Raw genomic sequence first — 72,089 nt, 5'->3', positions numbered from 1 at the left:
CTCCAAAGTGCCACAGACGACGTTTCTTTGGAGGGTCCTCAGACTGTACCAGAGCAATAGGACAAGTTAAGGTGATAAGGTCGGAGAAGCCGAACGGGGAGAAAAGATTAACAGTGTAAGCAGAAGGATTAGTTGTAAGGAAGAGGTCAAGTATGTTGGAGCTCTCTCCAAGGCGGTCAGGGATACGGGTAGGGTGCTGTGCAAGCTGCTCTAGGTCATTAAGGATAGAAAAGGTATAGGCTTGTTCACCAGGTGGATCAGTGAAAGGAGAGGAGAGCCAAAGGTAGTGGTGAACATTGAAATCTCCTAAAATGGAGATTTCAGAGAAAGGAGAAATGGATAGAATGTGTTCCATTGCAGAAGTAAGATAGTCGAAGAATTTTTGATAATCAATAGAATTAGGGGATAAGTGAACAGCACAGATATATTTAGTCAGAGAATGACAGGATAGCCGAAGCCAGAGTGTAGAGAATTCAGAAGAAACAAGTTCAGGAACACGAGAGCAAGATAAGTCGTTGCGTATATATACACAACAGCCACCTTTGGCTTTGAAATGAGTATAGAGAAAGTAGGAGGGTACAGAAAAGGGTTTGCTGTCAGTTGCCTCAGACAGCTGAGTCTCAGTTAGAATGAGAAGGTGAGGTTTAGAGGAGGATAGGTGGTGTTCAACAGAGCGAAAGTTAGAGGACAGGCCACGAATGTTGTAGAAATGAACAAGAAGTGAGTCAGACAGTGGTTCCAGGCAGCTCAAGTCGTCACCGGGAGAGGGGCGGAAGGTGGGGGCATTTATGGTCCCCCCCCCCCTGTGGACTCCGAGGCTGGGTGTTGAGACGTCATAATTTATTTTCGAATTTTGGAAGCTTCCCCTCATTCAAACGTTTGAAATCTTTTATGTGACTACAGTACCCGTTCTTCGCTCGCTTTCATTGAAAGTACAATGGAAGCTACGACCGGTGGAGGTGGCCAGGGTGGTGGTGGGAAAGGGGCTGCCCCCAGACAAAACCCTGAGCCCCGTAAGACTACCGCAAAGGGACAAAAAAGGGAGTATCGGAAGAGAGTGAAACACAACAAGTATACGGCAGCAGATAAGGAACGAGTTTTGGATTTACTGGAAAAGGGACACAAAGTGAGTGAAGTTAAGACAAGGAAACAGTGTTCACTCGAGCGAGGTTGGGGCAAGGGTGAGTGGTGGCAGCAAGGGTGGCAGTGGTGGCTGGCAACAGTGACTCAACCACTGCCTTGGAACCAACACTTATACCACATAAGCTTCATTCTTTCTATTTTAAAGTGAGTGCAGCTTTTTTTTTTTTTTTTTTTTTTTTTTGCTAATAGTAAGTAAATATGTACCAAATATAAGCAAATATATGGTTGTGTTATGACTTTGGGTGGGTATAAGTGTATAAGTAGAAGTTGATGTAGGTTTGTCGGCGACACGCCTGTCCCATTTATTTATTTTCCATAAGTTTATCAATTCGCACTTCGATAAATCACACTTCGATTGGTTTTTCGGTCCCAAAACTGATCGAAGATCGAGAGCCTTCTGTATGTTCCTGATCATAACATGAAAATACCTGAATGGAAAGGATTTCTTTCAAACCCACAGAACAAGGCAAACTAACTTTCATAACTCTTATCCTGTTGGGTACAGCCATCCTCACTACCTAACAGAATTACCCTGAGAGCCTAATAGGAGTTGGTACTGAGGGAATTTGTGTGACCAGTAGTGGTACGACTGTGTTGGATGAATTTTGTTGCCACAATAAGAAGGAGGCAGATACAAGAATCTTTGCCCATCTTGCGAGCTGTCAGAAGAGCAGTGTGTTCGTTATTCATGCAACTGACATAGATATCACCATACTTTCTGTGTATCATTATCCTCGACTTCCACACATTACTGAACTGTGGGTTGAGCACAATGATCTCTTCCTTCCCATTCATGATATGGTTGATAAAATAGCAAGTTCAATGCAAGAAGATACATTGGAACTCACAGACACATTACTTGTCTCATATGTTTTATCAGGCTGTGATTCAGTACCAGAAAGTTACCCATTTGGACGGGGAGAGAAAAGATCTGCGAAAGTAGCAATACAGAGTGTTGGTAGAATGACAACACTGACAAACTTCTCTCATGCTAATGTATGCCTAAATGACAAGTTGTTCGATGAAGCACATGACTTTTGATGTGATCTGTATGGCAAGCCAGGTTATTCATCACTGGATAGGTTATGTGCCCATTTATTCACCTCTAGCAAACAGGATCTCCGCCGCCTTCCTACAACTGAAGATTCATTTCATTTCCATGTTCTCAGGAGTCTTTGCCAGATTTAGCCTGTACAAACAGGCCAGTGTGTGCTACCCAATCCTTCTGCCACCTGAACGGTATGGCAGGCATTTGGACAATAATGGCAGATTAGTCCCAGTTATGAAGCGGCAACTTAGTAAACCTGCAGCTGCAAATCTAACATTTTGTAAGTGCAAGAGAGGCTGCTTTAAAAACTGTACATGTACTAAGGCCAGATTGGATTGCATTACTGCATACACTTGCAGTGGGGACTCACACAAATGTGGGCGGCTAACTGAAGATAATGTTGGTGATGAATAGAATGAGATACAGGTTCAACCACGTGATTTGGGAACCAGAGTGTTATTTCTACCACTTACTGTCAGTATTTCAATAATTTTCAGTGTGTAATAAACTGATGAAAGCATACTTTGAAGAATACAATATCTTCCCTTATTCACCATTTTTTTTTTCTTTTTCCATAATGTCCCTCAGAAACAGATGAACAAGGATGCCTTTTATTCTTACTTAATCAAGACATATGTTTCTCGAAACAATTTGTAGGATGTAAAAAATTATTTAAACAGTGTTTTTGAATAAAAATTGAGGATTATGTACAATGCAACTTTTTTTTTTTTTTTTTTAAGAAAAACCCAAATTCTAGGTAAAGCATGACTTTCGCGACCTATTGATCTCTCGTGACCTTGTAGGTCAATCAAAATTATTTACCCACCATTCTGTAGCTGACATCAGGACCAAAAGAATGAGTGGTCATTTGTTGCATTGGAGTCCCACATTTTGGAGATATACCACATTGAATTTCCTATCTATCTATCTATCTATAGCCCGACGCCCTAGTCCCGCAAAGGGCGGCTGCAGACAAAACGCCTCCAAGTCACTCTGTCACCCACCATTTGACTACCCTCCCCCCAACTCACCCCCCCCTCCCTCATATACCTCTCAGCTCCATCCCTCCACCTCATCCTCGGTCTACCCCTCCCTCTCCCTCCCTCCACCTCACCTACATACACCTTCTTAGTCAGTCTTTCATTCTCCATTCCCTCCACATGTCCAAACTACCTCAGTGTATTTCACCTAATCTTCTCAACCACATCCACATCCACCCCACAACGTTCCTTCACTTCTTCATTCATCAACCTGTCCCTCCACGTCACTCCACATGCTCCTCTCAAGTAACTCATTTCCACTGCTCTCACTCTTGACTTGTTCTCCTCTTGCAAGGTCCACGCCTTGCTTCCATCCGTCAGGGTAGGGTTCACAATATTATCATGCAGTGACTTCTTAACTTCCATACTCATCTCCCTATTTCTCATCACAGCTTTCAGTGAACCAACAACCTTCCTTCCCTGCTGTACCCTTTCACGCACTTCATCCCCCAAAGTTCCATCCTTACTCATCACACTACCCAAGTACTTGAATGCACTCACACTCTCCATATCCTCACCATCCAACCTCACTGTACATTCTGTGTCTTCATTCCTCTCAAACACCATAACTTTACTTTTGTTTACATTAACTTTCAGCTTCCTCCTCCTACACACTGTCCCAAATTCATTCACCAAACCTTGCAACTCCCATTCATCTTCACCCAACAATACTGTATCATCAGCAAACAGCAACACCGGAATCTTCCAAATCTCACCCTCATTCATTAGAGCCACCCCGACATCCACTGCCCTACCTTGCACCTCCTTTACAACCCTATCTATGTGTATATTAAACAGCCATGGAGACATCACATAACCCTGTTTCAGTCCCACATTGAGATAAAAAAATTAACTCAGCTCACCATCCACTCGCACCGTAGCCCTAGCTCCTTCGTACATACTCTTCACAGCATTCAACAATTTTCCATCCACTCCATATATTTTTAATACCTTCCACATACCTTGCCTATCTATTCTGTCATAAGCTTTCTCCAAGTCCATGAAGGCAGCATACACTTTCTTTCCCTTCTCTAGATACATCTCCACTAAACATCTTAGAACAAATATCTGATCTACACACCCTTTCCCCTTCCTAAATCCCCCTTGTTCTTCTCCAGCTAGCTCCTCTGCCATATGCCTAACCCAATTAATGAGTATTCTACCATATATTTTACCAGTCACACTAAAAAGGCAAATACCCCTATGGTTACCACATACTTCTCTCTCCCTTTTTCCTTTATATAAAGGAACAATTATACCTGATTTCCAGTCCTCTGGAACCCTTCCCTCTTCCCATGCCAATCTACACAACTTCCATATCCATTCCACAACAATCTCACCTCCATACCTCAGCATTTCACCACACACTCACACAAATGTGGGCGGCTAACTGAAGATAATGTTGGTGATGAATAGAATGAGATACAGGTTCAACCACGTGATTTGGGAACCAGAGTGTTATTTCTACCACTTACTGTCAGTATTCCTGGGGCCTTTCCCCTACCTCAAAATTTTTCTTTTTGTAGTCATGTTTAATCTTCACAAAATTGTGTGTATTGACTTTGTGCAATCCGACCCAAGTGTCCAAATTCACTTTTCGGATGTCCAACACCCCCATAACTAAAGTTTTACATTAGGCGTGTCATTTCAAAATGCTGTTTTTTGCACTTTGAATGCTTTGGATCCCAGACAGTCAAAATTTGGGCTTCATTTTCAGGGAAATAAAACAACAAGAGCAATGTATTCTCCCATGTTATATTTTTGTTACAAAGTTTTTCAGTACACTACTTCAGTAGTGTATGAAGGTATATTGCCACACAGGTTCTTACATCAACAGAGAAAAATCACGGTATGATAACACGTACTCAGGATGGACAAGCTGTTAACGGTGGTGGCCTATAGCAGTACAGCTTCACAAGTCCCCCATTCAATAGAACTGAACTCATATATGTATCTTACCTAACTTCTTATGTAAACAAGTAAAGGTATACCCCAGTTTAACCCCTAACTGCCGGCTGACGTGTATAGCAGTCACGATTTTGGGCACGGAGCAACACCGGTTGACATGTATAGCCACAAGCATCTTTCCGCCACCCTTTGAACTTTAACTTATCCTTACTCATCGACGGGACCACCTAGAGTCGTGGGGACACTTTCATTTGAAAGAGGAAGAGTTGGTGAGTCTTATGTATCTTTAATTTTTTCTCTAGCAATTATAGGCTGGCAGATATTGGGGTTTGAAGTTAGGGTATTTTTTTCCATCACGGATATCCCCTGTAGAGAGGAGTGTGCAACACTGGGAAACCCCTGGCGGGTAAGGGTTAATGATGCAATCAGTTAGGTAAAAACCCATCATTAGGTGGGGTATCATATATCGGAGTAGATTTAACACGTAAAGTAATGGGATGCATTTTTCAGCCTTGGGTTTCCCCCCCAACCTAGTCCAAAACCCACCCAAATGGGCCCAAAAACAAGTTTAAAGCCAATCTAAATGACCTAACAGCTGTAAAAGAAGCTAACCTAAGCCTACCACCTGTGAATAACTCACTAACCAACAAATAAAATCTGGAAATCATCAAATACAAGTCTGGAAAAAATCAGGCTTAATAAACTGTACCCCAAAATGACAATGTTCACCCCACCTATGGCTACAACTCATCAATTTAAGTCTAAAAACAGTTTATAAATCAACCTAAACACAATTTTAGTCTATAATATCATCAAAATTGGTTTTAAAAAATAAAAACCTATCATTAAACTGGGGTTTGGCCATCATTAGGCAGGGTATGGTGATATTTCTACCCTCATCGTTAAGCCAGGGTATAGCATATCGAGGTATACCTGTGGTCAGGGTTGCCAAGTCGCACCCAGCTCTACCCGCGGAAACCCAACCGAAAACCAGCCCAAAAGTAGCCCAACACAAATGATTATTTTAAAAATCCTCTTATTATGCGAAATTAGTGTTTTATATAAATAATTCATGATCATCACCACTGTGTTCTTTGTTGTGTACATTACGTCATATGTGAAATTTGCTAACATCATTTTGTTTGATGACAACACATTTTATGTCTTTGCATATTGTTATGCTCTGACATGAAGAGTGTTTTCAACTGTTTCATGCTGCAGTCTGTTTCTTGATTTACTTTTCACTAAATTATATTGAAAGAAAACCGTCTCCACTGCAGCAGTGCTTGCTGGCAATGATAGCAGGGATAAAACAAACCTGTCTAATTCTTGGAAGTCCCTCTCTCCGCACGAATCTGTATGGTTATACAGTTATCCAGAACTGTTCTGGATCTCTCGTGGGCTGCACCCACTGGTCCCTATGGGAGTATTAGAGGGTCTCTCTCTCCGCCGTATGTTTAAACAGTCTCTCTCTCTCTCTCCCTCTCAGCATTTTGTCGTGAGGTTTAACTCCAAACTAGCCCAAAAAACCGCAACAGTTTTCAAACCAGCCCCAAAAAATGCAACCCGCGACCGGTAAAATTTGCCCGTGGAAAAGCTTCAAAACCAGCCCAATTTGGCGGGAAAACCGCGACCTTGGCAACCCTTCCTGTGGTGTCTTCACATACCATAAGAGCCAAATTTTCTAGGCCCTGAGCTCATAACAAAGATTGGTCTAACAGCCCTTTTCACACTCATTGAACTGAACAGAAATATGAATTTTACCTCTTCCTCACTAGCAACTTTTTTTTAAAATCACTAACCTCACATTTTTCCTAAGTAGTATAGTAGTTCATTTATTATCAATATTTCTACCAAAGATGCATGCTGCAGCATCTTTACACAGGTGTCTCGCTGACTGGACAGTGGACACATCTTTGCTTCCTAACCTTACCTAACCGAGAGGCTTTACCCCCCAGGGTCTTTACGCGCATGGAGAGGCTAGGGCTATTTCCCACCAGAGGGGGGGGTGTAAGACACTGGGGTCTAATTGTGATTATAGTATATGAGGCAGAGTTTGATGGTAGCATGTTCGCTTTGTTATTTTCTGCTATAGGGTCACTTTTGGTCTATTACCGTTACTTACTCCACGGCCCTGGTATTGGTTTTATCACTGTAAAGCCTTTCACTGGATCTATCTCTCTTTCCAGCTTTTGGTCTATTACTGTAAGTTCACTATTCCACCTCGTCACTACTGGATCTCTATTATTACACAGTCACTGTCACTATAGTTCTTCTGGCGCCAAGGGTGGAATAGTGAACTTACAGTAATAGACCAAAAGCTGGAAAGAGAGATAGACCCAGTGTTAGGCTTTACAGTGATAAAACCAATACCAGGGCCGTGGAGTAAGTACCGGTAATAGACCAAAAGTGACACAAACAGGATGGAAGAAAAAGGAGGAAGTTAGTAGAACCATGTCATGACAAGTATATAAACAAGATGATAAAGTTGATGTACTCAAATGTGGATGGAATGGTATCTAAATTACTAGAGATGAATGATTATGTCAGAGAAAATGAACCACAAATAATATGCCTAACTGAGACAAAATTAACACCAAGGATATCCAATGACATACTAAACTTAGAGGAATACAATATATGGAGAAGAGGCAGAAACTTAAAAAGAGGAGGAGGAATTATAATATTAACTAAGAAAAATCTAAAAGTCAAGGAAATAAACCTAGATATACCATCACAAGTAGAACTGATTGCAGTAGAGATCGACACATCTGAAGGTAAAGTAATTGTAGCCAATTTGTATACTGTATGCCACCCAGATCACACACATGGGAAAGAGACGAATATGAGGACCTGGCAGAGAGTACAATTCAGAGTATAAGATCCTTGCTACATAAAATGGAAGAGAAATCGGAAAGAATTATACTAACTGGGGATTTCAATACAAATATAAATTGGAATACTCTAGATATAAATAGCCAAGAAAGCTGTTGGGACCAAAAGCTCCTGGATCTCGTACAAGAGTTTTTCTTAACGCAACATGTGAGGGAAACCACTAGAAAAAGGGGACTTGATGTACCTTAAGTGCTAGATCTAATATTTACTAGGCAAGAAAATGACATTGACAGTTTAATATATCACCCTCCACTCGGCAAAAGCGATCATGCAGTACTAAATTATAACTTCAGGATAGCATATGACATAGTAAACAGCAATGACAGTTACAAAAAGAGACTAAACTATAAAAAGGGAAATTATCAAGACCTAAAGAAGTATTTCATAGAAGTTGACTGGGAAAATGAGCTTAGAGGACAAGATTTAAATGCTGTATATAAAAGATTTTGTGAATTTTATGAAATAGGAGTCCAGAAGTACATCCCACAGCACAAAGAAGCAGATAAGAAAATACAGAAATGGTTCAATACAGAATGTAAAAAATCAAAAGAAAGAAGAGATTTGTTGTGGAATAGATACAGAAGACACAATAGTGAAAGGGCGTATAATAATTACAAACAGGCAAGAAACGACTATACAAGAATAAGGAGGGAAGCCCAAAAACAGTTTGAGGAGGATATAATAAATAAAAGTAGTGATCAACCAAAACTGTTTTACAGCTATATCAGAAGCAAAACCAAAGTAAAAGATATAATACAGTCCATCACGGACGAGAGAATCACTTATACACAAGAGAAAGATATTTGTGAAGCACTAAATAAGAATTTCCAATTAGTTTTTACAGAAGAAAAAATTTTGAGAGGGAATATGTGGAACACGCATGTCCACACATACTACCAGATATACAAATAGCAGAAAAAGTAATACAGGAGGAGTTAAGTAGATTAGACAGAGGAAAAGCAAGTGGTCCTGATGAAATTTCATGTTGGGTGTTACGAGAATGTGCAAAGGAGTTAAGTAAACCATTATTTTTAATTTTCAAGAAATCCTTGAGTCAAGGGAAACTACCTGATATTTGGAAAAAAGCAAATATAGTCCCCTTATTCAAGAAAGGAAATAGACAAAATTCTCTCAACTACCGACCAGTATCACTGACCAGTGTTGTAAGCAAGGTATTAGAAAAACTTATAAGAAAAGCTTGGGTAAATCATCTAGAAGAACACAGTATGATAACAGAAAGACAGTTTGGCTTCAGAAAAGGAAAATCATGTGTTACTAATCTGTTGAGCTATTATGACAGAGTAACAAACACAATACAGGAAAGGGAAGGATGGGTGGACAGTATTTAGATTTCAAGAAAGCTTTTGACACAGTACCACACCAAAGACTTTTATGGAAGCTGTACCATCAAGGAGGAATTCGAGGCAAACTGTTTTGTTGGATGCAAGACTTTCTCATAAAAAGAGAAATGAGGACAGTACTAAGAGGAAACTACTCATCATGGAAAGAAGTGACTAGTGGAGTACCACAGGGTTCGGTGCTGGCACCAATCATGTTTCTAGTGTACATAAATGATATAAACAGTAACACTGGAAATGAGAGCTATCTGAATATGTTTGCAGATGATGCAAAAATACAAAGGAGAATTACTAGCACAGACTCTTGTAGGGAGCTACAAGAAGAATTAAATAAACTTCATGAATGGAGTAGTACATGGCAAATGGAATTCAATGTGGACAAGTGTCATGTAATCAAGTTTGGTAAAAGTGGAAAAAGACCTGATTGGGATTATAAGTTAGGAAATAAAACCCTATACACATCAGAAAGAGAGAAAGACCTAGGTGTGATTATCAATAACAGACTATCTCCAGCTGACCACATCAGCGAGAAGGTACGGAACATGTATACACTGCTTGCAAATATGAGAATAGCATTCACATACATAAATGAAGACATGCTAAGAAGGATAATAACATCATTCATTAGACCAACCCTGGAATATGCATCAATAGTCTGGAGTCCTCATCTCAAAAAGCATATAGACATGATTGAAAAAGTTCAAAGGGCCGCTACAAGATGGATACCAAACTTAAGGGACCTAAGCTACGAAGAAAGACTAAATAAACTGAATCTACCAACACTACAGGAGAGAAGGAAAAGAGGTGACATGATAATGCTATATAAGTGCATATCAGGAAAGGAGAAAATAGACATAAATGATTACTTAACATATGGAGAAGCATCAGCAAGAGGACACTGCAAAAAACTGCATAAGAAGAGAGGTGATAAAGACGTAAGGAAATTCAGTTTCCCAAACTGAGCAATTGATCAATGGAATGCACTACCGAATGAAATAGTGTGTGCCAAAACAATTCACAAATTTAAGGATATGTACGATAAATATGGTTTAAGACACGGGACAGTACGAGCTTGACTCATTCCTGTAAAGATACAATTAGGTAAGAACAATTAGGTAAGGTAAGAACAGCTCCGCTACTGACGGGGCTGGGCACCACCAGGAGTCCCTGTGCTCAGGGGACACAGGATCATGCTCAGGGCGTCTGCTCTTGTCCGGGGCTATTGGCAGCGAAGGGCCCGAACTCTCAGGGCTAGGGTCCAGAGTGTGGCCCTCAGGACTGGGGCCGAACAATTGCCTGAATCAATCGTTCAGGCTCCTGACGGAGGGGGAGGTCCTCCGCCATCGAGGTGTAGAGAGTTCCCGCCCGGGCGTTCTGGGGAGGGTCTGGGGTTCCCGAGGACTGCGGTCCCCAGGGCTGGACGGCGCCAACAGGAGGGGGCTGTGGCATCAGCCTGCGTCAGGGTCCGACAGTGGGTCTCCTCCAGAGCCAGTCATAGGGAGCGGAGGCCAGGGGAGACTATGGGGCCTCTCCAATACTCCTCTACGCCCTCTGTGCTGGGGGTCGGGGAACAGGCGTCAAACTTAGGCGGCAGCGCGGCTCTTGGCCACTTCCTGCCATAGGGCCCAGCTACTGGCCGTGACTTCCTAGGGGCGCAGCTACTGGCCGCCAAGGCCCGGCTACTGGCTGTGGCCTGAGAGGGTGAATGTCTGCCAGCACACCCACCTACACCTTCGGAGTGGCTACAGGCCATCTGATGAAGGTGGGAGCGGCTACAGGCCGTCTCCTTCAGGAGGGGTTGGAGCGGCTACAGGCTGTCTCAAGGGGAGCACCTTCAGAGCAGCTACAGGCCATCTCAAGGGGAGCACCTTCGGAGCGGCTACAGGCCGTCTCAAGGGGAGCACCTTCGGAGCGGCTACAGGCCGTCTCCTCATTACTCTCAGAGCGGTTACAGGCTGTCTCCTTAGCGAGGGGCGAGCGGCTACAGGCCGTCTCTGGGGGAATGCCTTTGGAGAGGCTACAGGCCGTCTGACGAAGGTGGGAGTGGCTACAGGCCGTCTCCTGCAGAAGGGGTTTGGAGTGGCTACAGGCCATCTCCGGAAGAACACCTTCAGAGCGGCTACAGGCCGTCTCTTGGTGAAGGCAGGAGCGGCTGCAGGCCGTCTCCTTATTACCCCCAGGACTGCTATTAGCCGTTTCCTTAGCGAGGGGCAAGTGGCTACAGGCCATCTCAAAAAGGAAGACACCTTCAGAGCGGCTACAGGCCGTCTCCTGTGGAAGGCTGGAGCGGCTACAGGCCGTCTCCTGTGGAAGGCTGGAGCGGCTACAGGCTGTCTCCTTTGGGGTACTAGCAGGAGCTGGATAGGCAGCGCCACCCCTTAGCTGGTTGGTGAAAGCTCGCCCGGAAGGTAATGCAATATTCCTGCTATGGCGATGGCGGGCAGGCTAAGGGTCATAGGAGCGTGCGGCCTGGCCTGACTTAGGCCGTTGTCGCACTGAATCCTGGCTTGCTGCTGCTGCTCCTCCATGGGTTCCTTGTGGGGGTGTCCGGGAGTTCATGGGGGCACCATGCTGTATTCCTTGTGGGGGTGGCTGGGTGCTCCAGGAGGCACTATGCTGCATTTCACCACCGTCCCCTGGGAAAAAGTCATGTCCCCATGACTGAAGGTGGTAGACTTGTGTATCGTGGGTGGCATAGATCGGCTGTAGATGACAAAGCAAGGCATTCCAGGTTGTGGTGGCGGTGTGCTCGTCCTACTCTGCATCACAGGTGAGGGAGAGGGTGGACGCGGCAGTGGAGGAGTTGGTAAAGGTGGTGTGGTCCTCAGACTCGTTGGTTGCACCCAAGTGATGGCGCCCATACAGCTCGTCAGATCCCCATGTTGGAAGTTGTTGCCTGTGGTGTGGTGTGGTGCTGAATGCTTGAGACGGAAGATAGGGGTCAGGTTTTGTGCCGTGGTAAGGCGTTGTAGTGTCTCTGGGGAGTATAGATGGCTGGGATTTGGGCTTGATGTAACATGAGGGTGAGATGGTTTAGAGCAGGGGTGGGAGTGTGTTTTTGCAGCGAGGCAGATGGGGTAGGGGAGTGGGCGTATTGGGCAGGTGGGTGGGAGAGGCGGCCAAAGCAGGTGGTGGTTGTTTTGAGGGTTGGTGTAGGTGGTGATGTGGGCATGCGGGGTTGGCGTGGTCGTGAGGCGCATGGGGCGCATGTAATTGGGTGGGGGGTGGTTGAGGTTGGGCATGGGGAGTGAGGAGTGGAGGTGTAGAGGTGCAGTGGGTCGGAGGGGGTGGGTAAGGGCGGAGGTAGAGGTGTGGGGGTGAGGGTGGGACATGTGGTGCAGGGTGCGGGAGAGGGGGTGGCGGGTAGGGAGGGGGTGGAGGAGCGGCTGGGTGTTGGTGGTGCAGGTGAGCTGTCAGGTGAGGTGTGATGCGGCTTGGCGGCTGGGGAGGCAGAAGTGGTAGGGGAGGGGGATGGGGAGGAGATGTAGCATTTGTAGGTAGGAGGGGGGGGTGGCGCCAGGGTAGGGGGCGGGATGGGGCATGGGGGTGGGGCGGTGGGGGTAGTAGCGCGGAAGGGGCGTATGTGCCGATTTTGAAAGGTGCGAGGAGCGCTGTGGTAGTCAACAATGACTTGATAGGGGTTGGGGACGTGAGTAACGGTGTGTGGTCCTGTGAAACGGGGTGCGTGTTTGTGAGGGGTGGGGAGCTGGGTGATCGTGACAGTGGCTTGTAGGGGTTAGATGCTGAGTCAGGGCCGAGGTCTAAGTTGTGTTGGAGGTGGGTCAGACGACGTTTGAGGTGGTGTAGGGGGTTCATCGTGGGAGCAGAAGTGGGCAGTTGCAGGTGCTGCCGAAGGGGCAGCAGGAGGGGCGTCTCCGAATATTTGCTCATATAGCAAAATTCCATCATCCCGGGGGCAGGAGTTGATGCCTCATTGTACGATTTTTAAGTGGGCAGGCCAGTCGTTATCCTTAGTGGCTTCTATTCATGTGTGGAGCTGGTTCATGAGGGTACGATGGCTGCACTTGCACACTGCATTTCCCTGTGGCCAGTAGGGGGAGGAATGGGAGATGTTGTATCCAAAAATATTGGCTAGCTCCTCCCAGATCTTACTGGTGAATTCGGGCGCATTATCTGAGTGGATCGCTTGGGGAATGCCAAAGTAGGGGAAAACATACCGAAGGAGGGCATCGGCTACTGTGACAGCTTGGTGTTCCTTTGCTGGGCAGGCCACGACAAACTTGAAATACGTGTCTATGAACGTGATGACGTATCTATAGCCCGATTTTGGAGGCAGAGGCCCGAGTAAGTCAATTGCTAACAGCTGCCAGGGTTTGTGGGCAGTGATACACCCCAAAGGTCCTGCAGAACGTGTGATGTCTTTACCAAGGACGGAGGCGCGGCAGCTTTGGATGATTTCTTTGGCGAGGGCGGAAGGGTTTGGTGCCCAGTAGGTATCGAAAACTTGCAACAGTTTTTTTGTACCCAGTTGGATGCCGTTGTGGGTGTGAAGGTGTTGTAGGGTGTCGAGGGTGGTGTTCGGGGCTAGGAGGATATGACCAGAGGGGGTCAGAAGGTGGACGCCCTGGCGATATAGCTTTTTGAAAAGGTGGTGAGGAATCCATGGGGGATGCTCCTTGCGGTGCCACTGCTGGAGGAGGTCAGGTTCCGGTTGGGCGGCGTGGATGGGGAGCCAAAAGAGAGCGTCCACATTGGTATGGAGTTTGCCGGGTCGGTATGAGATTTCGTAGTTGAATTCCTCCAGGGTTTCTGATGAGTTGGGCATTGTGGGTGTCAGACTGTCATAACCACTGGAGGGACTGATGGTCAGTAATGATGGTGATTTGGGTCCTGGAGAGATATGCTCGGAAGTGTTCGAGTGCCCATATTATGCCCAAGCATTCTCACTTGGTGGCGGCATAATTTTTCTCCGCCTGATTCAGGGTACGGCTGGCACAAGCGATGATGTGCTCACGGCCCTCTTGGACTTGAGCTAATACCACGCCTATGGCAAGGAGAGAGACGTTGGTGTAGAGGCAGAAGGGGAGGATGTAGTTGGGAAAAGCCACGATGGGGGTGGAAACGAGCTTGTCTTTGAGATGCTGGAAGGCTGCTCAACTCTCGTCCGTCCAGAGGCACGGTTCCTCCTTATGGGTCAGGTCGTGGAGGGGTTTGACGATATGGGCGAACCCTTTCATGAAATGGTGGTAATAAGATGTTAATCTGAGGAAAGCTTGGATGCCGTGAACGTCCTGTGGTGGGGGTATGTCCGCGATAGCGTGAAGCTTGTCAGGGTCGGGAGATATTCCTGCCTGGGAGATGACATGCCCCAGGAATGAGACGGTTCTGGCGGCTAGAACGCACTTGGTGGGCCAGAGTTTGAGGCCTGCCTGGCAGATCCTGGTAAAAACCCGACAGAGGCGCTGCAGGTGGTCGGCCCAAGTTTGGCTGAAAACAATGATGACATACAAGTATGCAAGGCATATTTCCCACATGAGACCGCTGAAAATGGACTCCATCAGCCTGGAGAAGGTGGCAGGGGCATTGCAGAGACCGAACAGCAGGACGTTGAACTCGTAGTGCTTGCTGTTACTAGATGAGAAAGCAGTTTTCCTCGATCTTCCGGGTGCACGGGAACCTGCCAATACCCTAACTGGAGGTCCAGGGTAGAGAACCAGGATGCTCCATACAGGGAATCCAGGGAATCGTCTATGCGTGGGAGTGGAGTGGTGTCTTTGGTAGTTACGTCGTTCAGTCGGTGGTAGTCGACGCAGAAATGCATCGTGCCGTCTTTCTTTTTCACGAGGATGACAGGGGAGAACCAGGGGCTGGTGGAGGGGGAGACGGCTCCAGCTTCTATCATCTCCTGCACCTGGCGGTCTTCCTCTTCCTGCTGCTTAGGATTCTTCCATCTGGAGAGCTGTCAGATTGGTGGGCCTGCCGTATGAATTTCGTGGGCCAGGTAGGTGGTGTGTCCGATGTCTGCTGGCCCTGCCATGAACAGATCCTGGAAATCCAGGAGAAGGCGGCGTAGGGTGTCTGACTGATGGGCAGAGAGATGGTCGGGGATGGGGGGCAGGGGAGTAGAAGGGGGAAGGGGCGCAGGGCTCGGCTTCCTCCATCTCTCCGATTATGAGCCCTTTAGGGAGGGTGAGGGGTGAAGGGGCGAGATTGGTGATTCGGACCGCTGTACGATGTGAGGGGAGGAAAGTCGGAGGTAAAAGGCAGTCCAAAAGGGTTCCCAGTGGCAGGAGTGGGGAGAATAGGACGGAGGGGCCGGAGGGCCGATTGAGGGGCACCCAAGCTTCATGATGTGGGGGAATGGTGACGGCAGCAGAAACGGTGGCAGGAAAAGAGGAAGGGGAGTGGTGGAGGGAAGTAGGGGGGGAGAAGGGAAGGGGGGGGATGAGTCTTTCGGCCAGGGCTGTGGCGTGCAGGTGCAAACGGCCCAGGGGGAAGGGCGGGTGGTGCACGGAACTGGAGCTGTCGGTTGCGGCAATCTATGGTGGCACCCAGCTTCTGCAAGAGGTCCAGCCCCAGGTACCCATCGTAATTCCGGCATGAAGAGTCGAAGATTATAAACTGGTGCTGGGTTGACACCGGTTTGTGGGTGTCAACTCTTAATGCCCATGTCTCCCCACGGATGGGCAGGAGGCCATCCCCCGCATCCACAAGGTGAGTAGCTGTGGGGTGGAGCGGGCCAAAGGTCAATCTGTGGCGGGAGAAGTAGTGGCTATAAAGGCAGGATCTGGCCGCTCCCATATCAACCAGAAGTCTGGCTTTCACCCCATTCAGCTTCATCTTGTGGTAAACTGGGGGGCGATATTTGGGGGAAAAGGCCTCCACCACTGTGGGATGGTGCGGGGGTGGGCCTAAAAATCCAGCTGTCTAGGGCCTCCTTCTTCATGCTCCAGCTCCTGTTCCCCAGGATCAGGCTCCTCCACAGGTGCAGGTTCGTCCCCTGTTGCCTCATCCTCCAGAAAGGAGACTTTGCGTTGGCCTGGGGTGGTAGTTTTCCGACATGCAGCTTTCAACTGGTCCCGGATATCATGCAGTGGCCACCTGGAGCTGCACGCTGAGAATTCCCAGGGATTCACTGGGATCAGGTTGGGGTTCTCCCTGTGGGCGGGGCACCAGTGTGTGGGGTGTGCCCTGGGTGGGCTAGGCGCTGGGGTGTGGCTGGTACGGGGCATGGGCGGACGTGGCTTGACTGGGGGAGCCGGAATCTTGGTGGGAAACTTTTTCACCACGTTGATCTGCTGGGGTGTAGGGTGGGAGGTCAGGAGGTGCCGTATAAGTTGGATGTCTCAATCCATGTCTCCAGTTGGGTCGTGGATCGTAAAGTGTTCTTTTACAATGCTGGGGAGCACTCTCAGGACAGTGTTAAAGGTATGTTGTTCCCTGGTTTCGTCATCTGCTTCTGGGTAAGCAGCGATGACCAGGCGTCTTGCCTGTATTTGGGTATCATCTAGATTCCCGTCGAAAGTCAAACTATCCAGTTGGGATAGTGCCACCACTTTCCCAAGTGATGGGGTGATGGCTTGGATCACGAGTTTTGTGAAATTATGCCAGGTGAGCTCCGGAACGATTTTTGGTGCTATATTGGCTGCCGCTTTGCCCAACAGTGGGAGTGTGACTGCAATTTTTTGTTGGTCATTTTCAAACCCAATGTCTAGTAAAGGTTTGACGATTGCCAGATATGTGTGAACATCGTACTGTTCGGGGTCAAACTTGGCCAATTGCATGTGTGGTTTGGTTGCCATTTTTCTGGTATTTCCTGACTACCTCTCTCGTACGCCTGGATCAAGAACCACCGCTGTCCAACAGTGTAATGCTAGGTGTTTTAGGTCCGGTTTCCCGTACTTAAAGCACCTAACGTGTAGCGGGGTCCTCTTTTGAGACAGGGGCTTAGACAAATAGGAGAGAGGCAGGACACAAAAACTCAGGCAATAACCTTACACATGTATTACTCAGTCAGACAAGGGAAACACCATATGTTACAGACACGATATTCTGGGTGATTATAAACTCTTATAACTAGGTAGAGTGATTAGTATCTCACAGGATACTGGCGGGAAAATGTATTGAAAACAATATTCGAGGCGGAATGTTCTAATTTAGTATAGTCCAAGGTCTTTATGCACGTGGAGAGGTTAGGGCTATTTTTCACCAAAGGGGGGGTGTAAGGCACTGAGGTCTAATTGTGATTATAGTACTATGAGGCAGAGTTTAATAGTAGCGTGTTCACTTTGTTGTTCTCTGCTATAGGGTCACTTTTGGTCTATTACCGTTACTTACTCCACGGCCCTGGTATTGGTCTTATCACTGTATAGCCTTTCACTGGGTCTATATCTCCAACTTTTGGTCTATTACTGTAAGTTCACTATTCTGCCTCATCACTACTAGATCACTATTATTACACAGTCACTGTCACTATAGTTTCTGGTGCCAAGGGAGTGGCTGAGGGGCCACACAGCTCCACTACTGATGGGGCTGGGCACCACCAGGAGTCTCCGTGCTCAGGGGACACGGGATCATGCTCAGGGCGTCTGCTCTCGTCCGGGGCTATTGGCGGCGAAGGGGCCCGAACTCTCAGGACTAGGGACCAGAGTGCGGCCCTCAGGACTGGGGCCGAACAATTGCCTGAATCGGTCATTCAGGCTCCTGACGAAGGGGGAGGTCCTCCGCCGACGAGGTGTAGGGAGTTCCCGCCCGGGCGTTCTGGGGAGGATCTGGGGTTCCCAAGGACTGCAGTCCCCAGGGCTGGGCGGCGCCAACAGGAGGGGGCTGCGGCACCGGCCTGCATCAGGGTCCGTCAGGTGGGTCTCCTCCAGAGCCAGTCATAGGGAGTGGAGGCCAGGGAAGACTATAGGGCCTCTCCAATACTCCTCTATGCCCTCTGTGCTCGGGGTTGGGGAACAGGTGTCAAACTTAGGCGGCTGGGCGGCACTTGGCCACTTTCTGCTGTAGTGCCTGGCTACTGGCAGTGGCTTCCTAGGGGCGCGGCTACTGGCCGCCAAGGCCTGGCTACTGGCCATGGCCTTAGAGGGCGAATGTCTGCCAGCAGACCCAGCTACACCTTCGGAGCGGCTACAGGCCATCTGATGAAGGCGGGAGCGGCTACAGGCCATCTCCTGCAGGAAGAGTTTAGACCGTCTCAAGGGGAACACCTTCGGAGCAGCTACAGACCGTCTGACAAAGGCGGGAGCGGCTGCAGGCCATCTCCTTAGCGAGGGGAAGCGGCTACAGGCCGTCCCTGGGGAAATGCCTTCAGAGCGGCTACAGGCCGTCTGATGAAGGTGGGAGCAGCTACAGGCTGTCTCCTGCAGGAGGGGTTTGGAGCGACTACGGGCCGTCTCCGGAAGAACACCTTCAGAGCGGCTACAGGCCGTCTCTTGGCAAAGGCAGGAGCGGCTACAGGCCATCTCCTTATTACCCTCAGGACGGCTACTGTCCGTTTCCTTAGCGAGGGGCGAGCTGCTACAGGCCGTTTCATAGAGGAAGACACCTTCAGAGCGGCTACAGGCCGTCTCCTGTGGAAAACGGGAGCGGCTACAGGTCGTCTCCTTTGGGATGCTGGCAGGAGCTGGATAGGCAGCTCCACCCCTTAGGTGGTTGGTGAAAGCTCGCCTGGAAGGTAGTGCAGTATTCCTGCTATTGCGACGGCGGGCAGGCCCCGCATCATAGGGGAGCGCAGCCTGGGCTGACTTAGGCCGTTGTCGCACTAAATCCCGGCTTGCTGCTGCTGCTCCTCCGTGGGTTCCTTGTGGGGGTGTCCGGGAGTTCATGGGGGCACTATGCTGTATTCCTTGTGGGGGTGGCTGGGTGCTCCAGGGGGCACTATGCTGCATTTTATTTAGTAATCCTGAATAATAACCAATTTAGCCAAGCAGTATAATTAGTATGATGGTATAATTTACAAGAACTGAATTTACATAATTATCTTACCAAACTTCTTATGTCAACACGTACTCTCTTCACATAAGTGCCAGATTTTCTAACCCCAAGTTCATCAGTTCATAACAAAGATCAGTCACAAAGCCGTATCACATTTGTTGCACTAAATGCTAAAACATGAATTTTATTGCTCCCTCAACACTGACATCTTTAGTTTTGCATCACTCTTCAACAAAGAAACTCACCACATTCGTAAACACCCATGGTTCATTTTATCTGACCGTCTGAATGTTACTCTCATTCGCATTAAACTCCCACACCACACGCCATTTCATCCAACAATTTTACTTTTTCCTTGGGATTAAAACTCTTCTTGTGTTTAGAACACCTTCAGGTTGCTTAGGCATAACTTAGTTTGGAACAGCATGCTCTGAGTTTTAATATGAATGAGGAGCAAGGAAATAGACAAATATATGCTTCTAATCACAGCAACTGAGGCAGGCAGCAGCAGGTATGGGACGTGGGTCACGTGGGTCGGGTTGGGTCAAGGAAGCCAATCAGCAACCAACAGAGACAAAAGCACAACGCACGAGTTGTAAACAAACACAGCCATCTAGAAATCCAATACTTAAACGCACCCACTTCCCACAGTTTCTCCCAAGCAGTTGAGCGATATTCCCGTGCAGCTGAATAATTATGGAAGAAATTAAATGCTCATGTTAGTGGAAGATTGTTGCGTCCCTTTGTCTTAAATCATGACTATACTGTACATTTACATCTAATGCCGATCATAAAAAGTTGTTTGCTTGAATGTGTTTGTGTAATGTAAAAGGTTCTCGAAAACATATACTGTATTTTCCTTTACACATTACAATGTTCAGAAATGATATTGAAGTTTTAAACCTTTTATCAGTGAAGCTATTTTTACAGTACGTACTGTCTTCCAAAGTAATCATCAAGAGTAACACCCAAGTGGTAACAGGTAAATATGGTGCTTGCAGAACAACATATAGGCCTCAGGGATACATAAAAAGAACAAAAATGTTTGCAAGCGTAATTCCAGACTGTAAGCAATTCCATATCACTGCATTTAATTTCATAGGAAAATAGTTGCATTCTTTGCTGTTTACATAAACATATAGTTCTCGTTTGAAGCCTTTTCACAGCAAGTTGTTTCATTATGGAGCTGCTGATGAACTAACACCCTTTACTTCACGTTATGTTGCTTTCAATTGATTATAAAGTTGTTTAGAAGTCAGAAAAATGTGTTTATGTACTTTTAACTCCTCAGTCCTGATCCAGAAGAATGTCTTACCTAAAACTGTTTTATTTTCTGTACCATTTTGCCAGTGCACGTTAGAATGAGAGGGCAAAGGAAGGAGTATGTATAGTTGTAAGTAAAAGATGGAAGAAGAGCATAAGACAGTATGGATCAGTTGGGTCAAGGATTGTGTGGGTAAAGTTGAAAGTTGGAATACAAATGTGGGCGATTGTGTGTGTGTATGCGCCAACGCAAGATCGTGCTAGCAGAGTGAGAGAAGAGTTCTAGACAAATGTGGAAGTGTGCATGGAAAAGTTTGGAAGGAATGAGAGAGTGTTTTTGATCGGTGATATGAATGGTAAAGTAGGGAATGTGAAGGTGGATGGAATAGTTGGTGAGTGGGGTGTGCCTGCTGGGATAGATGAGAATGGCAGTACGTTAGTGGGCATTTGCGCTGGGAGGGGGTTGGTGGTAGCCAATACCCTCTCCAGGCATAAAATGATCCACAGGTATACCTGGCGAGTGATGAGAAGGGTGGGTGGTGAACTGTATTAAAGGAAGGCAATGATTGATTATGTGTGTGTGGATGAAAGGATGCGAAGATGTGTAATGGATGCAAGAGCTTATAGAGGTTGGGGGAGTGGACTTTCTGACCACTACATGGTGGTGGCCAGAATTAGGATCCAAGTAAGATGGAGGAATAGAAGAAGGGAAAGACGAGAGGAAGGAGTAGTTGCAAGGTGAGTGGAAAGGTTACAAGAGGATGAGAAAAAGGCAGAGTATAAGAGAGAAGTGGAGGAACGATTGAGCAAATATGAATTGGAGCAGATGGGAGACGTGGAAGGTGTGTGCAGGATATTTACAGAAGAAATATGTGCAGCATGTGATGTGGTGTGTGGGAGGAGGAGAAGACGGAGGGGGGTGCAAGGAACAGCATGGTGGACTGAAGAGGTGAGACAGGCTGTGGCACAAAAGAAGAAAGCATACAATGAATGGATGAGAAATAGGGGCGTGGAAGGAGTTGACAGGCGGAAGAGAGAGTTATATGTAGATAGAAAGAGAGAGGTGAAAAGATTAGTAAGAAAGAGTAAGAGAGTGGATGAGGAATTTGGAAGGAATTTGAGTGTAAAGTGGAGGGACTGGAAGAAAATGTTCTGGAAAGAGGTGAAGAGAGTAAGACAGGGTGGAAGTGAGGCTGGCAGGGGAGTGAAAGATAAAAATGGTAGATTACTAGTGGAGAAGGGAGAAAAAGTGAGCAGATGGAGAGAACACTTTAAGGAATTGTTGAACATACAGGATGGAAGTAATGCGAGTATAAGTGGCTGGGGAATGGCTGGGAGCAGGAGGAAGGTGAGAAGACAGGAAGAAATCAGTAGGATAGAAGTTGTGGAAGCAATGAAGAAATTAAATTGGGGAAAGCCCCAGGAATTGATGGAGTGTGTGGTGAAATGCTGAAGCATGGGGGAGAGATAGTAGTAGAATGGATGTGGAAGATGTGCAGATTGGCCTGGGAGGAAGGTAGACTCCCGGAGGATTGGAAGTCAGGTATAAATATTCCCTTGTACAAAGGAAAAGGGGAAAAAGAAGTGTGTGGTAATCATAGGGGCATTTGTCTTCTTAGTATAATAGTTAAAGTGTATGGTAGGATACTTATTGACAGAGTTAGAGAAAGAACAGAGGAAATAGTTGGAGAAGAACTGGGAGGCTTTAGGAAGGGAAGAGGTTGTGTAGATCAGATATTCATTCTTAGATCTTTATTGGAAAAGTTTCTAGAGAAGGGAAAGAAGTTGTTTGTGGCTTTCATGGATTAGGAGAAAGCATATGACAGGGTGGATAGACAAGGATTGTGGAAAGTATTAAGAATATATGGAGTAGATGGGAAGTTGTTGAATGCTGTGAAGAGTATGTATGATGGTGCGAAGACTGCAGTGCGTGTGGATGGTAAACTAAGTGGATTTTTCTCTTTGAAAGTTGGGTTGAAACAGGGATGTGTCATGTCTCCATGGTTGTTCAATCTGTACATGGATGGGGTAATAAAAGAGGTACAAGGTAGGGTAGTGGATGTTGGAGTGGCCCTGGTGAGAGAGGATAGTGTTTGGAAACTCCCTGTACTGTTGTTTGCAGATGATAATGTGTTGTTGAGTGAAGACGAAGGGGAGCTCCAAGGCTTGGTGGATAAGTTTGGGAGAGTGTGTAAGAAACGGAATCTAAAGGTGAATGTAGGGAAGAGCAAAGTGATGGTCTTTGAGAGAGGTGAAGTCAGTGAATGTACAGCGAGGTTGGATGGTGAGGAATTGGAAAATGTGAGTACGTTTAAGTACTTGGGTAGTGTGATGAGTAAGGATGGAGGTTTGGAGGGTGAAGTGCTTGAAAGGGTACAGCAGGGAAGAAAGGTTGCTGGTTCTTTGAAAGCAGTGATAAGAAACAGGGAAGTGAGCATGGAAATGAAAAAGTTACTACATGACAGTATTGTGATACCAGCTCTAACGTATGGAAGTGAAGCTTGGACGTTGTTGGAAGGACACAAGTCAAGAGTGAGAGCAGTGGAAATGAGTTATTTAAGAGGAGCCTGTGGAGTCACATGGAGAGACAGGCTGACGAATGAGGATATAAAGGAGCGTTGTGGTGTGGATGTGGATGTGATAGGAAGCGTCATGAGGAACACACTGAGGTGGTTTGGTCATGTGGAGAGGATGGAGGGTGAAAGACTGACGAAGAGAGTGTATGGGAGTGAGGTGGAGGGGGGAAGAGGGAGGGGGAGGCCGAGGACGAGATGGAGGGATGGGGTGAGAGGTATATGAGAGAGGGGTGTGTGAGTTGGGAGCAGAACAGTGTAATGGCGGGGGACAGGGCGACATGGAGGAGATTTGTTTGTGGCCACCCCAAACGGGATTGAGGCGTCTGGTAATAGATAGATAGATAGATAGACGTTAGACTTTAACCCAAGAACACTGTCCTCCAATCTGACAGACCCACGAGCCCTTCATCACATGATCTCAAGGGCTTCCACTCAGTGGCAGCACTTGAGTGTCTGTGTTGCCTCACTTTTCGTTTGTCTTTCACCGAGGAAGGGTGAGTTGTTGTTCGTACACTCTTTCTATGCTTTTTCACCATTTTGTACCTGACAGATCGGACGACAGTGATCAGTACAGTATGACAAATCAAACCCCTGTATTGGATGTCAGTAGTAAGAGCAAAATTTCGGTAATTACGACATACAAACATCAGAGCTTGGTTTTAAGTAAAGTGTCTGTATGTTTGTAGCTATGTTCATAACTGTGTATGTAGCCATGTTCTTTGCTATGCAGCTAAGTATGTATCCACATAGGTGTGCTTGTGGCTACATGTATGAACGTAGTTATGATTGTAGCTATGTATGTACCTGTATATTTATTTTATGTATTTGATCTGACATTTTAGAATAAATTCATATATGTATTTTGTTTGTCACTATATATTGTGTATGATGTTTTTGAATTGCATATACTTCAACAGGGTATCTTTTTGTTTCAGGTAAAATAACAGACACGGTATTTTGCAACAATAGCATGGCAAGACGTGGCTTCAATTTGCAACAAAATCATGAAGAACTGCAGAAAGACATTTCCCTCTCCAGTGATGGAGAGCAGCAAGACATTGTGGAAGCTGATTTTCTGTATGACAGTGATGATGACTGCACATTTGTGCCAGATTCCCAGGAGATTGACAGTAGTGTGTCCTCATCTGATGAGGACGAGAGGTCAGCAAGGAAAAGGCGAACTGAAACTCAGCATTCCTCTCCAGTGGCAGGACCTTCAACCACTAGAAGTACAACCTTCTTGTGTGCTATCCAGTCAGACTCTGATGAAGACCCTGATGACCCACTTCCTATGTCCGGTACAGTACGCACAGCTATTAGCAGCTCTGTTGCTGCTCCTAGTGTTACTACTATTGCTGCTCCAGCTGCTCGCTCTATGGCACCATGGAGACTTAGCCGAGCTCATCATGAGGAAGTACGATCACTTGTTAAATTCCCAACCAGTACTGTTTCGGCAAGGAAAGGTTTTATGTGGCATACGAGACCTCAAGTGTTAGTGGATCCCAGAGTAGCAGCTCATAATGAAATGGCTGCATTTACTCCTGGACCGACACCAGAGGCATTAACTGCTGATACCCCCGAAAAAATATTTAATTTACTATTTGATGCTGAAATGGTAAATGAAATAGTGACCTGGACAAATCAGAAAATCGATGTGGAATGTGCCAAGTACAAGAATAAAACAGCAAGTACAGATAGGACCTCTCCTGCTGAGATTTTAGCACTTGTGGGAATGCTTTTTTTCTCTGGATGTCACAGAGACAATCATTTGAACTCTAAAGAAATGTTTTCAAGTCAGGGACCAGGATTTTATCGTGCGACCATGTCTGAGGTCCGCTTCAATTTCCTCCTGTCTTGCCTGCGATTTGATGATCAGACCACCCGTCATGAACGACAAGCAGAGGATAGATTTGCTCCTATACGTATGGTATGGGACAAATTTATTGCAAATTGTGAAAGGCTTTATAATCCAGGGAAAAGCCTGACTGTAGATGAGCAGTTGCTGGGATTCAGGGGCAGGTGTCCTTTCAGGATGTACAGGCCAAATAAACCACCTAGGTACGGCATCAAGTTTGTTTTGGTATGTGATGCCATTGCGCATTACGTTTTGAAAGGGCTTCCATACCTGGGGAGGCAAGGTCCACAACCACAACAGGGACTTGGTCAATATTTTACCACTGAACTGACAAAGAAGTATCATGGCAGCAATAGGACTGTAACAGTGGATGATTGGTTCACTTCTGTTCCCTTGGCAACTGACCTGCTTCAGAGTGGCATGACCCTTGTAGGGGCATGTCGAGCAAATAAAAAAGAGATACCACAAGTGATGAAAGAAAAAGTAGGCCGAATTCCAGGTTCCAGTGCCTTTCTCCACACAAAGCACCTGACGCTGGTGTCCTATGTACCTAGGACAGTAACTAACAAGAAGAATCTTCTTTTGCTTTCATCCATGCACTCTCAGCAGACGATTGGAAGCACTGGCAAGCCTGAGATTGTTGAGTTCTACAACCACACGAAGGGTGGAGTAGACACATTTGATCAGATGTGTCGCCACTTTTCGTGTGGTCGTAAAACTAGGCAATGGCCACTGTGTGTTTTTTATGGATTGTTGGATGCATGTGTTGTCAATGTCTACATTCTCCACAAGGAGATTGCAACCAAAGCAGGTCAGACACCTATGAAGAGGAAGACTTTTATGTCCACCTTGGGGTCGCTTCTGTGCAAGCCATTTGCACAGGAGAGGTTACACTCCCCTTGGCTGTCTAGGCAGCTGGTGGGACATATCTCATCCGTCTTTGGGATTCAGCCTGTTACTCCTTTACCAGAACCATCAGAGGAAGTGACAGTAGTTGCACTGTCCAGGGAGAAGCCAAAACGCTGTAGTTACTGTGCCACGGGCTTAGACAGGAAATCTCGGCAAAGGTGCAAAGTATGCAGCCGGCCAGTTTGTGGCACCCATTATTTTGCCATTTGTGTTGATTGCAGGAGCACTCACTTGTAATATAATATGGCCACTTTTTCATTTATAAACTTGTTAGTTTGGAATTATTGTTAGTGTAAAGATACAGACAGCCAGTAAATATACAGTTGGCCATTACATTGATTTTATTTATTTATTTATTTACTTTTTTTTTTCATTTGTGAACTGGCATGGTGTCCAGGCTTACTAAGTCATATTTTGTAAATTCTGTAGTTGTTTCTACTTACCTGTGTACAAATAAACTTCTTTGTCACATACCTCCCATTCGTATCTTTTTTTTTTTTTTTTTTTTTTTTTTTTTTGCACAGTATGTACTTTTTCAATAACATAGGCTACTTGTCCCTTTCTTTGCTCTACTTCTCATGAAGGTTTCAGTGATGCTGTGGACTTCGGATTTGGATGTATAACTGGGCACTCAGCAAAGAATAATCAGTCCAAAGCCTATCCTGTTTTTTTTTTTCCTTTTTTGAGGGCATATATGATATAAAAAAAAAAATGGCATTTTCAGCTACCTTTTGAAGTACCTACCTTCCACTTATAAAATTTGACAATTAATACTATTTGGGCATTTAATATACAGTAGGCATATTTAACATTATAGATATTTTTCATAAAATAACTGCATTTTATATTTTTTTATTGATTATCAAAAATTGGGTCTGTCAGGTCGAACAAGTGTTACTGTGCGTAGGTCGGACAATAGTGTTGTGGGGTTAAGTGACGACTGAGTAATGTTTTGGTAAATTTCAAAAGCTGTATCCTAGTACACTGTGAGTACACAAATATAGAATATACTGCGGAGTTATATAACTAAGTAAATTTACTTGAGTACTCCCCTCACAGGAAGTGGCCCCTTATGGAGCCGAGAACCTGGGAGTGGCTTCAGTAGCCCAGGCAAGTACCACGCCTCTCAACATAATACACACAACAATGTTTTTTTTTTTTTTTTTTCTACACTGAGAAATGACTCTCCGGTGGTCATTTCTCGACGACTTCTAGCTGGTGACACTGAGAGCAATCCTGGACCCATTAACAAATATGCATATCCAACATGCTCAAAACCTATCACTTCTAGTCAACAGACAAAGGGTTCAGTTCAGTGCAATTCCTGCTAGACCTGGACCCATTACATCTGCATAACAGTTGCATCCAGAGAACATTACACAAACACCTGGACCTGCTCCTGCTCCTTCCCCACATCCGATAACCCCCCTACCAGCCCCTCTCCTACTTCCTCCACACTTCCTCAGCCTAACCCACCGATCCTTCCCACAACATCCAATCCCCCATCCCCTCCCATTCCACCCCAATCTAATTCACCCCAACCTTTATCTCTACCACAGCCTTCTCCTACCCCTTCTTCTCCACCCACACCTGCACCTCCCCCCTGTGCTGCAACACCCAACTCACATCGTGCACACAACATAAACCTACTTCCAATAAACATAGATGACATAAATACGCAAAAAACAAGAACTCACACATTTCAACAAACCACACACACACACATCAAGGAGGAATTCGAGGCAAACTGTTTTGTTGGATGCAAGACTTTCTCATAAAAAGAGAAATGAGGACAGTACTAAGAGGAAACTACTCATCATGGAAAGAAGTGACTAGTGGAGTACCACAGGGTTCAGTGCTGGCACCAATCATGTTTTTAGTGTATGTAAGTGATATAAACAGTAACACTGGAAATGAGAGCTATCTGAATATGTGTGCAGATGATGCAAAAATACAAAGGAGAATTACTAACACAGACTCTTGTAAAGAGCTACAAGAAGAATTAAATAAACTTCATGAATGGAGTAGTACATGGCAAATGGAATTCAATGTGGACAAGTGTCATGTAATCAACTTTGGTAAAAGTGGAAAAAGACCTGATTGGGATTATAAGTTAGGAAATAAAACCCTATACACATCAGATAGAGAGAAATACCTAGGTGCGATTATCAATAACAGACTATCTCCGGCTGACCACATCAGCGAGAAGGTACGGAACATGTATACACTGCTTGCAAATATGAGAATAGCATTCACATACATAAATGAAGACATGCTAAGAAGGATAATAACATCATTCATTAGACCAACCCTGGAATATGCATCAGTAGTCTGGAGTCCTCATCTCAAAAAGCATATAGACAAGATCAAAAAAGTTCAAAGGGCCGCTACAAGATGGATACCAAGCTTAAGGGACCTAAGCTACGAAGAAAGACTAAATAAACTGAATCTACCAACACTACAGGAGAGAAGGAAAAGAGGTGACATGATAATGCTATATAAGTGTATATCAGGAAAGGAGAAAATAGACATAAATGATTACTTAACATATGGAGAAGCATCAGCAAGAGGACACTGCAAAAAACTGCATAAGATGAGAGGTGATAAAGACGAAAGGAAATTCAGTTTCCCAAACAGAGCAATTGATCAATGGAATGCACTACCGAATGAAATAGTGTGTGCCAAAACAATTCACAAATTTAAGGATATGTACGATAAATATGGTTTAAGACACGGGACAGTACGAGCTTGACTCATTCCTGTAAAGATACAATTAGGTAAGAACAATTAGGTAAGAACACACACACACACACACACACACACACACACACACACACACACACACACACACACACACACACACACACACTTAAAATCCCTGGTGTAACTTACATCAATCTCATTTAAACAACATGTCACAAACATCAAGGATAAATTAACATCAAAACTCACTGCCTTAAGGTCACTTGCCCATACAACATTTGGACACAACAAAGAAACCACCACCACAGTATACAAGCAATAAATATGTTCAGTGATGAATTATGCATGCCTTGCTTGGGTTTCTAACCTCACTAAAACATATTACAACACTCTACAAACCATACAGAACAAGGCCCTAAAAATAATCACAGGCTGCACAGCTATTATACCCACAGACCACCTACACCAAGAAACCAAAGTCCTCAAAGTCAAGGGTCATCTAAACATGAGAGGCACACAGATTCTTGGTAGCACATCCACACATACCAAGGAACATCAAAACAACACCCAGCACACGGTATCATACACAAATACTGTCATCTCTCCCCTCTCACCTTGCATGCCCCAAAACCGGCTTCCAGAAGCATATCCATACTCAAATCACTCGCCACTCCATTCCGTCACTTAAAGACAACATATAGCTGCATGCACGGCCGCCTGATATCCACCCTTCTGAATCCTACCTCTCTCGAGAGGACAGGGTCCACCTGGCCAGACCGAGATGTGGGCATCATCCAGCCCTCTTGAGTTATCAGAAGAGACTGGATGACTCCGTCGCTGATGCCTGTCCAGGATGCAACACAGCACCCCGTACTATTAAGCATGCTATGGAAGACTGCACTGCACACAATCACCCGCACCAACTGTCACGAATCAATTCGCGACATTTCCTTTTTGTGAGAAGCCACGAACTATTAGTGGAAAACTCACTGTGTATCGCTCAGTTAACCGTTTCTCTCTCGATTTCGGGGTATACTTTTCAAATAATTCGTCACCGTTTTCAAAAAGTGACCGATTTAATGCACGTCACTAAGTGCGCTACTGAGCGATACAATTATTTCTTTATCGTTTGCCTCTGCTTCCCTCAACCGTTAGCCACGCCTTGCGTCCTGCCCATTCAATGTATTTGAATTCAGTTTAGTGTTTGCTGTGACGGAGACAGGACCTGTGCAGCAGTGCGAGAGGTCAGCTAGTACCCAAACTCCACTTACAGTTTCTCCAAGCTCCCACCTTTAGTTCTCCAGCTTTGGGTGATACACCGCATTCATTGACTAGTATTTCCTTTGTGTATTTTGTAGTCTTAAGAGTTTAGTTAAGGTGTTTTTCCTAGGCGTAAGTATTTAGCTTCTGTGTGAGTGAGCGAGTGCGTCTCATTTAATTGATTTGAAATGTAATGTTAAATTTATTTTTGTGATTAATAAATTTAACAGTTCTATTTCTTGAGCTTAATGTAGAGTAAAAATCTTGTTTCATTTCTCCATAATTAAGCTTATTTTCCATATAGCTCCTAGCTTGCATAAACGTTTGCTTTCATAACTGGTACTTAGACCAGTCTTGTATTAACTTAAAATCCGTTGTGCCAGGAGTTAATGCATCAGCAAGAACCTGATGTTATTATTATTAGTATTAGTTATTTATTGTCAGGGGTGATGTAACTTTCTCCAGAGGCTAACAGTACAGTAATTCAGCAATTGTGAGTAATTAGTCTCTGCTGTGTACTGTTGAGAAAGTTTATAAATTCTCGTTCTTAGAGAATCGTGCACAAGCCAGCGTAAAGTAATCGTTGCTTGATGTAGCAAGACAACCATTGTCTCTGCTCTTCAATATTAATATTATTATCAAATTAAATAATACTTAACCATTTATTTTAAAATTACAGATCTATTTTAAAAACCCCGTGACAATTGGCGACCTCATTCCAGGATATTAACTCCTAGCTATAAAGCTATTCACGAGATAGTGCTCACTCATTCATATTTAGGTATTTATAATTAAAGTTTATAGGCACAAGTTTACTGGTGTTTACCGTTAATTTAGCAAGTGAATTTTTGCTTTATTAATCAATAGAGTACCTAACTCTAGTTTATGCTTGGTAACGCCAGACGATTTTATTCGCTCCTGGGAAGTCGCCGTACCCATTGTGTTTATTATTGAGTCTTCCCAGTCATTTACATTTTTGATTTATTCTTTGCCAGTTAACTAGATAAGACTGGTCACCACAAGCTTGTGTCTGTATTCTTTACTTGTGTTTATTAGTATTCGTCGCTAAGCAGTCAGTGCTCAATTTCGGTTACTTAGTAAATTGAGCTAGCATCATGGCTACAGCTGTATATGTACAGGAAGCCAAAGATATTGGTCTCACAGACCCAGAGAAAATACAGAGTTACGTTCTCTCACGGTTCAATTACGAGCAAGAACGTGAGAAAGATGCTCGTGAAGCGTAGGAAGTTCAGCGCGAATCCGAGCGAGAACAGCGAGAAAACGAGCGAGAACACCGGGAGGACGGTGAAATAGAGCTTGCTTAAGAACGAGATCAGCGTGAGAAACAGCGCGAATACGAGCGAGAACAGCGCGAACACGAGCAGAAACAACGCGAGCTCGAGTTAGAAAAAGAGCGAGAACAGCGCGAACACGAGCGAGAACAGCGCGAATACGAGCGTGAACAACGAGACAAAGAACGAGAACATGAACTTGAAGTGCTGAAGCTCAAGCGAGATTCCTTGGCTTCAGACACGTCTGGTGCAGTTGGTCCAAGCTCCACGAGCGTTCCCCCTGCACATGTCCTGGCTTACCCCACGCATCAAGCTTCCTTCATACAAGGAAAGCGAGCGAATCGAGCCGTACATAGCTCGTTTTGAGGACATGGCAGACTTATATCAACTGGATGAGGCAGCTAAGCGGCTTCAGTTTCTTAGCCTATTTGAGGGCCCTGCCCTCGATATTCTCCACAGAATTCGTGGAGACAATCTCACATATGAGATGATGAAAGCTGCACTCATTAAGGCGTATGGTCTCACAGTGAGACGACGCCAAAGTTCAGTTCATGCGAGCTCGTCTCCAAGACAAGGAGACAGCTGTTCAGTTCCTTGATCGTCTCACAGCTTACTTAAATGAGTGGATGGAGAAAGATGAAACTCCTTCCACGCGTGAGGGGATAATTGACCTTATGCTGCGTACACAGCTAGAGAGGTCGTGGCCTGCTGAGCTCATAGCACAGCTTAAGATCTGCCAGGTGAAAGATGCCAGCCAAATGGTAGAGAAGGCTGACGCATTCTTTACTGCATACGGGTATCAACCTCGTAAGCAAAACACCTGGAGCAGAAAAGATACTGCCAAGTCTGGGAAGCCGTCTCAGACTGAATCCCAGCAACAAGGCCATTCTCAGAGTAATGGCCAAGGTCCAAAACCGCAGTGGAAGGACCAGGGGCAAAACACTCAGAAACTTGAGTGGAAGAGGTACAACAAGTACCCTAACCAACAGCAGTATCAGCCACGCAACCGACCGTCGGGACAAACTTTTTCACCACCAGCTCAAAAGAGGCAGGAAGCGAACGCAGCCTTCATTCCTCAACAGCAGCACGGTGGTCACGTCCCTACCAGTGTGGGTACTTCCCCACAGTTCACTAGTCCCACAGTGACAGTGAACCCCCCTCCACAGATGGCCAATGTTCCATCTTCTCAAGTATATAACCCTCAAGGCACAATGTTTGCCACATCAATTCAGCAGCCTCATGAGTGGCTAGCTGCTTCCTCCACAGGCCCTCCCACAGGTGACAGTACCTTCCTTGTTCAGCCAGGGTTTGTGGGAGACATTCCTGTGAAGGTTCTGAGAGACAATGGTTCCTCAGGTTGCTTTGTTAAGCAGAGTTTAGTTCGGCCTGAGCAGTATACAGGTCGACAGATCCATGCAAAGCTTATTGATGGATCAGTGAGATTGTTCCCTGAGGCATGTATCCAGGTGGCATCTCCATTTTATACTGGTACGACACTTGCGGTTGTCATGCCAGAGCCTCTATTTGACTTTATAGTAGGCAATATTCAAGGAGTCAAGGATAGTTGCTCCGATGATGGCGCTACTCAGACTTCGGCTGCTGCGGTAACACGAGCCATGGCTGAGGCTCCAGATTGTGTCACCCCAGTGATCATTGAATCGCCGCAAGATCTGATGTGTAGTCAACTTGTTGTACAAGAACAACATTCTGACCCGACACTTGCTACCGTGCGGAACAAACAAAAGGGTCGAGTGATAAAGTATTCACGGGGAGGTCGAGCCAAGTTCCTTCGCAAACAAGGACGGCTCTACCGTGAGTCACGAACACCCGAGGGCGAGGTTCGACTGCAGTTTGTCGTTCCCGCCAAGTACCGCCCAGCAGTGTTACAATGGGGTCATTGTTCAGCCTCAGGAGGTCACATGGGCAAAAGGAAGACCCAGGGCCGTATCCGAGCTGACTTTTTCTGGCCAGGGATGGGACGGGACATAGATAGTTTTGTCCGTTTCTGTAGTGTGTGCCAAAGTATCACCACTAATCAGGGACATGCCCTTCCTGTGCCATTCATAACCACACCTGTAATCTCTGAGTCAGTTGAGAGACAGGGTAGTGGTGAAGTGGGTGCAGACCTGACGTCTCGCCCATTGGCCCCACAGGACACATTATGTCCGGGCCCTGTACATGCATATTATGTACCTTAAGTTAAGGGGGAAGTTGAGAGGCGACTTGAGGCTATGGAAGACCCAAGTTTGCATAAGGATTCTCAGCTTCCCGGTACTAATATATGTACCGTAAGTTAAGGGGGAAGTTGAGAGGCGACTTGAGGCTATGGAAGACCCAAGTTTGCATAAGGATTCTCAGCTTCCCGGTACTAATAAAAGTACTGTAGGTTAAGGGGGAAGTTCGAGAGAGAACTCCGCAGTGGCGACTTGAGGCTATGGAAGACCCAAGTTTGCATAAGGATTCTCAGCTTCCCGGTACTAATAGAAGTACTGTAGGTTAAGGGGAAGTTCGAGAGAGAACTCCGCAGTGGCGACTTGAGGCTATGGAAGACCCAAGTTTGCACAAGGATTCTCAGCTTCCCGGTACTAATAGAAGTACTGTAGGTTAAGGGGGAAGTTCGAGAGAGAACTCCGCAGTGGCGACTTGAGGCTATGGAAGACCCAAGTTTGCACAAGGATTCTCAGCTTCCCGATACTAATATAAGTATTGTAGGTTAAGGGGGAAGTTCGAGAGAAAACTCCGCAGAGGCGACTTGAGGCTATGGAAGACCCAAGTTTGCACAAGGATTCTCAGCTTCCCGGTACTAATATAAGTATTGTATTGTAGGTTAAGGGGGAAGTGAGAACTCTGCAGAGGCGACTTGAGGCTATGGAAGACCCAAGTTTGCACAAGGATTCTCAGCTTCCTGATATTAATATAAGTACTGTAAATTAAGGCACAGGTTGAGGACCCGTGTGCGGTTCGAGGCTATGGAAGACCCGAGTTTGCACAGGGATTCTCAACTTGCTGACCATAATCGTGTGCTAAAATTAATGGCGACCTCGAGTGTACTTTTCATAGCATGTACTGACTGCTAGGCAGAGAGTAATTGTAACATAATAAAATTTTGTCCCATTGACACTTTTGATGCTCCACCTCAATTGGTTTTGCAGGTTCAGCAATGGGTGTAGCAGTTTTGCTGTGCGGACCAGCTGATCATCTGCCGCACGCTGCTGCCTCTTCTCCTCTGCCTTCGTCGTCGCCATATTATTTACTGTGTCATTTTACACGTAGGTACAGTTACACTACAACTGTCACACCTACACCGTGTATTACATACACCACGCTACACAACAATTAGTTGTCAGTGTAAATGTAGCGAATTTTCGCTCAGTTTGACCTGAGTACAGGATTTTCACCGTCGTCACGGAGTTTTTCCCTCAAGCTTGCTTCTATTAACGTAAATACGAGGTTTTTCGCTCACTGGCGACTGCAATTTTCTCCTGTAGCAGGATAGCACACACACCACAGTGTGAATCTTGTGTGACTGAGTTAGGATTTATATATATGTATATTGAAATCTTTCTTCTGAAGGAAGAAAGATTTAATTTTCATGGGCGTAATGTCACGAATCAATTCGCGACATTTCCTTTTGTGAGAAGCCACGAACTATTAGTGGAAAACTCACTGTGTATCGCTCAGTTAACCGTTTCTCTCTCGATTTTCGGGGTATACTTTTCAAATAATTCGTCACCGTTTTCAAAAAGTGACCGATTTAATGCACGTCACTAAGTGCGCTACTGAGCGATACAATTATTTCTTTATCGTTTGCCTCTGCTTCCCTCAACCGTTAGCCACGCCTTGCGTCCTGCCCATTCAATGTATTTGAATTCAGTTTAGTGTTTGCTGTGACGGAGACAGGACCTGTGCAGCAGTGCGAGAGGTCAGCTAGTACCCAAACTCCACTTACAGTTTCTCCAAGCTCCCACCTTTAGTTCTCCAGCTTTGGGTGATACACCGCATTCATTGACTAGTATTTCCTTTGTGTATTTTGTAGTCTTAAGAGTTTAGTTAAGGTGTTTTTCCTAGGCGTAAGTATTTAGCTTCTGTGTGAGTGAGCGAGTGCGTCTCATTTAATTGATTTGAAATGTAATGTTAAATTTATTTTTGTGATTAATAAATTTAACAGTTCTATTTCTTGAGCTTAATGTAGAGTAAAAATCTTGTTTCATTTCTCCATAATTAAGCTTATTTTCCATATAGCTCCTAGCTTGCATAAACGTTTGCTTTCATAACTGGTACTTAGACCAGTCTTGTATTAACTTAAAATCCGTTGTGCCAGGAGTTAATGCATCAGCAAGAACCTGATGTTATTATTATTAGTATTAGTTATTTATTGTCAGGGGTGATGTAACTTTCTCCAGAGGCTAACAGTACAGTAATTCAGCAATTGTGAGTAATTAGTCTCTGCTGTGTACTGTTGAGAAAGTTTATAAATTCTCGTTCTTAGAGAATCGTGCACAAGCCAGCGTAAAGTAATCGTTGCTTGATGTAGCAAGACAACCATTGTCTCTGCTCTTCAATATTAATATTATTATCAAATTAAATAATACTTAACCATTTATTTTAAAATTACCGTGATATTATAAAAACCCCGTGACACCAACAACACAACATACTCATTGAGAGCTCTGTGGGAAAGCCCGGTCTCGGCCGTGGCCTTCCTTAGGTACTTCGGGCTGTTTGGCCAGATTGCCTAGGGAACAACAACAACAACAACAACAACAACTACTACTACTACTCGAGTATTCTGTTCGTGTAACTTTTGTGGTTATCGGTTAAGTGCACATTTCTTTTATGACATTTACATAAGTTTGGTTTTCAAATACTTTTACTCCAATACATTTGAAAATAAACAAAACAGTACTTGCTGCATTAAGTAATGGAGTTTGACTCTGTGGCCACTGGCTGATGACAGAGCACACATAACATTCCAAACATGGATGGTGACCAGACACAGTCAACTCTTCATGTTTGGGGCCAATCATGATTATTATTTATTTTTTATTTTTTTTTTCGTTCCTATTTATTTTGATTTTTTAAATTATTATTATTCTTTTTTTTGGCCACCATGCTTCCATCCTAAAACATAATTGCCATCATGTGTCTCTTTTCATCATAATCATTCTGACTGTTTTCTGCTCTAAGGGTGGGGTAAGATAGGGTCCAGAAAGCAAGAAAAAATTAAGAGAGAACTAATTCACTGCATCTTCAGTGAAACAGGCCACACACCCATTCATTTGCCATTCAAGTACCTGGAATCCTGGTTCTACCTCACAGGCATGACATTTATCTATTTATTTTTTTTCAGATGTTCGCATTACCTATCAGAGAAGGTCAACCCGACATGTCACTCACTCCCATCAGTTCATTTACCTCACTTTCTCACACTCTATTTTAACACATGGGGTGCTTGGAATCACAACGTCCCAAATGCTGTTTAAAAAAAAAAAAAAAAAAAAGGAAAAAAAACTCCTCCAAAGTCTGGCGACATTTACAGCCGTATTCTTAAAAATATTCCCTTTCCCAAACTTTTCCTTCCCGTCAAAGAAGCTTTGATTTCTATCGGTGTTCAAACAGATTCCCTTGGAAGGGAAGGGGAAATGATCAGGTTGATAGCCCTTTTAAGCTAAAACAACCCATCCTGCTGTTATGGTGGGGTGTTAGATTTGTAAACTAATAAATCAAAACACCCATATCTTGTGCTAGATAGTGAAAGCACAACACATTTGAGATTTGGAAGGTCGCCACCATATCCATACTGTTGGTTTTTATTCACTCATAAATGCTATGCTGGCCAACACTGCAGCGGTGTTCACTCCTCATGGCACAATATTTTGATAAATCATATTCGAGGAATATTATTATCTTTAATGGTGTTATTCGTAAATGTAAGAATCACTTGTTAATGTCCGGCTCATGTACTCGCACGGCGGCGCTTTGTTTTTTTCCAGCTGGAAGACATGAGTCGAACCCCTTGTGTGACCTTGATGGCAGATTTTCCTTTTCCGGGCAAATTAACAAGCAAAATATTCCTTAGAAAAAAAAAAAAAAACTCCAGTGACCCTGGCCCTAATGCATAAGATTTGTTGGTGTCAGATTGTATAAGACTAGATGAATATCGGAGGTAGTCCGTAGTCTGCTCTGTTTATGTCTGGCTAACCTCCAGGATATACAATTTGATCGACCGTACCAACATGAAAATCTGTTTATGGTGCCGATTTTTCGACTCTTACAGACGTATGAAGTATTCTGCCCAAGGTTAAGAGCTTGAATTTATACACCTTATGCCGCAAAGGGCATTTTAGACCAACTGGTTCATGAGCTATAGCCCGTCAAAGTTGAAAAAAGTTAGCCTTCCAGGTCGGGCGACTGCAGTTTTCTATGCGCTCCCACCCCATTCCTCCGTCATTCCTCCCCTCCCATGACCTTCCTCACGCACTCCTATCACCCCCCTCTCTTCCTCCCCTCCCCCTTCAGATTTTCCAGCTTTTTTTTTTCTTGTCAAACAATAGCATGCAGAATAAGTAGGTTGGTGTTCCTTACCCACTCCCAACACCCTTTCCCCCAACACTTCTCCCCTCCCCACCTTCCCTCCCCCCCTCCCCTTCCCTCATAGCTGTCAAAAAAACAAAAAAACAAAAACAAAAGCATGCCAAATCTTTTTCTTGGTGTTACACACTCCAGCACCCACTCCCCCTCACCCCTCTCCCCTCACCCCTTTCCCCCATCCCTTCCCCTCAGAGCTATCAAATTAAGTAGCTGAAAGAGCTAAAGCATGCAAAATAATGATAATAATGTAAGAGAAAGACAAACACAAATACACAGTTTATATAAAACAAACAATACTAACATTTACAGGAAACATTATGGTATATACATGAAGATTCATTAAAAAAAAAAAAAAAAAAAAAAAACACACATTATATGTTTCGTGCGTCGGCGTATACAATTACACAAACAATAATCTGGTGTTGAATGAAAATACGCGACATGAATAGTAATTAAAATACCTCCGCCGCCGCCGGACCAACCACCCCGCCACCCCCCACCCCACTACCGACTCGCAGCCCCACCACCACCCCAGGAGGACACCACGGCAGGCCAGGGCAAGGTGAGACTAACCCAGAGCGAGAAGGGCGCCGGGGCGCCCCTACCTTGAGTCCCTCTTCCACGGAACCGACCCAACAACAACCACGCAGGAAAAAGAGACAACCCCGCGGGCGGGTCAGCCTTCACTAGGTTCGGGGTAGGACTGCTCCAGAAACAGTTCCAAACAACACCGCGGATACGGCCATCGTACATACTGGGAAGGGAGCGGCCATCGTACGCCCCTCAGTTGTTTCCCCCTGTAACACCGCCTCAACGGCCATCGTACGTGTGGGGGAAGGAGCGGCCATCGTATGCCCTTCAGTTACAGATCCATCTGGAGACAGCCTCGGTGTAGCAGCTATTTAGTGCACACTGACAGGCAAAGGAAGGAGAAGTGGAACCGCTAACACAACCATCGTACATGTCGGGGAGGGAGCAGCCATCGTACGCCTCTCATCCACTTTCTCCTCCTCTTACGGGAGTAACACCACCACAACGGCCATCGTATGTGTGGAAGAAGGAGCGGCCACCGTACGCCCTTCAGTTACTTCCCGTCGGGCAGGTAGAGCCGCAGTAATGGCCATCGTACGTACCGGGGAGGGAGCAGCCATCATACGCCCCTCATCTGCCTCTTCCTCCTTCGGGAGCAGCACCGCCACAATGGCCATCGTACGTGTCGGGGAAGGAGCGGCCACCGTATGCCCTTCAGCTGCTGTCCTTAGGAGCTGAGGAACCGCCAACATGGCCATCATACGTGTGGGGGAAGGAGCGGCCATCGTACGCCCTTCATCTGCAGTCCCTAGGGTTCTCCCGGAGGAGAAGGTCCCTTGCGCAGCTGGTCCACTGCCTCTCGGCTGCTCGGAATGCCCTTTTCTCTCGGTCCGGACCCCACTCCCCCACAGCCCTCCGCCAGGCGTAAGAGGTGGCAGGCCCGGCTCCTGGAGTTGTTTGGCCCCAGCCCTAAGGGCCAACTATCAGGTCGAAGCCCCCAGACCAGAGGGCCTCCCTACACCCCACCGACGAGGCCCCAACATGAGGGCCACCTATCAGGTTGAGGCCCCCAGATGGAAGGGCCTCCCTGCACCCCCCTGCCGAAGCAGGCCCGGGCGACAACGCCCCTGCGGATGGTCCACTGCCTCCTGCAGGAGGGCTCCCCAGTAGGGCCCCCTCCCACACCCGGGCGCCACCTCTGTTAGCCCAGGGACCCAGACCTTAGTGGCGACTTCAACGCATCTCGTATGTCACGCATAAGTGTAAACCCCAGAGGCACTGATAAAAGTGACAGTGAAACAGTGAGGGGAATAATATAAAGTAACACACTATATCAGTGAACACCAAGGCAGCAAACAAGGGTCAGTGAACATGTATAGTAAAGTGATTGGATGTAAAGAAACTCCAATAGTGGCAATAGAACGAGAAAACCAGTACAACAATGTTGCTGCGGCTAAGTGACAATTCCTGGTGCTGCGTCGCACACTATAACAAGTGTATGGAAATATAAGCCAACCTGACCCTTTGTTCCAACCATATATTGTGCATCCGGTCCAGAACTCTAAATGACATTTATTCACTGCTTGTAATACCAATGCCATGTTCTGGTAATTATCAACATCTATTTATATATATATATATATATATATATATATATATATATATATATATATATATATATATATATATATATGAATTCAGCCCTTGACATCCTTGTGTGTATTTGTGTACATTGTGTTTTAGCAAACCAGCTCTGTCTTCCTGTTCATGACATATCCAGTGTCTCTGTTTTTATATTGTAAGGTGTATTGAACTAGTACAATAGATGTGTTAAGGTATACTGCCGAGTTTCTATGCCCTGTTCCTCTGTTGGTGCTTTACTTCCGGTCCGGAAAGAGGACCCCGCTTAGTCGCGGGCGTTTTTAGGACGAGAGGTCGGACTAAAAACACCCCGCATAACACCGGTGGGAAGCGGTGGTTCTGGATCCGATTAAAGCACGGAGGAACACAATAAGGGAAATTTGCACAATGGCAGCCAAACCTCACATCCAATTGCCAAGGTTCAACCCTGAACAATATGACATTGACGTCTACTTGGATATGGTGAAACCTCTCTTAGATATTGGGTTTGACACCGACAGAGAGAAAATGGCAGTCACACTACCCAACCTGGGCAAAATTGTTGCTACTGTAGTCATAAAAATCGTCCCCGAATTGACATGGGACAAATTCTCACATTGTGAAACAGGCTGTCACGCCTTCACTGGGCAGAGTTGTCGCCCTTTCACAACTTGACACCCTCACCTACGACGGCAGCCTGGACGACACTTTCGTCCACGCTAGGCGGCTCGTCACTACTGCGTACCTGGACACAGACGCAGAAACCCGGGAACAACTTACATTCCACAAACTCCTCAGGATCCTCCCCGGTTTCATTAAAGAACATTTTATAATACATGAACCAGCAGGAGACCTGGATAAACAAATCAATTTAATGCGGCGCCTTCTAGCCATCCACTCCACCCCTCAACAAATCGGCGAAATTAATCAATTCCCCACGAACCTCATCGCCATCAACCTGTGGGAATTTTTTCCTTGCTGCCATGAATGCCCAATCCACGACATCCGTGAGCAGCTAAAAACTGCCCGGCACAGCAAAATGAAACAAGGGCTCCTACAAGCCTCCCCACCATACGCCGATTGCCCCGAGCCTCAGGGATGGAAACTGCCACGAAGAAGGCACAGAAGGCTTCTTCCCCCCTGCCCCCGCATCCCGCAGTAATGACGGGGGCCACCTCATATCTCCCCCAGTCTACGACAGGGGGAAACGTCATGTTTCCTTTTCCTCTCCTCTCCTCTATCTCTTCCGTTTTACCTTTCCCTATTTCTCACCCTCCCACCTCACACACCACTTTCTCCACTACTATCGCCTCCCCCCCTCCTATTCCCCACCAACACAAAGCCTGCGTTCCCCTTCACAGGCCTCCTAAAACCCTTACCTCATCTTCTGCTTACCTACTTCCTAAAACCACCTCCTCCTGTCTACTGCCTTCCACCTACCACCCCGCACCACCCACCACCATCACTTCCCTACCACTCATCTTCCCCGCCAACTTGGCCAACTCATTTGCCTTCCCTATCACACCTCCTCACTCTCACCCACCTTTCTTTCCTCGCTCACCTCCCCCACCCCACCCTCAACCTCACCATACCCATGGACCCCCTCCCCCACTTCACCTTCACCTGACCCACTACCACCTTCCTCCGATTCTGATCCTGCACCAACCTCACCTCCGCCTGCATCTCCTATGCCCACCCCACCTCCTCCAACCCACCACTCTCAATCACCGCCCGCTACGCCCACCACCAACACCGCACCACACCACCCAGCACCAACTTCCACCTTCACCGCCGTGGAAACAACCACCACTATTGTACTGCCACAACTCACCCCACACCCCACTTCGCACCGCCCAACGCAACACATCACCCACCAACCCCCCACGTGCACCAACCCCACCCGCCACCCACTCCACCCATTCATCCACTCCTGGCCACCCATTACCCACCGACCATGCCCACTACACATGACACCCCACACCACCACCACCAACCGTCCACAACCATGACGGGATGCCCACGCCACCACGTGCCTCCCCACCTTCCCCACCAACACCAACTCTCACTACCACCACCACAAGATCAGGACGCCTCTCACACCCACCATCTAGATACATCCCTACACCAACCCCTACCCCCCTAGTACCCAACATTCCCCACCACATACCACCCATACCCGCAACACCACCCCCATCACGCTCCCCCTCCATGAAGCAAGGAGGAAAGTTCTCAATTCCCAATTCCCCAAAGGACAATGCTCCTCCCACCAAATCTTCCCACATTAAAACCCCAAGCCCTCATCCCTCGCCAGCATACAGCCTCTACCTCTGCACCAAGCACCACCACCAGCGATGAGAATCGACCGGGTACTATGGCACCCCCACGACCGCCCACCCGTCAGACTATGGGGGAATCCAACAGCTCCACCATATCCTACGCCACACCATGCAACCTTTGTCGCTCCGGCTCACCCTTAACGACACCACAACCTACCACTGGACCACCCTCCTCCAACACATCAAACTGGCCCACCAGATGTCCACCACCAGCACATACCACCTCCAATCACGGGGCCGTGACTTCTCGACCGTGGAAGGTGGTAAAATACACACCTCTGCCGCCGCCGGACCAACCACCCCGCCACCCCCCACTCCACTACTGACTCGCAGCCCCACCACCACCCCAGGAGGACAGCACGACAGGCCAGGGCAAGGTGAGACTGACCCAGAGCAAGAAGGGCGCCGGGGTGCCCCTACTTTGAGTCCGTCTTCCACGGAACCGACCCAACAACAACCACGCAAGAAAATGAGACGACCCTGCGAATGGGTCAGCCTTCACCGGGTTCGGTGTGGGACTGCTCCAGAAACAGTCCCAAACAACACCGCGGATACGGCCATCGTACATGTCGGGGAGGGAGCGGCCATCGTACGCCCCTCATCCACTTTCTCCACCCATGGGAATAACACCACCACAGCAGCCACCGTACGTGTGGGGGAAGGAGCAGCCACCATACGCCCTTCACTTACTTCCCGTCAGGCAGGCAGAGCCGCGGTAACGGCCATCGTACATACCGGGGAGGGAGCGGCCATTGTACGCCCCTCATCTGCCTCTTCCTCCTTCAGGAGCAGCACCCCCACAACGGCCATCATATGTGTGGGGGAAGGAGCGGCCACCGTATGCCCTTCAGCTGATGCCCTTAGGAGCTGCGGAACCGCCAACATGGCCATCATACGTGTGGGGGAAGGAGTAACCATCGTACGCTCTTCATCCGCAGTCCCTAGGGTTCTCCCATAGGGGAAAGTCCCTTGCTCGGCCGACCCACTGCCTCTCGGCTGCACAGGACGCTCTACTCTCTCTCCCTCCAGGTGTGGTTCCCCAGAGGTGCTGCCATTCCTAGAGTGGTGGCATGGTCCTGTCCCCGCCCTGTAGCCGACCCCTGGACAACCCCGGCCCCTGATGGACGCCCCGCGGAAGAGGTGCCACAGTTCACTCCTGACGGCGCCCCGCCCTGCAGGCAACCGCAGCACCCAGACCTCCAGGGCCAGTCAACAGACCCCAGAGCAGGGCCGTCCGGGCCCCACTCCCCCACAGCCCTCCGCCAGGAGTAAGAGGTGGCAGGCCCGGCTCCTGGAGTTGTTTGGCCCCAACCCCGAGGGCCACCTATCAGGTCGAGGCCCCCAGACCGGAGAGCCTCCCTGCACCCAACTGACAAGGCCCCAACACGAGGGCCATCTATCAGGTCGAGGCCCCCAGACGGAAGAGCCTCCCTGCACCCCCCTGTTGAAGCAGGCCCGGGCTACGATGCCCCTGCGGATGGTCCACTGCCTCCTGCAGGAGGGCTTCCCAGTAGGGCCCCCTCCAACACCCAGGCGCCACCTCTGTTAGCCCAGGGACCCGGGCCTTAGTGGCGACTTCAACGCATCTCGTACGTCACGCATAAGTGTAAACCCCAGAGGCACTGATAAAAGTGACAGTGAAATAGTGAGGGGAATAATATAAAGTAACACACTATGGTATATCTGTGAACACCAAGGCAGCAAACAAGGGTCAGTGAACGTGTATAGTATGGTGACTGGATGTAAGGAAACTCCAATAGTGGCAAAAGAATGAGAAAACCAGTACAAATGTCGCCGTGGCTAAGTGACAATTCTTGGTGCTGTGCTGCGCTCTATAACAAGTGTATGGAAATATAAGCCAACCTGACCCTTTGTTCCAACCATGCATTGTGCATCCGGTCCAGAACACTAAATGACAATTATTCACTGCTTGTAATATCAATGCCATGTTCTAGTAATTATCAGTATCTATATATATATAAATTCAGCCCTTGACATCCTTGTGTGTATTTGTGTACATTGTGTGTTAGCAGACCAGCTCTGTCTTCCTGTTCATGACATATCCAGTGTCTCTTTGTTTTTATATCGTAAGGTGTATTGAACTAGTACAATAGATGTGTTAAGGTATACTGCCGAGTTTTTATGCCCTGTTCCTCTGTTGGTGCTTTACTCCCGGTCTGGAAAGAGGACCCCGCTCAGTTACGGGCGTTTTTAGGACGAGAGGTCGGACTAAAAACACCCCGCATAACAGTAATGATGACGTATAATACTTTGGGCTGGGGGGAGGGAGTTGTATGCGGACGGCGTACTACAGGGGATGGGGGTGGGTTGGGGTGGGGAGTTCCCTGGAGGGGTGGTACTGGAGTATAGAGGTGGGAGACAGACACCACAAGACAAAGAGGACAGGCAGAGAGGGAGTACAGGGGTGTGGAGGGTGGATAAGGGGGATATAACCCTCCCCAGGTAGACAGGGAGGGAGGGAAAGGGAGGGGAACCACGGTGGTGTGATGGAGGATGGTGAGTGAGGGGGAGTGAGGGAGCAGGAAGTAGTCAGAGACAAGGGAGAGGGAACAAAGGTATTGGGGTAGAGGAAGGCAGGGAGAGGACAGTGGGGGAATCACCCCCCCCCACCATGGGTACAGATCCAAAACCTCCCTCCTCCCCACTCAGAACTTAGTTCTCATTGGTTTGCATCGATATATGTCACAATCAGGCTGAAGCCTAGTGCCCGCAGTTTTTCCCAGAAGCCCCTCTTTTGATCACATTCGGTATCTTGCGTAATCCTGAAAAAAGATCGATCGATCCGTTAGCACTTTAGGGGTTAAACATCTCAACTGACATGGGTAACACTTTTAACCCACCGCATGCCGGCTATTTTTAGCCCTATGGATCACCCCAGTGCCGGCCATTTTTCAACCTTTTTTTTTTACTAAAATGATAGATTTTGATGTGGAAACAACGATTTTCGCCATTAAAATGCTCACAGAGACTCGGAAACGGGTTTTATTGAGTCCTTCATACTCGTGTACAGGTATAGTCGCTCTCTCACGCTCACCACGTACGTGAGAGAAAGCCGTTTTCTATGTAAAGTATTGTAATGCTAGGTGTTTAAGGCCAGACTCCTCGGTCCTAGAACACTTAACGTGTAGCGGGGTCCTCTTTCGAGACCGGGGCTTAGTACAAATAGGAGAGAGGCAGAACACAAAAACTCTAGGCAATAACCTTTACACCTGTATTACTTAGTCAGACACAAGACAAACAGCAGATAGTACAACACAGTATTTGGTCAATTGTAACTCTTACAACTAGATAATCAGTATCTCACAGGATACTAGTTCAATATGCACTGGTAAGAACACTCTAGGTGTAGTGTACAGGATTAATATCGTCCAGGGTCTCCGTGCACGTGGGGAAGTTGGAGGTGGGTCTCACGGGGGAGGTGGCGAAGCAGTGGGGGTCTAATTGTATTTATAGTAATATAAAGTGGAGATTATTGTTAGTGAGTTCAATTTATTATTTTCTGATAGCAAGGGGTTTTTGGTAATTTATCATAACACAAATTAAGGTTTCTGCACACGTGCAGAAATTAGAGAAGAGGTTCACTAAGGGAGGGTGTAAGGCAGTGGGGATCACGTTATATTTATAGTAATATAAAGTGGAGGTTATTGATAACATGTTCGCTTTACTATTTTCTAATAGCAAGGGACATTTGGATAATTTACTAATATCATTCCACGGCTTGAGTGTTTCACTGATATAATATGAAGGGCGTCGCACTATGAGTCTGGTTCACCAACACTTGGATTCTGCACTTGTTATTTACTATTCTGCCCCGTAGTATATTAGAGTATTAGTCCAACTTCACGTAAACACTTGACCTGGTACTCGGGGTGCACTATATTACCCCATCACTGTCACACTATACTTCAGGGTACAGTCACAACGTTATGAGTCACTATACAGTGGTGGCAGCGGGGAGACATGCCGGTGACAATTCTGCCGGGACTGGGGTACCGCTAGGGGACGTCATGCCGATGGGGCATGAGACGACACACAGGGGCGTCTTCTCTCATCCGGGGCTGCAGGTGGTGAAGGGGCCCGTACTTTCCGGGCTGGGGACAGGTGTGTGGCCCTCAAGACTGGGACTGAACAATTCCAGGAATCTCTGGCTCAGGTCTCTGCCAGAGGTGGAGGTCCTCCGCTGTCGGGGCGTAGGGAGGTCCTGACCGGGCGTTCTGGGGAGGGCCTGGAGCTCCCGAGGGCCATGGTCCCCAGAGCCAAGCGACACCGTCAGGGAGGGGCTGTGGCACCAACCTGAATCAGGGTCTGTCAGGTGGGTCTTCTCCAGGGCCAGGAGTAGGGAGCAGAGGCCGGGGGAAGCGATAGGGCCTCTCCAGTTTTCTCTTACGTCCTCTGAGTCGGGGGTCAGGATATTCATCTCACGCTGGGGCGGCGGGGCTGCTCTCGATTGCTTCCGGTCGCAGGGTCCGGCTACTGGTCGTGGCTTCCCAGGGGCGCGACCATAAGGCACCAAGGCCTGGCTACTGGGCATGGCCTGAGAGGGGGAATCAATACCAGCGCACCTCTGGACACCTTCGGAGCGGCTACCAGCCATCTGACGAAGGTGGGAGTGGCTACAGGCTGACTCCTGCAGGAGGGATGGGGAACGGCTACAGGCTGACTCCTGCAGGAGGGATGGGGAATGGCTACAGGCTGACTCGAGGGCAACACCTTCGGAGCGGCTACCGGCCATCTGACGAAGGCTGAGCAACTACAGGCCATCTCCTTCTGCTGGTGTGAGCAGCGGCTACAGGCCGACTCGGAGGCAATGCCTTCAGAGCGGCTACCAGCCGTCTGATGAAGGTGGGAGCAGCTACAGGCCGACTCCTGCCGGAAGGGTGTGGAGCGGCTACAGGCTGACTCGGGGGCAACGCCATCGGAGCGGCTACAGGCCGTCTGACGAAGGTGGGAGCGGCTACAGGCCGACTCGGGCAACGCCTTCAGAGCGGCTACAGGCTGTCTGATGAAGGTGGGAGCGGCTATAGTCCGACTCCTGTAGGAGGGGTGAGAAGCGGCTACAGGCAGAGTCAGGGGCAACGCCTTTGGAGCGGCTACAAGCCGTCTGACAAAGGTGGGAGCGGCTACAGGCCAACTCCTTCAGGAGGGGGTGTGGGGCGGCTACTGGCCGTCCCCAGAAGAATACCTTCTGATAAAGGCAGGAGCGACTACAGGCCATCTCCTGATTACCCTCAGGTCGGTGATGTGCCGATTCCTTAGCGAGGGGCGGTAGGCTACAGGCCGTCCCAAGAGGGAAGACACCTTCAGAGAGGCTACTGGCACACTCCTTAGGAAGGTGGGAGTGGCTACAGGCCAACTCCTGAGGGGCGCTGATCGGAGCTGGACAGACAGCTCCACCACGATCTGATTTGGTGGAACCTCGCCCGGAAGGTAGTGCAGGATTCCTGCTATGGCGACGGTGAGGCGGCTGCGCATCATAGGGGTGTACAGCCCGGGCTGGCTTGTGTTGTTGTTGCGCTGAGTCTCGCTGTGCTGCTGCTGCTCCTCTGTGGGGTCCTGGTGGGGGTGTCGGGGAGTTTCCAGGGGCATTATGCTGTATTACACGTATTTCAAGTATACTCAGGTATTTATGGTGGGAAGGTATAGCAATGTTCAGTACACTTTTCTGATTACTTATTACTTCACCATCTATCACAATTTGCATGTCTTTCTCACTGTGAATGCATTACCTTACATTTACTTGAAGATAGGTACAACCTGACTTAATTACGTATAGTCCTGGCACTTACAAGAAGGTATTTACAACTTGACTTCTCTATATAGTTCTTTCATTTACAAGAAAATATTTACAACTCACACTTACATGAAAATATTTGCAAAATGCCTTCACTATGTACAGAACTGGCTGAGGTACACAGGCAGAGTGAGGCAGAGCGAGTGTGAAGGGGGGAACGAGTGAGTATATGACCTTGACAGCCTGGGGGATGGTAGAGGAACAGTTACCTTACATCCCTGCCAATTTTTACCCGCGAATCTTGAAAAATGCGGTCAAAGTGAGGCCAGGACACACTTAGAGGGGCGGAGTTTGAGGCCAGCCTGGCGAATTCTGGTGAAAACTCGGCGGAGGCACTGCAGGTGGTTGGCCCAGGTCTGGCTAAAGACGATGACGTCATCTAAATATGCTAAGCATATTTGCTGAGGACAGATTCCATCAGCCTGGAGAAGGTGGCGGGGGCATTGCAAAGCCCGAACGGCAAGATATTAAATTCATAATGCTTGCCGTTACTTGTTGAGAAGGCCGTTTTGCCTCGGTCTTCTTAGTGCACAGGGACTTGCCAATATCCAGACTGGAGGTCCAGAGCGGAGAACCAGGATGCTCAGTAATGGGAATCTAAGGAATCGTCGATTTGAGGGAGGGGATTGGTGTCCTTGATGGTGACATTGTTAAGGCAGTGATAGTCAATGCAGAATCGCATCGTGCCGTTCTTCTTTTTCACTAGGACAACGGGGGAGGACCAGGGTCTGGTGGAGGGGGAAATGACGCCGGCCTCTATCATTTCCTGCACTTGACGGTCCTCTTCTTCTTGCTGTCTGGGGTTCTTCCGCCGGGAGGGTTGTCGAATCGGTGGGCCTGTCATATGAATTTCGTGCGACAGGTAAGTGGTGTGCCCTATGTCTGCTGGTCCTGCCACAAACAAATCGTGGAAATCCAGGAGAAGGCGGCATAGGGTGTCTGACTCCTGAGCGGAGAGATGGTCAGGGATGGGTGGCAGGGGGGTGGGAGAGTGGGAGGGGGACGTGGCACAGGGCTCGGCTTCTTCCATCTCTCCGATTATAAGCCCTTTTGGGAGAGTGAGGGGGAAGGGGGCAAAGTTTGCGATGCGGACTGCCTGTGGTGCGGAGGAACAAAAGTGGGAGACAACAGGCAGGCCGAAAGGGCTCCTGGTGGCAGGAGGGGGGAGAATGAGACAGAGGGGCCAGAGGGCCAGTTGAGGGGCACCCAGGCCTCATGATGGGGGGGAATGGTAACGGCGGTAGAAACAGCGGCGGGGAACGAGGGAGGAGGGGTAGTGGGGGGGCACGGGGGAGGAGGGGGGTGGGGGAGAGAGGGAACGGGTGAGTCTTTCAGCCGTGGCCGTGGCATACAGGTGCAGACGGCCCGGGTGGGGTTGGGTGGGGCGTGGAACTGGAGCTGCTGGTAGTGGCAGTCTGTAGTAGCTCCCAGCTTCTGGAGTAAATCCAGTCCCAAGTACACGTCGTAGCTCCGGCAGGAGGAGTAAAAAATTATGAACTGGTGCTGGGTCAACACCAGTTGGTGGGTATCGACCCACAGGGCCTGTGTCTCCCCACGGGTGGGCAGGGGGCCATCCCCTGCGTCCACAAGGTGAGTGGCTGTGGGGCGGAGTGGGCCAAAGGTCGATCTATGGCGGGAGAAGTAATGGCTGTAAAGGCAGGATCTGGCTGCTCCCATATCGACGAGCAGTCTGGCCTTCACGCTGTTTAATTTCATCTTGTGGTACACTGGGGGGGCGATATTTGGTGGTAATGGCCCCCGCCACCGTGGGTTGGTGCGGGGGCGGGCCTAAAAATCCAGCTGGCTGGGGCCTCCTTCTTCCTGCTCCTGCTCCTGTTCCCCAGGATCGGTCTCCTCTATGGTTGCCAGTTCATCCTCAGGGGCCTCGTCCTACAGCGAGGACACTTAACGTGAACTTGGAGTAATGGGTTTGCGGCGTGCAGCCTTTAACAGGTCCCGTATGTCATGCAGGGGACACTGGGAGCTGCAGGCTGTGAATTCCCAAGAATTCACTAGAATCAAATTAGGATTTTCCCTGAAGGCGGGGCGCCAGTGCATGGGGTGTGCTCTAGGCGGGCTCGGCGCCGGGGTGGGGCTGGTGTGAGGCATGGGTGGACGTGGCATAACTGGGGGAGCCGGAGTCTGTGTGGGAAACTTCTTCACCACATTGATCAGCTGGGGTGTCGGGCTGGCGGTCAGGAGGCGTTGTATAAGCTGGATATCTCTATCCATGTCTCCAGTCGGGTCATGGATAGTAAAGTGTTGTTTTACAACACTGGGAAGCACTCTCAAAAGAGTGTTAAAAGTGTGTTGATCCCGGTTTTCCTCGTCTGCCTCCGGGTAGGCAGTGGTCAGTAGGCGTCTTGCCTGAATTAAGGTATTATCCAAATCCTCATCAAATGTAAGGCTATCTAATTGGGATAGTGCCACCACTTTCCCTAGTGATGAGGTGATGGCTTCAATCACAGACTTTGAGAAGTTCTGCCAGGTGAGCTCCAGGATGATTTTCGGTGCTATGTTCGCTGCCGCTTTGCCCAGTAGTGGGAGGGTGACTGCGATTTTCTGTTGGTCATTATCAAAACCCATGTCTAGTAAGGGCTTGATAATCGCCAGATATGTGTGCACATCATACTTGTCGGGGTCAAACTTGGGCAATTGCACGTGTGGTTTTGTTGACATTTTGCCGGTATTTCTTCATTACCTCTCTCGTACGCCCGGGTCAAGAACCACTGCGGTCCACCAGTGTAATGTTAGTGTTTAAGGCGCGACTTCTCGCTCCTAGAACACCTAACGTGAAGTGGGGTCTTCTTTCAAGACCGGGGCTTAGGACAAATAAGAGAGAGGCAGGACACAAAAACTTCAGGCAATAATCTTTACACGTGTATTACTTAGTCAGACAAGGGTCAACAGCAGATGATACAGCACAATATTTGGTCAATTACAAACTCTTATAACAAGATTCTCAGTATCTCGCAGGATACTGCAATAGTATGTACTGGGAATAACACTCAAGGCGTAGCGTACAGTCTTAGTATCGTCCAGGGTCTCGGTGCACGTGGAGGAGCGAGCGACAGGGCTCACTAGGGGAGGGAGTGAGATCTATTTGTATTTATGGTAGTATGAGGCAGAGGTTAATGATAGTGTGTTCAACTTATATTTTCCAGGTGCAAAGGGTTATTTGTTAATTGTCATAATATGACCCAAGGTGATTGCGCGTGTGGTGGGGGGGAGGAGAGTTGAAGGTAAAGCTCACTAGGGGAGGGTGTAAGACACTGGAGTCTAATTATAGTTTATAGTAATATGAAGTGGAGAGTATTGATAGCGTGTTCAATTTATGATTTTCTAGGAGCAAGGGACGTTTAGATAAATTACTAGTATGAGTTCCACAGCTTTGTTGTTACACTGAGGATAACGTGAAGGGAGTCGTACACGAGTCTTATGCACTATCACTTAGGTTTCACAGGGATTGCTCATTATTCTGCCCTTTTGTATATTAGGCCTTCATTTCCCTGTCCATAAGCACTTGGCCCGGTGGTAAGAGAGTACACTATCCCCTTGTCACTGTTCCACTGTACGTAGGGCAAAATCACTGTCTCACAAGTTACTGGGGGCGGGTGTGGTGGGGAGACACGCCGGCGACAGCTCAGCCTGGCCAGGGGCACCGCCAGGGGAGGGCGTGCCGAGAGGGCATGGTATGGCACGCAGGGGCATCTTCTCTTGTCCAGGGCTGCAGGTGGCGAATGGGCCTGATTCCTCCGAGCTGGGAACAGGAGTATGGCCCTCAGGACTGGGGCCGAAAAACTTCCTGAACCTTGCGGTCAGGTCTCTGCTGGATGTGGGTCCTCCATCGTCGGGGCGTAGGGAGGCCCTGCCCAGGAGTTCTGGGAAGGGCCTGGAGTCCCCAAGGGCTGCGGCCCCCAGAGTCAGGCGGCGCCGTCAGGGAGGGGCTGCGGCCCCCAGAGTCAGGCGGCGCTGTCAGGGAGGAGCTGCAGCCCCCAGAGTCAGGCGGTGCCGTCAGGGAGGGGCTGCAGCACCGGTCTGCATCGGGGTTCATCAGGTGGGTTTTCTCCAGGGCCAGGCATAGGGAGCAGAGGCCGGGGGAGGCGATAGGGCCTCTCCAGTACTCTCCCAAGTCCAGTCGTTGGCGAACAGGACACTCGTCTCACGTTGGGGTGGCAGGACTGCTCTCGACTGTTTCCAGCCGTGGGGCCCGGCTACTGGCCTTGGCTTCCCAGTGGCGCGACCATAAGGTGCCGAGGCCCAGCTACTGGCCGTGGCCTGAGACGGGGAATAGGAACCAGCGCACCTCAGAACACCTTCGGAGTGATTACTGGCCGTCTGACAAAGACGGGAGTGGCTACAGGATGACTCCTGCAGGAGGGTTGGGGAGTGGCTACAGGCCAACTCAAGGGCAACACCTTCGGAGCGGCTACTGGCCGTCTGACGAAGGCCGGAGTGGCTACAGGCCGACTCCTGCAGGAGGGGTGGGGAGCGGCTACAGGCCGACTTGGTGACAACACCTTCAGAGTGGCTACCGGCCATCTGGCGAAGGTGGGAGCGGCTACCAGCCATCTCCTCCAGGAGGGGGTGTGGAGCGGCTACCGGCCGTCCCCAAAAGGACACCTTCTGACGAAGGCGGGAGCAGCTACTGGCCATCTCCTGATTACCCTCAGGTCGGTGTTGGACTGATTACGAGGGGCGGGTGGCTACAGGCCGTCCTAAGAGGGAAGACACCTTCAGAGAGGCTACTGGAACACTCCTGCAGAAGGCGGGAGTGGCTACAGGCCAACTCCTGAGGGGCGCTGATCAGAGCCAGACAGACAGCTCCACCCTGAGATGGTTTGGTGGAACCATGTCTGGAAGGTATTGCCGGATTCCTGCTATGCTGATGGCGGGGCAGCTCCGGGTCATAGGGGCGCACGGCCCAGGTTGGCTTGTGCCGTTGTCGCGCTGAGTCTCGGTGTGCTGATGCTGCTCCTCCGTGGGGTCCTTGTGGGGGTGTTGGTGAATTTCTGGGGGCACTACACTGAATCTCTGGTGTGGGGGATTGAGCACTTCCAGGGACACTACGCTGTATTTCACCAGTGACTCCAGTTAGGTGTGCATGACCCTATATGGTGATAAAAATTATAATATTTTACATTTAACAGTGCCGATTCAGTATTTTCTCGCGCCGCACTGCTTGGAAACAGTAGGAGTTGCCCGTTGTGATGGAGTACTCATGATGCACTGCTCACCACCACAGCTTCCTGGTTATCATGTCTCTTTGAACAGTGATGAATCTTTTTTCTTGTGATTCTGCTTGTGTTCTTGCACAGTGGAACAAAGCATATACGGTGGTGATTTGCTCACGAAGCAAAGCTCAGCAGAACCACAATCACACAACTTAGCTGGGGATTAGTTTTGTTTCTGAGCTTGGCGGGTTAACCTGTCACGTCCCGACCACTTTCGCACCTCCGACACCCCCCAGTCCCGACCATTTTTGGAATTTTTTTTTTTTTGGCTAAAACCTTCGCTTTTGGTGAGAAACATCGAAAATTCATAGAGAAATCGCTCACCTGAGGTTTAAAATACTCGATATAGGTAGGAGTACCTCCCTACCTTACAGGGTGTTCTATCAGGCTGGCTGCAAAGAAAACGAGTTCTATGGGAGGATAACTATTCCACACCACTCCTAAACGGTATTTATTTATTTATTTGGTATGAATTTATATGTAGTACGAGAGTATATTGGTTTTCAAACAGTAATATAGGTATTATAAGCATTGTTTTACTCACTAACTAATCACCATTCCTGACCTTCTTTTGCCACATTACCTGATCATCACTTCTGACTGTTTCTTCCTCTAATGCTATGTAAACTTTGTCCTCCACATTGTCATCGATTGGGGAATCACTCTGGCCCTGAATGTCTTTATTGGCCAGGTCACTGGTAACAGGTGAATTGCCGAGACGATGGTGTGGGGGGGGAGGTTATGCAGTATAAGGCATTGTCCCTGCTTGGCATCTTGTAGAGGAATAGAGGAAGATGTCCCATGTATACATACGAAAAATCCCACGCGGAAATTGAAAATTGTGCAAATTAGGGCCCTTGCAATTTCAAAATGTACCAGTACGTCGACGGGACTGGCAAATGCAAAATGTTGCAACGTACCCATATGTCGACGGGACGTCTTGGGTTAATGATGTCACGGTCACTCAAGGCTTGTACTCCCATCAACCTCTTTTTGTGCAACTTTTGAAGACTTATATCTACAAATTTTTACTTTGGTTTGTCAAATTAACTATATCGTAGGATAATTCAGCACATTTATTGCCCCCCAAAATTGTTTGCTTAAAAAAAGAAAAATGATTGTCACCCAGTCCACTGCATTGTTAAACCGGGGTATGCTTGTATATATATATATATTCTGTCAAGTTGCCAAAGGCGAGGCTAATTGGTTCTGGGCCAAGCCCACGCCACAGAAAACCGTGCCATACAAATAACTAAACCTATGGGGAAAATGGAACTTGGTTCTGGACATTCACCAAAAGTCCCCTTTTTGCCCCACTTTTCCCCATTTGCCCCCATTTTACACAGGCACACAATCAATCAATCTGTCAATGCATGTATTACACACAAATTGAACACCAAACAATAAATTATAAAGGCTTTAAGGACATAAGCTACTGAACATACCCAACTCCAACAACAATAGTGTTAAAGTGGAAGGGGCAGGGTTGGGGGTTCCGAGGCAAAGGGCGCATTTCAAACCTTGCCACGCCCCCGCGCCATAGGTGTTTTATCCGCGTGTTTTTTTTTTGTTTTTTTTTGTTCTACCACCTTGCCGTGTCATAGAAAACCACGCCATAGGAGTTCACGCCATAGGCAAGTTTACTGTATGTGTATGTATGTATGTATGTATGTTTGTGGTTGATTGCAGTCTTCTGGAAGTGTTATTACTGTGGAGGGCTGGTATAAGCCACCGCACCTCAGCCACGCATACGGGCACGGTCGAAAAAACAACAAGAGTTACCCTAATTCCCCACTCAATCTCTCTGACTACACACACTTCACGGACAATCTGAAACCATCAGCTTAAGTTGAAGGATTGGTGAGTATTGTGATACTTAATTTTTTTATTTTTGGATAAGTATTAGGTGAGATATTAAGGTTAAAAAAAAAGGTGATTTTCTCTTAAATGCCCAGCTAGCAGAAGGGACAGTGGAAATATATGCCAGATGCCATGGGCTAATACAAGGAAGAAGGAACCAGATGCGAGACACACACACAAACACACACACATACAGGAAGGCAGAGAGGAAGGACGTCCATCACCTCGCTCTGAACTGGCCACTTTGGTTGCAACTGGCCACATCTAAAATAGTATCTTTATATGAATCAAGCTCTGTGCTAGGTTAATTAAGTGATTTTCTAATACAGTAGAGCATGTACAATAAATTCCCATTTATCCAGCATAATGAGCCAAAGGCCTGCCGGATACTGTCAAAATTCCAAATAATGCAGAAGTCCCCCCAGTGATCACCAAAACCTCCAACCCGTGTAACAGTTATTCACTGTCTAACACTTACAAAATTCTTTAAAACATCAATAGTCAATACACACTTCTAATAACAGAATACTGTTCTGTACAATAGATGAATTGAAGTACTGCAATGCACTGTTAAATACACTGTAATTTTATGTGCAGAAGCAATTTCATGACAACGATGGAGCTAATAAAATAGTCCCCCCAGGAGCTGCTTTCTTTCACACGACAGTATTGTAGTAGTAGTAGTTGTTCCCTAGGCAGTCTGGCCGAACAGCCCTGAGTCCCTTAGGAAGGCCATGGCCGAGACCGGGCTTTCCCACACAGCTCTCAAAGAGTGTATGTTGTATTGTTGGCGTAGGTGATTGTGTGCAATGCAGTCTTCCATAATGTGCTTAATAGTATGGGGTGCTGTGTTGCATCCTGGACAGGCATCAGCGACGGAGTCATCCAGCCTCTTCTGGTAGCTTAAGAGGGCTGGATGGTACCCTGTCCTCATGAGGAAGATAGGATTCAGAAGGGTGGATGTCAGGAGGCCGTGCATGCAGCGGTGTGTTGTCTTTAAGTGACTGAATGGAGCGGCGAGTGATCTTAGTATGGATATGCTTCTGGAAGCTGGTCTGAGGTGGGCGAGGGGGGAGAGATGACAGTATTTGTGTATGGTATCGTGTGCTGCGTGTTGTTTTGATGTTCCTTGGTGTGGGTGGATGTGCTGCCATGTACTGTAGTGGATGTTGTGGGTTTGTGGAGGCTGCAGCAAGAAACTGGGTGCCTCTCATGTCTAGGTGATCCTTGACCTTGAGGACTTTGGTTTCTTGATGAAGGTGGTCTGTGGGTATAGTAGCTGTGCAGCCTGTGATTATTTTTAGGGCCTTGTTCTGTATGGTCTGTAGAGTGTTGTAGTGTGTTTTGGTCAGGTTAGAAGCCCAGGCAGGGCCATAAATTATTGAAAACAGCTAAAAGACGTTCCTAATATTGAAGTAGTACTGTAATCTATTGTGAAGTACAGTACATGTAATTCCATGGCAAGAGAGAGAGGGGGAGGTAGCAGTGCAACGTGTCAGGAAGCCACACAAGCACTAGCATATGAGCCAGTTTGTGGAGGGAAATTGAAATACACGCACGGTGGGGTGAGCCCGACACCACCACCCCAGGAGGAGAGTACAGGGGGGTGACACCCACCCCACGAGGAGATGACGAGGAGGCTGTTTTCTCCAACGAGCCATCCAGGCAGGAACAGCATATCTCTTCCGTGACCCGACGCCCCTCTTCCCCGCAGCCAGACCACCGGGCAGTGTACAGTGAAAGTACGCTACACTTCAGTGGAGGAAACACTCGCCAGAATCAGGGTGGGACTTGCAGAAGCAAGGTCCCAAGCTAGCCCTCGGATGCTGTATCTACTGGATCGGCCTCCACAAAAGGAGAGGACTCAGGAGGAGCCTCGAAACTTGCTACACCCCAGGGGAGCAGCTGCACAATAGTGCCCGCCGGGTCTACTGTGGGTGGAGTGACCACCGGTTCTCCATCCTCTGCCACTCACCTTTGGGAGCTGGCACGTCCTACGGACGACCTTCGCCAGTACTCCCCAGGAGGGAGGCGGGCCCAAGGAGTAGACTCCACCGGAGATACCACTCGGTACAGGCCACCAGCCATCCCCCAAGGCTGCCCTTTCCCGACGGACAGAGGACAGACTCCACCGGAGCTATGGCTTTGTCCAGAAGTGCCCACCAGGCCTCATCCTCTCAACGTCCCTGGCACAGGTACCCCAGTCCCGACAGTGGAAGAGTAGACTCCACTGGAGCTGCAGCGGTTGCCAGGAGTGGCCACTGGGCCTCTTATTTCTGCCATCGCCAGGATCTGCGGCACCTGGAGTCCCCTCAGACCCCTCCTCGGCCCCTGTCCTGCATAGGAGCTCAGGCTGCCCAACGGGGCTGACTGGCTGAAGGAGTGTCCCTCAGACCTTCCACTCGCACCCCGGACCAGAGTTTTGGCAGGGTTTGTCAGGCCCACCAAGCCGGGGAGCAAGTCTCTGGCTGCTCCCCCTCAGTGAGTCCTGGAGCTCCTACAGAGGATAGTGCCTCTTGCTCAGTCCACCCCTCCTGTGGCAGAGCGAGGCACCCCTCTCCCCGAGAGGGTGGGATCTGCTCCTGCACAGGTACCCCACCAGAGACCAGTCTGGGCAAGACGTCCCCGAGGCCAGGTGTCCTGTTGCTGCAGCCCCTTCTTCCCCACCCCCAAGTGCTATTGGACTCCACTGGAGCAAGGGGCCACAGTCCACCCATGACGGCCTCCTCCTGCAGGCAAGGCCGCAGCCCCCAGAGTCAGCGGGCCACCCTCGACGCCTGCTGCAGCCACCAGACCTCCCTCGGTGCAGGCAGCTGCAGTCCTCTCCTGATGGCTGCCCCTGCCAGACGAGACCACAGCCCAGCCAGGGGCACCGCCCTCTCCGCAGCCGACCCTTGTCCCGGGCCCCCCTAGGCCTGCCCCCAGGACCCTGACAACGACTACGGGCCAGCGCCTTGTGGTGTGCCTCCTGGCCCTATTCAGCCCTAGTCCAGAGAGCCCCACATCACCCAGGGCCTCTATAGAAAGAAGGCCACCCACCACACCACCCACCAACTCCTATGGGTCTTGTAGCAACCCCACAGGTGACCTACCCCTGGACTACACTCTGGACAGCCTGCCCCCGACGCCCAGACGCCACGTGAGGTTCCCGGGCGTGAGGGCCTCCTGCCTCCCGTGACCTGACCTCCCCTCTCTGCCTGCCCCATGAGTAAAAATCTCTGAGGTTGTTTGTCCCCTAGTGCCTGCAAGCCCCTACCCCAGTGCACCAGACCCCCCTCTTCCCCCAGTGCACCAGACCCCCCTCTTCCCCCAGTGCTCCCAGTGTCCCCCCCCCAGTGTTACCTTCCCCATGTGGAACAGTGAACTCCCCACAAAGAACCTCACCTGCGGAATATGTGGTGCCAAGCCATGGGTTGCCCCCAAGTGTGACTATCCCCCTCTGTTATACCCGACAGACAGCACCAGTGTCACGTCCCCCCTCCCCCTCCCCCCCAGACCTGTCCATTTCAAGGTAAATCATAGGTAGGCTTGTAAGGTATACTCCCTCTGATCAGCCCCGAAAGGAAGTCTATGGCACCATAGCATTCTCTCTCTCTCTCCTCTCCCCAACCCCTGTCATGCAAATAGATCGTAAGTGCTATATTCTCCCATCCTGTGTCACGCACACATAGCATAAGGATAGCTAGAGTATCGTCTGTGTCACACGGATGCATATAACTAGCATAGGAAGCCGTTCATGTTATGCAAGTACATATAAGGACCTGATTATATACTGCCATCTATGTCACACGTTTGGGTATACTGAGATACAATTGACTGCATTTGCCATATACCTGAGACAGAGCACATCTGGTGTATTGTGTGGACCATATGTACATCACTGTGTGGGAACTGCCCCGTGTAAGGAAAGGTAGATTACTGTGAATTTGGTCAAACTCGCATAACCTGCCCTGTCTCAACCGATTTTCCACCACTGAATTCCCCCAATCCCGACCAGTTTTGGAAAAAAAAATTTTTGGCTCAAACCTCTGCTTTTGGTGAGAAACATCGAAAATTCATAGAGAAATCGCTCACCTGAGGTTTAAAATACTCGATAGAGGTAACAGTACTCCTTACCTTACTGGGTTTTCTATCAGGCTGGCTCCAAAGAAAATAAGTTCTATGGGAGGGTAACTATTCCACATCACTCATAAATGGTATTTATTTATTTATTTATTTGGTACGAATTTATATGTAGTATGAGAGTATATTGGTTTTCAAACAGTAATATAAGCAATATAAGCGTTGTTTCACTCACTAACACATCAACATACCTGACCTTTTTTGGCGACATTAACTGATCATCATTTCTGACTGTTTCTTCCTCTAATGTTATGTAAACTTTGTCCTCCACATTGTCATCAACTGGGGAATCACTCTGGTCTTGAATGTCATTATTGGCCAGGTCATTGGTAACAGGTGAATTGCCGAGACAGTGGAGTGCAGGGGGAGGGGAGGAGGTCATGCGGGGTAGGGCATTGTCCCTGCATGGCATCTTGTGCATCTTGTAGAGGAAGGTGTCCCGTGTATACGTACCAAAGATCACGCACGAAAATTGAAAATTGTGCAAATTATGAACCTAACAATTGTGCGACGTACTGGTACATCAATGGGTCTAGCTGTGACAAAACGTTGCGACATACCAATACTTCGACGGGACGCCTCGGCTTAACTAGGTGGAAATATTTATTGTAAGAGCTAGCCTTCTGAGACTGTCTTGTTATTTTATGTCACTCAGTTTTGACCACAGATTGTGTGTGTAGTTGTCTATCATTAATATATAAGTGTGCCTTTGACCAGGCATGTTTGGACTTTCCTTCCTTGCCTGTGACTGACCCAGTCAAGAACAAAGAACCCAAGGTTGCACCATACCTGAGCTCGAGAAGTCGGGTCTCTGAATACACTGCATAACAGAAATGCATCACAATATTGCCATGTCTTTCATTATATAGCACTTCAGTAGGATTACTAATTTGAGTTGTACATTTTGCTGGCTTGCGAATTGCATTCATCTCAAATAAATGTCCATACCATGCCATTACAAAAATAATGTTTTGGAAGAGATTTAGAATGCAATGTAGGTTCGTTTGTATATTGCCACCATAGTGGTGGAGGCATAAAATGGAAATTGAGACAACATCCACGTACCTGCTGCCAGCCAGTGAAAAATCTGCATTAGAATTCTCCCTCCCCTGTTTAGCCAATACAATCTCTTCTACTCCCTACCACTGCATCTACCGTTCCTACCCACCACCAACGCCCTGTGGGCTGCAAGGCCCACCAACTGACAACCCTCCCTTCCTCAACACTGCTCCAGTTTCTTATTAAAGTACAGTATAACCCCATTTTTTGTGTGTATTTCTTTTTTGTTATCTTCATCTTTTGTAATTATGGCTGGATGTATGATGACAACAACTGCCTCATCCCTGATATTAATGTACTTTTAGCCAGAAAAAAAAAAAGGACCTTTGTGCTGGATAACGTCAGACTTTATGCATTCTGCCAAATACCATTTTAATTCAACCATTGGCTACGCTGGATAATGTCATATGCTGGATAGCGCAGTGCCAGATAAGCAAGAGTTTACTATATAGGCAAAAGTGTTGTTCAGATAATAGACTACATCCAGTTAGTGCATGAATCCGCTGATACAACGCATCATCAGCTGGGTGTCATCTGTCATCAGGCGGGCAGCAGGGAGATGCACATTTGTAAGTAGAAGTCATCTAAGTGAGAATTACCGCAGGATGAGCACCACCTTCATTTTGAATATGGAAGGAGTTAAGAAAAGAGATGAGGGTAGAATACAGGATGATGATTTCTATCAAGAACTGGTTGAAATGGAAACATATAATAAATTAGTAAAGAAAATGAATAACTGGAGAAAACTTTTCAAAGTGAAATAGATCAAATTAAGAAGGAATAATGCATGAAGAAGGAAGAAAGTGAAAAATTAGTAAAGGACTTAAACAAAAAAGACACAACAACAAATGAGCTGTCAGTTGAGGTACTTTCACTCAGAAGGAAGACCAGTGAAATGGTGAGTACAGTTGTCAACCATGAGAGAATTATGGAGGAGTTCAGAAATGACACAGAGACAATTAGACAAGCAAGCAGTCTGATAGAACAAAGCAGTGATATTGAAGAGATGATTACCCAGGTGAACGAAATGATGAGAAATTGCATATATGAAGTAGAACGTACGTATGCTGCAATGGTAAAACTAAGGAAAGACTTAGAGACAAAAGTTAAAGAAAAAAACATTAGAAAGGAAGTGAAAGAAATAAAAACAACCCAAAACTGGTCAAAGATTCAGCAGGTATCAATAAATCTTTAGGAATCACCAGTGGTGGGCAACGCAAACGAATAAGGACCTTGCGCAAGCGCAATGCCCAATCCACAGTTCACTACCTTGCGCAAGCGCAAGTGCACAATCTGACAAATTTTTAGCTTGTGCAATGTTGCAAAGCACAAGTGCAAACCATTTGCATATATTTGTGGGAATTACTGTAAAATATTGAGATATTTACATAAAATAGCATACTAATATTTAGCTTGTGCAATGTCACTAAGTGCTAGTGCAAACCATTTGCATATATTTGTGGGAATGACTAAATTATTGAGATATTTAAACAAATTAACATACTTTTATTTATTATTATTCTATCTATTTGTCTATTCCCAGACACCTAAATCACGTAAGGGGTGGCCACTGCCCACAAACAAGCAACAAATCGCTTCCATGTCACCTTGTCCCCAGCCATTTCACTGCCCTGCTCCCAGCTTACACCCCACTCTCTCACATACTTCTTCACTCCATCTTGTCCTTGGCCTCCCTCTCCCTCTCCCCCCCCTCCACCTCACTCACACTCTCCTCGTTAGCCTCTCACTCCCCATCCTCTCCATATGACCAAACCACCTCAGTGTGTTTCTCCTAACGCTTCCTATCACATCCACATCCACATCCACACCACAATGCTTCTTCACATCCTCATTTGTCAGTCTGTCTCTCCATGTAACTCCACATGCTCCTCTCAAATAACTCATTTATTTCCACAACTCTCACTTTTGACTTCTGTCCCTCCAGCAAGGTTAAAACTTCATTTCCATACATTAGAGTTGGTATCAGAATACTGACATGCAGTAACTTTTTCACCCGTGGAAATTCAGAGGAGTGAGCGGGCTGCGAAGCTGAGGGACAGGGAAACAAAGGCTGTGATGTTGCCAGTTTTACTTTTATCCGCATTTTCGTAAGATGTTTTATTTAATAATTCAATATAGATATACAATAGCATGTGTAATTCCTTACAAAAATCATTAACCCCTACACTGCGGGGTTGTTTTTGTGCTCCTTGCGCGTCCCGCTAGGATATTCGTGCTCTGACTGACTTCTTAAAAATATTTGCCAAAAATCAGTTATTAGTTCTAGAATATTAAAATTTTATATGCATATGGCACATACCTTCAGCTTTCCCCTGGGATGTTTGTTGAGCCTTCGTCGTCTGCCATAGGACTTGTGGATACTTCTGAAGTTGGGTGACGAAGTCTCCACTTTACACTTCCCGATACCCCTTAATATGGTTACCACTGCCTGATATTATAACTACAAACACTATTCTATGAATTTCAAGTAGTTTGGAATCCATATTCCAAAAAAAAATAAAACACTGTGAAAGCAATGTAAATTACGAGCACATACGAGCTTTCCTCCCGTGCTGGTTCCCCGATGGTATTCTGAGGCGGAGCTGTCATTTATTATTTATAAACACACTCACACTTTATATTCTTAGTACTTTATTACACTTATATATATATATATATATATATATATATATATATATATATATATATATACAATATTTACCTATAAGTTTCTTTCAGTACTAGAGGTTTATTTTTACTCCAGGCATTCACTTTCTCGTCCTGTATACTAGCGTTGAGAACGAATCTGTCACTTTCACTTTCATTTTCCCAGTATTCATACATGCTAGAGTGAAACTTTCATTTTCATTACTCCTAGTATATGTACTCGTATTCTTATATAACTACTCATTTACATTTCTATTTACATTCTCTGTTTTATTTACATTATTTACATTTCTATTTTATTTACACTATTATGCACTGTCACTTTCAGTAACTTATAAAACTATTTTCCACTGTTCACTTATATTTGCATTCATTGCTTTCACTTGCTGTTTACACATTATTTACACATTATTTACATTTCCACTTGCACTGTTTTAGAGTTACCAGAAAGATTGTAGTCACTGTCCATCATTTTCATTGATAAATTAGCCAGTTCACGTTCCACAGCAGTCACTTATCCCTTTACCCCTTTCCACACGAGGTTTAGTAGGGGTAGAGGTCACAGGGCCCTTTGCATGGGGCTAAAAAGTGGAGGAATTGGACAGGCGCATATCTGACGTGGTTTCACCTTGAAAGACGACAGTAAACTGAATGCTGTGGCCTAGGGACAGTGAAGGGCTGCCAATGTCAGCATGGTGACAGTTGCTAATATATAAGTTATGAAATGATTGGCAGGAAATCTAGACAATACATAATAAATTAGGTAGTTCCAAGTGAATGTAAATATCACTTAGGCTTCTCCCTTCCTTTCTTACATATATTTTTATTATGAGAACAGGTCACACTGCATATTTCAAGGGGAAATAAAGAGGGAAAATTAGCAAACGAGTGCACGTGAGGTGTTGTCAGGTGATATTTAGCCCATTCCAGATGTATGACAGTATCAATAACCTTTTCTCTTTCTTTTATATATTATTATGTATAAGAATAGGGCAAAGGGCACATTTCAATGGATAAAATGAGTGGAAAAATCCGTCCAGCATTTGTGTTGCGCAGTGCAGCTGGTCAGGCGGGGGGGAGAGGGTACTGGAGGGGAGGTAAGGAGAGGGGGAGTCAAGGACAAGAAAAATGGTTAAAATGTCGACAGTGGATGGGAGTACAGGTGACATTAGCAGAACTGAGTATAGCTGGACACTGGTAGTACTGATAGATGATACAAGCCACCACTTGAAAGCCCGGGCAAATTCAAAATAACACAGAATCACAAAAGTGACGCCCCGTGATATGATCCCTTGCTCCCGAGCATCACGAAAGTGACGCCCAATGGTTAAGGGGTTAAAACATATTATTTAAATCAAATATCCAGCACCTAATAATTTATTATGCTGTGGATATTTGATTTAAATAATATGTTTTAATGATTTTTGTTAGGAATTGCATATGCTACTCTTAATAAATAATGTATTTTTACTTTATTATTATTTACTAATAATAATAATTTAAAAAATATTAATATACATTATCTCTGTTGCCACATTTAAAGAAATGCTACTACCCTCCGTTCCTCCCACCAGAACCCTCACGACTCGCCCGAGCCTCCCCCATCCCTTGTCCAGACATACGGGAAGTTCCCAAGGCCACGTGTCCCTCGGATTGCGCAGTGCGCAATGCACAGGACTGGTGCGCAAGGCAGGTGTGCAAGTGCAAATTTAGTTGTGCAAGCGCAAAAAAATTTGCGCTTGCGCACCTGCCTTTTCATGTGCGAAAGTGCAATATTGCGCATGGTCTTGTGCGGTGTGCAATGCGCAAACGATATTCACTGGAGCACAATGGTGCGCAATTGTGCTTTGCGCAAGTGTTTGCGCACCTGCCCAGCACTGGTAATCACTGGTAAAGATGAAAAAGAAATAAAAAACAAAATTTTGAGACACAAAAAAGGAGATGGTAAATATAATGAACATTTTGAAGGAAGTATCAGAGGAAGTCTATAATAAAGACATAGACGAACACAAAATGCTAGAGATATATGAGAGAAATAAGTCAAGGCCCCTGAAAGTAACCTTCCAGAGAGTGAACACCGTGGAGGAAATACTAAAAAATGCAAACAAACTCATGGAAAGAGTGGAATTGAAAAAGCCATGGATAAAAAGATGCCTAACTAAAGAGGAATTAGGAATATTAAAGGAGAAGAGATAGGAAGCAATAACAAAGAACAAGGAAAGATCAGAGGAAGAGAAGGGTAAAATTTAAAAAAAAGATGATTGGATTGCAGGTATGAAAGTAGTACATAACCAACAGGGAATAAAAATTAGGAAGGTAGTAGACTCAAACTATGGAAAGCATGTAAACAAGATGATTAAGTTGATGTTCTTACATGTAGATGGAATGGTGTCTATACTGTAGTAAATTATCAGCAATGAAAAAATATACCAAAGAAGAGGAACCACATATTACTTGCCTAACCGAAACAAAATTGACCCCAAAGATATCAAACGATATCCTAAACTTAGAAGAATACAATATAATAAAGATGAGACAGAAATTTAAGAAAAGGAGGAATTATAATATGAACAAAGGAAAATCTACAAGTCAGAGAAATAAAGCTAGATATACCCTCACAAGTAGAAATGATTAGCGATTAGCACATCTGAAGGAAAATTAACTGTGGCAAATTTATACATGCCACCCAAAACAAGCACTTGGAAAAGAGGTGAATATGAAGACCTGGCAGAAAGTACAATTCATAGTTTAAAAGCACTACTACATAGCACAGAAAAGTACTCTAAGGCTGCGTTCACACCAAGCGATTCGATTCGATTCAATTCATGGAGAATGTAATGCTGTTTTTTTAAGGCGACTTCTCGTCGTAAAAACACGAGCACTGGAACGGGGTCCTTTTTACTAGACCGGATGTAATGCACTAACAAAGGAACAGGGCATAAAAAGAGACAGTATACCGTATCACATCTATTGCTTAGGTCCTACTCATTACAGTGTACATACAATGATATTTAGCATATAGGGGAACAGAGATACAGGATTACACTCAACTGCACAGAATGATCACATATATATTAACACTGTGGCACAGGGGGATCGTGGATATTCTTTAATGTCACTTGGATGGAAATTATATAACTGGGGTTGTTCGTTTGAATTAATTATCATGTCACTTCAAGATAATAATAAACTGGGGCGGTTCACTTTAGATCACTGAAATTGGGAGTCTGTTTCGGGGATATTACCATAATAGAGGTAGGGTGCGGATAGTGACACTCGACACTGTCACCAGGTCACGGGAACACACTTGCCTTTCGGCTCACTCGCGCACCTACCTCCAGTTTCACAGAAAACTCCCCGGTTCCTTGATGCGGGGGGGGGGGAATGAATTATTTACCATTTGACGCTTCTTACCCTGATTGCACGAGTTTCTGTTAGGCCACTGTTTAATATATTTTCTGCGTAAGCACTGTCACTGTACTCTGGATCACTGTCACTGTCACTGTCTTACCCCTGTTTCCTGGGTTATCAGATCACTGTTACTTACTGTCAGGGAGGCTCACCTGCCTGGGGCCTTGACCTGAGGGGCGGCTCCTTTCTTAGGGCTGCGCTGGTGGGGTGCAGGGAGGCCCTGTGGTCTGGGGGCCTCAACCTGATCGGGGGCCCTCGGGACTAGGGCCGAACAGCCGGAGCAGTCGGGCCTGCTTCCTCTGCCTCCGGGGAGTGAGGGAGCCTGGATCTCCGTCGTTGTAGACTGCGGTGGCGGGCCTGGGCGTCCTGGGACTGCGGGTGCTCAGGGGGAGAGGCGCCGTCAGGGCTGGGCTGTGGCAGCGTCTCCTGCAGGGCTCCGGCAAGGACAAAGAACTCCCGGGTGTGGGCGGTAAGTCCGTTATCGGGCCTTGCCACCACTCTAGTGTCTCCTCCGGGCCTATAAGCCTGGATGGCGACGAAGGGCTCCCCGAAGGAAAAGAGACTAAAGGGAGACTCACGCTCTTCGTGGTTCCCTGAGTGTGTCTATAGGTCTGAGTCGGGGCTCTCCTTCCCCTATTGTGCACCTTGGCTGTAGCCGTGAACTTGCACGGCGTGCGGGGGACACCTATAGGGTGATCGAGGTCGCCCTTTCGCCGTGGCAAGGTACCGCCGGCGTGGTGTTCCTCCCGCAGTAGGAGACAAGCTGGAGTGAGGGGCTCAGAAGCCTCACTCTCTCCAATACGGACAGATCCTACCTTCAGGGAATTCTCCACCCTGGTACGTACCGCGGCCGGAGCCGAGTGTCTGCCCGTACGGAAAGCGACTAACGGGTGAACTGGTTCGCCCGTCCGTTGCGGCAAGATACCGACCCCGGGATGCCGCTTCCGTAATTGGGTAGCACTACACGTACGGTAGCAGGGTCTCTCTACCCTGGACCATATTCTGGCCGTAGCCAAAGAGCAACTGGAGAGGGATGCACACAGGCAACTCTCTCTCCTCAGCATGTTAAGGCCGGAGCCTGGGGCCACCTTCCCCTCTACACACTCCGTCAGGCCGTAGCCTGTGTCTATCACTTTCTCTTTCTTTAGGCCGTAGCCTTGGGCCTCCTGCCCTTGGGCCTCCTGCCCTAGAGGGTGTAACAAGACCGTCAATACGGTGTTACCTGGGACTGAACTCTTTTCAGTCCCACCCCTGGTCTGACGATCATTACCCCGCCCGCACAGTAGTTCGGTTTCCCTGAACACCTGGGGTTGGGGCACTTGCGGGGAATAGGGGCTCAGGGCCGTGATGCCCCGATGACCCTCTTGCCCGGGGTCACTAACCTCACCGGTGTGTCCTCCCGGGGTGGTGGTGGGGTGGCGGCTCAGTGGTGGTGTGGGGGGTGGTGAGGTGGGAGGTCCTGCGGCGGGCACGGCGGGCATTTTACCACCTTTCGCGTTGTTGAAGTCACGGCCCCGTGACTGGAGGTGGTAGGTGGTGGAGGTGGAAGTCTGGTAGGCCGGGGTGAGGTGTTGGGTGAGGCTGACCCAGTGGGTGGTGAAGGTGTTAGGCTCCTGATGGGGGTTGAGAGTGAGCCGGAGGGAGGATGGATGGTTGGTCCGGCGTAGGAGTCGGAGAAGGTGGTGGGTCCCTTGGATTCTGACAGGTGGGCGGTCGTGGCGGCGCCATAGCACTCTCTCAATTTTTGTTTCTGGTTGTAAGGTGTTGGTGGTGGGCGTAGCAGGCGGTGATTGAGAGTGGCGGGTTGGAGGAGGTGGGGTGGTTGGTGAAGGATCAGAATCGGAGGAAGGTGGTGGTGGGTCAGGCAAGGGTGACGTGGGGGAAGGGGTTTGTGGGTATGGTGAGGTTGAGGGTGGGGTGGGGGAAGTGAGTGAGGAAAGAGAGGCTGTGTAGGTGGGAAAAATGAGTGGCGGGGATGTGGTGGTGGTGGGTGGTGTGGGGTGGTAGGTGGGAGGGAGTAGACAGGAGGAGGCAGTTTTGGGAAGTGGGTTTGGGAAAGATGGGGTAAGGGTTCTAGGAGGCCTGCGAAGGGGGAGGCAGGCTTTGTGTTGGGGAGGAATAGGAAGGGGGGAGGCGGTAGTAGTGGAGAAAGTGGTGTGTGAGGTGGGAGGGTTAGGAATAGTGGTGGGAATAGGGGAGGGCAAAATAGAAGAGATAGTGGGAGGAGAGGAAATGGGAAGATGACGGTTTCCCCTGTCGACTGGGGGAGATGTGAGGTGGCCCCCGTCATTACGGTGAGATGTGGGGGCAGTGGGAGGGCGCCTTCTGTGACTTCCTCATTTCACTTTTCTTCTTTGAGGCTTGGGACAATCGGCGTATGGTGGGGAGGCTTGTGGGCGCTCTTGTTTTGTTTTGCTGCCCCGGGCAGCTTTTAGCTGCTCACGAATGTCATGGATTGGGCACTCAGGGCAGCAAGGAGTAAATTCCCAAGGATTTACAGGGATGAGATCCGTGGGGAAATGGTTGATGATGCCGATGCGTTTGGGGGAGGAGTGGACGGTTAGAAGGCGCCTTATTAAGTTGATTTGTTTATCCAGGTCTCCCGTCGGTTCATGTATTATGAAGTGGTTTTTAATGAAATCGGGGAGGATCCTGAGGAGTTTGTGGAATATGAGTTGTTCCCAGGTTTTTGCGTCTGTGCCCGGGTACGCAGCGGTGACGAGCCGCCTAGCCTGGATGAAGGTGTCATCGAGGATTCCGTCGTATGTGAGGGCGTCTAGTTCCGACAAGGCTAGAACTGTGCCCAGAGATGGTGTCGCCGCCTGTTTCACAATTTGTTTGAATTGATCCCATTTTAGTCTTGGAACGATTTTGGGAGTGACAGTGGTGATTATTTTCCCCAGGTTCGGTAGTGTGACTGCGATCTTTTCTCTGTCTGAGTCGAACCCTATGTCCAGGAGGGGTTTGACCATGTCTAAATATACATCTATGTCGCACTGGTCCGGGATGAACCTCGGCAATTGGATGTGTGGTTTGGCTGCCATTGTAAGTTCCCTTTCTGCGTTCCTCCGTGCGTTACTCGGATCTAGAACCACCGCTTGCCACCAGTGTAATGCTGTGTTTTTAAGGTGACTTCTCGTCATAAAAACACGAGCACTGGAACGGGGTCCTTTTTACTAGACCGGATGTAATGCACTAACAAAGGAACAGGGCATAAAAAGAGACAGTATACTGTATCACATCTATTGCTTAGGTCCTACTCATTACAGTGTACATACAATGATATTTAGCATATAGGGGAACAGAGATACAGGATTACACTCAACTGCACAGAATGATCACATATATATTAACACTATGGCACAGGGGGATCGTGGATATTCTTTAATGTCACTTGGATGGAAATTATATAACTGGGGTCGTTCGTTTGAATTAATTATCATGTCACTTCAAGATAATAATAAACTGGGGCGGTTCACTTTAGATCACTGAGATTGGGAGTCTGTTTCGGGGATATTACCATAATAGAGGTAGGGTGCGGATAGTGACACTCAACACTGTCACCAGGTCACGGGAACACACTTGCCTTTCGGCTCACTCGCGCACCTACCTCTAGTTTCACAGAAAACTCCCCGGTTCCTTGATGCGGGGGGGGGGGGACTGAATTATTTACCATTTGACGCTTCTTACCCTGATTGCACGAGTTTCTGTCAGGCCACTGTTTAATATATTTTCTGCGTAAGCACTGTCACTGTACTCTGGATCACTGTCACTGTCACTGTCTTACCCTTGTTTCCTGGGTTATCAGATCACTGTTACTGTCAGGGAGGCTCACCTGCCTGGGGCCTCGACCTGAGGGGCGGCTCCTTTCTTAGGGCTGCGCTGGTGGGGTGCAGGGAGGCCCTGTGGTCTGGGGGCCTCGACCTGATCGGGGGCCCTCGGGACTAGGGCCGAACAGCCGGAGCAGTCGGGCCTGCTTCCTCTGCCTCCGGGGAGTGAGGGAGCCTGGATCTCCGTCGTTGTAGACTGCGGTGGCGGGCCTGGGCGTCCTGGGACTGCGGGTGCTCAGGGGGAGAGGCGCCGTCAGGGCTGGGCTGCGGCAGCGTCTCCTGCAGGGCTCCGGCAAGGACAAAGAACTCCCAGGTGTGGGCGGTAAGTCCGTTATCGGGCCTTGCCACCACTCTAGTGTCTCCTCCGGGCCTATAAGCCTGGATGGCGACGAAGGGCTCCCCGAAGGGAAAGAGGCTAAAGGGAGACTCACGCTCTTCGTGGTTCCCTGAGTGTGTCTATAGGTCTGAGTCGGGGCTCTCCTTCCCCTGTTGTGCACCTTGGCTCTAGCCGTGAACTTGCCCGGCGTATGGGGGACACCTATAGGGTGATCGAGGTTGCCCTTTCGCCGTGGCAAGGTACCGCCGGCGTGGTGTTCCTCCCGCAGTAGGAGACAAGCTGGAGTGAGGGGCTCAGAAGCCGCACTCTCTCCAATACGGACAGATCCTACCTTCAGGGAATTCTCCACCCTGGTACGTGCCCCGGCCGGAGCCGAGTGTCTGCCCGTACGGAAAGCGACTAACGGGTGAACTGGTTCGCCTGTCCGTTGCGGCAAGACACCGACCCCGGGACGCCGCTTCCGTAATTGGGTAGCGCTACACGTACGGTAGCAGGGTCTCTATACCCTGGACCGTATTCTGGCCGTAGCCAAAGAGCAACTGGAGAGGGATGCACACAGGCAACTCTCTCTCCTCAGCGTGTAAAGGCCGGAGCCTGGGGTCACCTTCCCCTCTACACACTCTGTCAGGCCGTAGCCTGTGTCTATCACTTTCTCTTTCTTTAGGCCGTAGCCTTGGGCCTCCTGCCCTTGGGCCTCCTGCCCTAGAGGGTGTAACAAGACCGTCAATACGGTGTTACCTGGGACTGAACTCTTTTCAGTCCCACCCCTGGTCTGACGATCACTACCCCGCCCGCACAGTAGTTCGGTTTCCCTGAACACCTGGGGTTGGGGCACTTGCGGGGAATAGGGGCTCAGGGCCGTGATGCCCCGATGACCCTCTTGCCCGGGGTCACTAACCTCACCGGTGTGTCCTCCCGGGGTGGTGGTGGGGTGGCGGCTCGGCGGTGGTGTGGGGGGTCGTGAGGTGGGAGGTCCCGCGGCGGGCACGGCGGGCATTTTAGAGAATCATATCGATTCATGATTCGTCTTGATGCGACATGTTAATTCCTATAGGAACTGTTCACACGAAGCGAATCAATTCAATTCAAATCATGGCGATTCAAGGCGATTCAGAATCACTGATGCGCGAGGGTCCATTTTTTCATCAGTCACTGCGATTCAGTGGAGGAGTGAGCACCATGCTACCGGACGTCCTGATAAATTTAGTGAGAGAGCGACGTGCTATTTATGATGCTAGTGATCCTAAGCATCGGGACAGGGATGCCGTAGCGGCTTTATGGAAGGATATTGCTGTAGAAATTAAATGCACAGGTGAGTTAAGTTTTCAATCAATACAGATTGTTTCTATTCAGTACAAAAGAAATAGCCGCATTTGGCAACTCACGTATATTTCAAATGCGAGAGATAACCTCAGTAACGGTCAGGCGCCAGGCTGTCTGGGTGTCTTATGGGGAAAAAGGTATTTTCCCTGCACGCCTTTGATACCGTTCATTGACACTATGCCAAGTCGCATACATGTTGTTTCAAGAGT

This window comes from Coenobita brevimanus, chromosome 15 (genome assembly GCF_032717465.1).
Source record: "Coenobita brevimanus isolate Jiangsu-jjx chromosome 15, ASM3271746v2, whole genome shotgun sequence".
NCBI classification, from domain to species: Eukaryota; Metazoa; Arthropoda; class Malacostraca; order Decapoda; family Coenobitidae; genus Coenobita; species Coenobita brevimanus.
This window is presented reverse-complemented; position numbering follows the sequence as displayed.